Source organism: Pseudorca crassidens, chromosome 4 (assembly GCF_039906515.1).
Source record: "Pseudorca crassidens isolate mPseCra1 chromosome 4, mPseCra1.hap1, whole genome shotgun sequence".
Taxonomy (NCBI): domain Eukaryota; kingdom Metazoa; phylum Chordata; class Mammalia; order Artiodactyla; family Delphinidae; genus Pseudorca; species Pseudorca crassidens.
Window position 1 is genome coordinate 94167537 of NC_090299.1, and position 72089 is coordinate 94239625.

Consider the following 72089-nt stretch of genomic DNA (forward strand, 5'->3'; position numbering starts at 1 on the left):
GAATTACAAAACAGAACAGGGTCTCAAATGTAGAAAACCGACTTATGCTTGCTTAAGGGGAAAGGTGAGTTGGGGTGCTGCATAAAACCAGAGATTGAAATTAGCACAGATACCGTTCCATAAGCCAAATATGTAATAGACAAGAGCTACTCCTTGCTCAACGAAGTGGACTCTACACCCCATATTAAACGCCTAAGAATATACCTGACTAGTAAGAATCTTAAAACCTATGGATTTATATGTCTCAGAAAGAGAATCAAGCGTGTGTACAGTGGCATAAATGCAGCAGTGATAGGATTGGTGAGGTTCGGTGAGCAAATGCAGACCCTTTGAAGTCATATTGCATGGTACCCATTGCAGGGGTCTCAACTCTCCAGGTTTAAGGGATTCTTCCTTCAGCTAAAACATGCATGTGGAACCCAGAGTATGATCCACCATGTGATCGGGAAACGTGTTCAAATGTGTCTCAGTTTTCGTCCCCTGGTACTCGGGTGCAACATTCCAGACGCTTTACTAACACTCTCCCCACTTGGAGAGTCAGTGCCTTTAACCTCCTGTTTGGCCCAGTTTGCAATTTCTGCGGAAAATGAACAGGAATAGAGAGAACCAATGAGAGACTAGCTGGAGGTGTCTGGATGGGCAAATTTAACTCTCATTTCCCACCAGGAAGAGGAATTAAACAAAGGCTGAGCATGCCATGCCGGAACCACACTAGGGCCTGAAGCAATCCTGCGGTGTTGCGGCCAGCTCACAAGAAAGCGAGTTGAAGAAAGGAGCTCAGGGGCACTGTAATTCACAAACCTGCAGAGTTATAAATGACAGCTATCGTCCAAAAATATATTGAAGTAAGGCTGCCAAGAGGACTTGAAAGCGGGGCAGAATTGCAGGAAACCGATTTCAGGAGGTAGACTGGAATTGCATGTAAAGCATAGGAAAAGAGGCAGAACGTCCACAATGATGCACTTGGCCAAAAGTGGCGTATGCGTTTTTTCCTGAATATATTCAAGAAAAAACGCATACGCCCTTTTTGGCCAAGGAAGCAAGCTTGCAAACGAAATCTGCACTACAATGAAGTCTCACTGGCCCCCAGTCAAAAGGGCCATCTGATAAAAGTGTAAAATCCAGAAAGGCAGGACAGGCCATGGAGACGTGAGAGCCTTGTTATGCTGATGGGCGGGCTGTAAATTGCCAACAGTGACAATGGAGAAGTGTATGGTGTTTCCCGAAACATCTAAAAAACAAAGCAACAGAGCCTAGGGCACTTCCACTTATGGTCCTATAGCTTAGGGAAATTAAAATCAAAAAGACACAGCCACCCCAAAGTTTGGGACGGCTCAGTTTACAAGAACCTCATTTACGGTACAAGTTCAATATCAAAGAAAGCGAAAAATGTATAAAGAAGTTGTGGTACTTACGTACAATGCAATATCACTCAGCAATGAAATCTATGTCATCAGGCCCGTAGCAGCATAATGAGTGGATTCAGGTACGATGATTCTAAGTGAAATAAGTCACACAAAAAAAGAAACATCATAAGATATCACTACTACACGAAATGTAAACTTGGCTACACAGGAACTGAATTACAAAACAGAACAGGGTCTCAAATGTAGAAAACCAACTTATGCTTCCTTAAGGGGAAAGGTGAGTTGGGGTGCTGCATAAAACCAGAGATTGAAATTAGCACAGATACCGTTCCATAAGCCAAATATGTAATAGACAAGAGCTTCTCCTTGCTCAACGAAGTGGACTCAACACCACATATTAAACGCCTAAGAATATAACTGACTAGTAAGAATCTTAAAACCTATGGATTTATATGTCTCTGCAAGAGAATCAAGCGTGTTTACAGCGGCATAAATGCAGCAGTGATAGGATTGGTGAGGATCGGTGAGCAAATGCAGACCCTTTGAAGTCATATTGCATGGTACCCATTCCATGGGTCTCAACTCTCCAGGTTTAAGGGATTCTTCCTTCAGCTAAAACATGCATGTGGAACCCAGAGTATGATCCACCGTGTGATCGGGAAACGTGTTCAAATGTGTCTCAGTTTTCGTCCCCCGGTACTCGGGTGCAACATTCCAGACGCTTTACTAACACTCTCCCCACTTGGTGAGTCAGTGCCTTTAACCTCCTGTTTGGCCCAGTTTGCAATTTCTGCGGAAAATGAACAGAAATAGGGAGAACCAAGAGAGACTAGCTGGAGGTGTCTGGACGGGCAAATTTAACTCTCATTGCCCACCAGGAAGAGGAATTAACCAAAGGCTCAGCGTGCCATTCTGGAACCACACTAGGGCCTGAAGCAATGCTGCGGTGTTGCGGCCAGCTCACAAGAAAACGAGTTGAAGAAAGGAGCTCAGGGGCACTGTCATTCACAAACCTGCAGAGTTATAAATGACAGCTATCGTCCAAAAATATATTGAAGTAAGGCTGCCAAGAGGACTTGAAAGCGGGGCAGAATTGCAGGAAACCGATTTCAGGAGGTAGACTGGAATTGCATGTAAAGCATAGGAAAAGAGGCAGAACGTCCACAATGATGCACTTGGCCAAAAAGGGCGTATGCGTTTTTTCCTGAATATATTCAGGAAAAAACGCATACGCCCTTTTTGACCAACCAAGCAAGCTTGCAAAGGGAATCTGCACTACAATGAAGTCTCACTATCCCGCGGGCAAAAGGGCCATCTGAAAAAAGTATAAAATCCAGAAAGGCAGGACAGGCCATGGAGAACTGGGAGCCTTGTTATGCTGATGGGCGGGATGTAAATTGCCAACAGCCACTCTGGAGAAGTGTATGGTGTTTCCTGAAACATCTAAAAAACAAAACAATAGAGCCTAGGGCACTTCCACTTATGGTCCTATAGCTTAGGGAAATTAAAATCAAAAAGACACAGCCACCCCAAAGTTTGGGACGGTTCTGTTTACAGGAACCTCGTTTATGGTACAAGTTCAATATCACAGAAAGTGAAAAATGGATAAAGAAGTTGTGGTACTTACCTACAATGCAATATCACTCAGCAATGAAATCTATGTCATCAGGCCCATAGCAGCATAATGAGTGGATTCAGGTACGATGATTCTAAGTGAAATAAGTCACACAGAAAAAGAAACATCATAAGATATCACTACTACACGGAATGTAAACTTGGCTACACAGGAACTGAATTACAAAACAGAACAGGGTCTCAAATGTAGAAAACCAACTTATGCTTCCTTAAGGGGAAAGGTGAGTTGGGGTGCTGCATAAAACCAGACATTGAAATTAGCACAGATATCGTTCTATAAGCCAAATATGTAATAAAAAAGGGCTACACTTTGCTCAACGAAGTGGATTCAACACCCCATATTAAACGCCTAAAAATATACCTGACTAGTAAGAATCTTAAAACCTATGGATTTATATATCTCCGAAAGAGAATCAAGCGTGTGTATAGCGGCATAAACGCAGCAGTGATAGGATTGATGAGGTTCGGTGAGCAAATGCAGACCCTTTGAAGTCATATTGCATGGTACCCATTCCATGGGTCTCAACTCTCCAGGTTTAAGGGATTCTTCCTTCAGCTAAAACATGCATGTGGAACCCAGAGTATGATCCACCGTGTGATCGGGAAACGTGTTCAAATGTGTCAGTTTTCGTCCCCTGGTACTCAGGTGCAACATTCCAGACGCTTTACTAACACTCTCCCCACTTGGAGAGTCAGTGCCTTTAACCTCCTGTTTGGCCCAGTTTGCAATTTCTGCGGAAAATGAACAGGAATAGGGAGAACCAATGAGAGACTAGCTGGAGGTGTCTGGACGGGCAAATTTAACTCTCATTTCCCACCAGGAAGAGGAATTAACCAAAGGCTCAGCGTGCCATGCCGGAACAACACTAGGGCCTGAAGCGATGCTGTGGTGTTGCGGTCAGCTCACAAGATTGCAAGTTGAAGAAAGGAGCTCAGGGGCACTGTAATTCACAAAACTGCAGAGTTATAAATGACAGCTATCGTCCAAAAATATATTGAAGTAAGGCTGCCAAGAGGACTTGAAAGCGGGGCAGAATTGCAGGAAACCGATTTCAGGAGGTAGACTGGAATTGCATGTAAAGCATAGGAAAAGAGGCAGAACGTCCACAATGATGCACTTGGCCAAAAAGGGCATATGCGATTTTTCCTCAAGAAAAAAAGCCTACGCCCTTTTTGGCCAACCAAGCAAGCTTGCAAAGGAAATCTGCACTACAATGAAGTCTCAATGCCCCCCGGTCAAAAGGGTCATCTGAAAAAAGTGTAAAATCCAGAAAGGCAGGACAGGCCATGGAGAACTGGGAGCCTTGTTATGCTGATGGGCGTTATGTAAATTGCCAACAGCCACTCTGGAGAAGTGTATGGTGTTTCCTGAAACATCTAAACAACAAAGCAACAGAGCCTAGGGCACTTCCACTTATGTTCCTATAGCTTAGGGAAATTAAAATCAAAAAGACACAACCACCCCAATGTTTGGGACAGCTCTGTTTACAAGAACCTCGTTTACGGTACAAGTTCAATATCACAGAAAGCGAAAAATGGATCAAGAAGTTGTGGTACTTACGTACGATGCAATATCACTCAGCAATGAAATCTATGTCATCAGGCCCATAGCAGCATAATGAGTGGATTCAGGTACGATGATTCTAAGTGAAATAAGTCACACAGAAAAAGAAACATCATAAGATATCACTACTACACGGAATGTAAACTTGGCTACACAGGAACTGAATTACAAAACAGAAGAGGGTCTCAAATGTAGAAAACCAACTTATGCTTGCTTAAGGGGAAAGGTGAGTTGGGGTGCTGCATAAAACCAGAGATTGAAATTAGCACAGATACCGTTCCATAAGCCAAATATGTAATAAACAAGAGCTACTCCTTGCTCAACGAAGTGGACTCAACACCCCATATTAAACGCATAAGAATATACCTGACTAGTAAGAATCTTAAAACCTATGGATTTATATGTCTCCAAAAGAGAAGCAACCATGTGTACAGCGGCATAAACGAAGCAGTGTTAGGATTGGTGAGGTTCGGTGAGCAAATGCAGACCCTTTGAAGTCATATTGCATGGTACCCATTCCATGGGTCTCAACTCTCCAGGTTTAAGGGATTCTTCCTTCAGCTAAAACATGCATGTGGAACCCAGAGTATGATCCACCATGTGATCGGGAAACGTGTTCAAATGTGACTCAGTTTTCGTCCCCCGGTACTCGGGTGCAACATTCCAGACACTTTACTAACACTCTCCCCACTTGGAGAGTCAGTGCCTTTAACCTCCTCTTTGGCCCAGTTTGCAATTTCTGCGGAAAATGAACAGGAATAGGGAGAACCAATGAGAGACTAGCTGGAGGTGTCTGGACGGGCAAATTTAACTCTCATTTCCCAACAGGAAGAGGAATTAACCAAAGGCTCAGCGTGCCATGCCGGAACCACACTAGGGCCTGAAGCAATGCTGCGGTGTTGCGGCCAGCTCACAAGAAAACGAGTTGAAGAAAGGAGCTCAGGGGCACTGTCATTCACATACCTGCAGAGTTATAAATGACAGCTATCGTCCAAAAATATATTGAAGTAAGGCTGCCAAGAGGACTTGAAAGCGGGGCAGAATTGCAGGAAACCGATTTCCGGAGGTAGACTGGAATAGCATGTAAAGCAAAGGAAAAGAGGCAGAACGTCCACAATGATGCACTTGGCCAAAAAGGGCGTATGCGTTTTTTCCTGAATATATTCAGGAAAAAACGCATACGCCCTTTTTGGCCAACCAAGCAAGCTTGCAAAGGAAATCTGCACTACAATGAAGTCTCACTGCCCCCCAGTCAAAAGGGCCATCTGAAAAATGTGTAAAATCCAGAAAGGCAGGACAGGCCATGGAACACTGGGAGCCTTGTTATGCTGATGGGCGGGATGTAAATGGCCAACAGCCACTCTGGAGAAGTGTATGGTGTTTCCTGAAACATCTAAAAAACAAAGCAACAGAGCCTAGGGCACTTCCACTTATGGTCCTATAGCTTAGGGAAATTAAAATCAAAAAAACACAGCCACCCCAAAGTTTGGGACGGTTCTGTTTACAAGAACCTCGTTTACGCTACAAGTTCAGTATCACAGAAAGTGAAAAATGGGTAAAGAAGTTGTGGTAATTACGTACAATGCAATATCACGCAGCAATGAAATCTATGTCATCAGGCCCATAGCAGCATAATGAGTGGATTCAGGTACGATGATTCTAAGTGAAATAAGTCACACAGAAAAAGAAACATCATAAGATATCTCTACCACATGGAATGTAAACTTGGCTACACAGGAACTGAATTACAAAACAGAACAGGGTCTCAAATGTAGAAAACCGACTTATGCTTGCTTAAGGGGAAAGGTGAGTTGGGGTGCTGCATAAAACCAGAGATTGAAATTAGCACAGATACCGTTCCATAAGCCAAATATGTAATAGACAAGAGCTACTCCTTGCTCAACGAAGTGGACTCTACACCCCATATTAAACGCCTAAGAATATACCTGACTAGTAAGAATCTTAAAACCTATGGATTTATATGTCTCAGAAAGAGAATCAAGCGTGTGTACAGTGGCATAAATGCAGCAGTGATAGGATTGGTGAGGTTCGGTGAGCAAATGCAGACCCTTTGAAGTCATATTGCATGGTACCCATTGCAGGGGTCTCAACTCTCCAGGTTTAAGGGATTCTTCCTTCAGCTAAAACATGCATGTGGAACCCAGAGTATGATCCACCATGTGATCGGGAAACGTGTTCAAATGTGTCTCAGTTTTCGTCCCCTGGTACTCGGGTGCAACATTCCAGACGCTTTACTAACACTCTCCCCACTTGGAGAGTCAGTGCCTTTAACCTCCTGTTTGGCCCAGTTTGCAATTTCTGCGGAAAATGAACAGGAATAGGGAGAACCAATGAGAGACTAGCTGGAGGTGTCTGGACGGGCAAATTTAACTCTCATTTCCCACCAGGAAGAGGAATTAACCAAAGGCTCAGCGTGCCATGCCGGAACCACACTGGGACCTGAAGCAATCCTGCGGTGTTGCGGCCAGCTCACAAGAAAGCGAGTTGAAGAAAGGAGCTCAGGGGCACTGTCATTCACAAACCTGCAGAGTTAAAATTGACAGCTATCGTACAAAAATATATTGAAGTAAGGCTGCCAAGAGGACTTGAAAGCGGGGCAGAATTGCAGGAAACCGATTTCAGGAGGTAGACAGGATTTGCATGTAAACCACAGGAAAAGAGGCAGAACGTCCACAATGATGCACTTGGCCAAAAAGGGCGTATGCGTTTTTTCCTGAATATATTCAGGAAAAAACGCATACGCCCTTTTTGGCCAACCAAGCAAGCTTGCAAAGGAAATCTTCACTACAATGAAGTCTCACTGCCCCCCGGTCAAAAGGGCCATCTGAAAAAAGTGTAAAATCCAGAAAGACAGGACAGGCCATGGAGAACTGGGAGCCTTGTTATGCTCATGGGCGGGATGTATATTGCCAACAGCCACTCTGGAGAAGTGTATGGTGTTTCCTGAAACATCTAAAAAACAAAGCAACAGAGCCTAGGGCAATTCCACTTATGGTCCTATAGCTTAGGGAAATTAAATTCAAAAAGACACAGCCACCCCAAAGTTTGGGACGGTTCTGTTTACAAGAACCTCGTTTACGGTACAAGTTCAATATCACAGAAAGCGAAAAATGGATAAAGAAGTTGTGGTACTTACGTACAATGCAATATCACTCAGCAATGAAATCTATGTCGTCAGGCCCGGAGAAGCATAATGAGTGGATTCAGGTATGATGATTCTAAGTGAAATAAGTCACAGAGAATAAGAAACATCATAAGATATCACTACTACACGGAATGTAAACTTGGCTACACAGGAACTGGATTATAAAACAGAACAGGGTCTCAAATGTAGAAAACCAACTTATGCTTGCTTAAGGGGAAATGTGAGTTGGGTTGCTGCATAAAACCAGAGATTGAAATTAGCACAGATACCGTTCCATAAGCCAAATATGTAATAGACAAGAGCTACTCCTTGCTCAACGAAGTGGACTCAACACCCCATATTAAACGCCTAAGAATATAACTGACTAGTAAGAATCTTAAAACCTATGGATTTATATGTCTCCGAAAGAGAATCAAGCGTGTGTACAGCGGCATAAACGCAGCAGTGATAGGATTGGTGAGGATCGGTGAGCAAATGCAGACCCTTTGAAGTCATATTGCATGGTACCCATTCCATGGGTCTCAACTCTCCAGGTTTAAGGGATTCTTCCTTCAGCTAATACATGCATGTGGAACCCAGAGTATGATCCACCGTGTGATCGGGAAACGTGTTCAAAGGTGTCTCAGGTTTCGTCCCCCGGTACTCGGGTGCAACATTCCAGACGCTTTACTAACACTCTCCCCACTTGGAGATTCAGTGCCTTTAAACTCTTGTTTGGCCCAGTTTGCAATTTCTGCGGAAAATGAACAGGAATAGGGAGAACCAATGAGAGACTAGCAGGAGGTGTCTGGACGGGCAAATTTAACTCTCATTTCCCACCAGGAAGAGGAATTAACCAAAGGCTCAGCATGTCATGCCGGAACCACACTAGGGCCTGAAGCAATGCTGCGGTGTTGCGGCCAGCTCACAAGAAAGCGAGTTGAAGAAAGGAGCTCAGGGGCACTGTCATTCACAAACCTGCAGAGTTATAAATGACAGCTATCGTCCAAAAATATATTGAAGTAAGGCTGCCAAGAGGACTTGAACGCTGGGCAGAATTGCAGGAAACCGATTTCAGGAGGTAGACTGGAATTGCATGTAAAGCAAAGGAAAAGAGGCAGAACGTCCACAATGATGCACTTGGCCAAAAAGGGCGTATGCGTTTTTTCCTGAATATATTCAGGAAAAAACGCATACGCCCTTTTTGGCCAACCAAGCAAGCTTGCAAAGGAAATCTGCACTACAATGAAGTCTCACTGCCCCCCGGTCAAAAGGGTCATCTGAAAAAAGTGTAAAATCCAGAAAGGCAGGACAGGCCATGGAGAACTGGGAGCCTTGTTATGCTGATGGGCGGGATGTAAGTTGCCAACAGCCACTCTGGAGAAGTGTATGGTGTTTCCTGAAACATCTAAAAAACAAAGCAACAGAGCCTAGGGCACTTCCACTTATGGTCCTATAGCTTAGGAAAATTAAATTAAAAAAGACACAACCACCCAAATGTTTGGGACAGCTCTGTTTACAAGAACCTCGTTTACGGTACAAGTTCAATATCACAGAAAGCGCAAAATGGATAAAGAAATTGTGGTACTTACGTACAATGCAATATCACTCAGCAATGAAATCTATGTCATCAGGCCCGTAGCAGCATAATAAGTGGATTCAGGTACGATGATTCTAAGTGAAATAAGTCACACAGAAAAAGAAACATCATAAGATATCTCTACCACATGGAATGTAAACTTGGCTACACAGGAACTGAATTACAAAACAGAAAAGGGTCTCAAATGTAGAAAACTGACTTATGCTTGCTTAAGGGGAAAGGTGAGTTGGGGTGCTGCATAAAACCAGAGATTGAAATTAGCACAGATACCGTTCCATAAGCCAAATATGTAATAGACAAGAGCTACTCCTTGATCAACGAAGTGGACTCTACACCCCATATTAAACGCCTAAGAATATACCTGACTAGTAAGAATCTTAAAACCTATGGATTTATATGTCTCCGAAAGAGAATCAAGCGTGTGTACAGCGGCATAAACGCAGCAGTGATAGGATTGGTGAGGTTCGGTGAGCAAATGCAGACCCTTTGAAGTCATATTGCATGGTACCCATTCCATGGGTCTCAACTCTCCAGGTTTAAGGGATTCTTCCTTCAGCTAAAACATGCATGTGGAACCCAGAGTATGATCCACCATGTGATCGGGAAACGTGTTCAATTGTGTCAGTTTTCATGCCCTGGTACTCGGGTGACACATTCCAGACGCTTTACTAACACTCTCCCCACTTGGAGAGTCAGTGCCTTTAACCTCCTGTTTGGCCCAGTTTGCAATTTCTGCGGAAAATGAACAGGAATAGGGAGAACCAATGAGAGACTAGCTGGAGGTGTCTGGACGGGCAAATGTAACTCTCATTTCCCACCAGGAAGAGGAATTAACCAAAGGCTCAGCGTGCCATGCCTGAACCACACTAGGGCCTGAAGCAATGCTGCGGTGTTGCGGCCAGCTCACAAGAAAGCGAGTTGAAGAAAGGAGCTCAGGGGCACTATCATTCACAAACCTGCAGAGTTATAAATGACAGCTATCGTCCAAAAATATATTGAAGTAAGGCTGCCAAGAGGACTTGAAAGCGGGGCAGAATTGCAGGAAACCGATTTCAGGAGGTAGACTGGAATTGCATGTAAAGCATAGGAAAAGAGGCAGAACGTCCACAATGATGCACTTGGCCAAAAAGGGCGTATGCGTTTTTTCCTGAATATATTCAGGAAAAAACGCATACGCCCTTTTTGGCCAACCAAGCAAGCTTGCAAAGGAAATCTGCACTACAATGAAGTCTCACTGTCCCCTGGTCAAAAGGGCCATCTGAAAAAAGTGTAAAATCCAGAAAGGCAGGAGAGGCCATGGAGAACTGGGAGCCTTGTTATGTTCATGGGCGGGATGTAAATTGCCAACAGCCACTCTGGAGAAGTGTATGGTGTTTCCTGAAACATCTAAAAAACAAAGCAACAGAGCCTAGGGCACTTCCACTTATGGTCCTATAGCTTAGGGAAATTAAAATCAAAAAGACACAGCCACCCCAAAGTTTGGGACGGCTCTGTTTACAAGAACCTCGTTTACGGTACAAGTTCAATATCACAGAAAGCGCAAAATGGGTAAAGAAGTTGTGGTACTTACGTACAATGCAATATCACTCAGCAATGAAATCTATGTCATCAGGCCCGTAGCAGCATAATGAGTGGATTCAGGTACGATGATTCTAAGTGAAATAAGTCACACAGAAAAACAAACATCATAAGATATCACTACTACAAGGAATGTAAACTTGGCTACACAGGAACTGAATTACATAACAGAACAGGGTCTCAAATGTAGAAAACCAACTTATGCTTGCTTAAGGCGAAAGGTGAGTTGGGGTGCTGCATAAAACCAGAGATTGAAATTAGAACAGATACCGTTCCATAAGCCAAATATGTAATAGAGAAGACCTACCCCTTGCTCAACGAAATGGACTCAACAATGAGGTATCACCTCACACCTGTTAGAATGGGCATCATCTGAAAATCTACAAACAACAAATGCTGGAATGGGTGTGGAGAAAAGGAAGCCTCTTCCACTATTGTTGGGAATATAAATTGACACAGTCACTATGGAGAACAATATGGAGTTTCTTAAGAAACTATTAATAGAATTACCATATGATACAGCAATCCCAGTACTGGACATATACCCAGACAAAACCATAAATCAAAAAGAGACATTCACCGCAATGTTCATTGCATCACTATTTACAATATCGAGGTAATGGAAGCAACCTAAATGCCCACAGACAGACGAATGCATAAAGATGTGGTACATATATAAAATGGAATATTACTAAGCCATGAAAGGAATGAAATTGGGTCATTTGTAGAGACGTCGATGGATCTAGAGACTGTCATACAGAGTGAAGTAAGTCAGAAAGAGAAAAACAAATCTTGTATATTCATGCATATATGTGGAACCTAGAAAAACTGTACAGATTAACCGTTTTGCAAGGCATAAATAGAGCAACAGATGTAGACAACAATCGTATGGACAACAAGGGGGGAAAGCTCTTGGGGGGGTGGTGGTGGGAGGAGTTGAGAGATTGGGATTGGCATGTAAACATTTATATGTATAAAATAGATAACCAATAAGAACTTGCTGTATAAAAATATAAAATAAAATTCAAAATTAAAAAGAAATAAAATTTAAAAAACAAAACAGAAAAAACAATTATTCCCTTCGCATACATGTATTTATATGAATAAATTATTTCCATGCTTATATCTGTAAATACAAAAAAGAGGAATAAATTCTACCTTGAACCAAAAACGAAAAAGAGAAAAAAAAAACAGAACCCACCAGTTACTCAGAGGAAAACCGTATCAGGGCCCTTGCTCCAGTTGTAAACAATTCTGAAGTTGGTCAGTGGTGGGGAATCGTCTCCCATTCAGCCAGCAGCCCCCACACAACAAGCATCCTCATTGCAAAGCTGGGGCACCGTGCCGAGGCATCTGTGAGTGAACGTGAGCTGAGCCCCAGGCCAGTTGCTGCTGAACTGTTCCCACCCTTCCCAGGTAAAACACCTGAATATATACAAGGACTTGAAAGCCTAGAGGAAGGGCCATGGAGCCACATGAGTGACAGCATGCCAGCTGACTTGGTGCCTGCAGGCCAGCCAGGATGGCCCTGGTCCTGGGTGCTCTTCTGGAAGATTTCCATTTCCCTGCCTGAGATACCCGTCCTGTCCCTGCTCCCACTGCTTTTTTCCTTCCTCACCTCTGCCCAGGGAGAAATTCCAGCAGCAGGTATGGGTGACACATCCTCTTCTTTAGCAGGTGGCAGCCTGGCAACTGCTGCAGAAAGTCCAGCAGAGCCCCACTCACACTGGGCCACCCACAAAGCCGTGGCCTCTCACTCCCTCCCACCAGCCCAGCCCCGAGACTGCTGACAGGGCAGAGAAAATGGCGTCAGGCACGGCTGCAGGGGCTCTTGCTGCCTGGAGTGGTATTTATATTGATCTCAACCCAGGCACACCTGGGGAGGGCTGGCCGGCACGGTAAGGCTGCCCAGGTCAGCCAATCATCACCCCTCAGGGGCTCACAGTTGCAGAAAATGGAACTTGCTGAACCGGCCAGGTCCAAGGAACAGGTGTGGGCTCCTGAGAGTCAGGATAGACAAGGGGCTGCAGCTTTGGCTTGTTTTCTAATCATTTTATCTGGCCCATGAGTGGGAGACAACTTCAAGAAAAGCCTCTCCTAATGAGAGGAACCCAGGAGTCAGGGAGAGGAGGGGTGGGTGGTGGTTGGAGACAGAGGCCTGGTGCCCCGGGTGCAGTGGAAGTCTCTGGAAGACCAGGTGGAGGGAGGCCACACAGAGTGATGCCCAGGGTCACAGACCTGTCGCAGCTGCTGTTTGTTAGTTCAAGTCCTGCTCTGAGGTGCTCTGTGTCAGCTCTGAGCGACAGGTGAGATGGGGGTGCTCTTCAGTGAGAGCTATGTGCACGGTTCCTGTGTGCCCAGCCCTGCCACGGTACCTGCAAGGGTAGCTCTGTATCCTGGGAGAGGCCTGACCACGAGAGCCCCGTGGGCTGGGTTGGGGGTGGGGTACCTGCCCAGGAGAGCTCCATATCCTGGGATTGGCCTGACCACGAGAGCCCCATGGGCTGCTGGGGACCTGGTAAAGGATGTCAGGACAGTCAGTGAAGCCACTGAGGATATACCTCCAGTTGCTCCTAATTCCTACACCCTGCTGGTCATTCTACCAACCACCAGGACATGGTATTCTGTATTAGTCTCAATGATGCCTTCTTTTGTATTCCATTAGTCCCAGAGTCACAAGAAATTTTGGCTTGTGAGTGGCAGGACTCAACATACAACTAAAACAATACTTCCGGGCCGTCTTGCCCCAAGGGTTCAAAAATTCCCACACCATCTTTGGGGAAAGCTTAGCTAAAGACTGAAAAGTTCTACCTCTGGAAAAGGAAACCCTCCTTCAATATGCAGACGACATTCTGATCGCCAGCCCTACTAAGGAGGCCTCTGAACTACCAAGCCAATAAAGGATAGAAGTTGTCCAAGAAAAAGCTCAAATATCACAGACTGCGGTGACCTGCCTGGGCTTCATTCTCACAGAAGGTCGGAGAAGCCCATCCCAGGAAAGGGAAGAAACCATTTGCAGCCTTACCCCTTTCTAAAACTAGAAGACAGCTTAGGGGTTCCTGGGGAGGCCAGGGTTTGCTGCTTCTGGATCCCTAACTACAGTCTACTAGCTGGGCCTCTATATGAAACACTGAAAGGAAAAGATGATGATCCTTTTGAACAGAATCCAGAAGTGGCCTTTCAAGAATGGAAAGAGCAGTCAATTCAGACCCTTGCCCTGGAACTCCCTAATTGAGCTAAACCCTTTGACCTTTCCATTCCCGGTGAAAGGTGAGTCGCCATTGGAGAATTAGTGCAAAAACTGGGACCACTTGAAATGGAACAACACAAGAATGCCATCCAGGTAGGATAAACTACAGTCACCAAGGGGCTTGGCCCACTGCCACATCTGGCCAAGATACTGGCGGTATCTAAAAACCTGAAAATCAGCAGCCCAAAAGGCCACCTCTCTCCTAAGGGAAAAGGACCCCACGTGGTGATCCTAATCACCAACCATGCCCTGAAGTTGCAGGGTTCACTCCGTGGGCACACCGACCTCGAGTGAGGAGGCCCTCCAACTCCAACATCCAGAGAGATAACCAGGGGCAACAGGGCACCATGACGACTCGTGTGAACATCACTTGACCTGGAGTTTCTCTCATAAAACAACAATAGTGTGTCCCGAAGGAGTAGACTACTGCTTGCAGGACTTACTGCACCCGGAGGGGAGCTAATAATCTTGGCGGGGGAAACGTATATCACACTGTCACCATAGAAAAGCCTACAGACACCGTGATGATGGTGGCCAATAAGACCGGCTGGACTCCTGTTTACTTCAAAAGGCTGTTGACTCAGTGGCCATCATGGTCCTTGATCACCATTGACCCTGGACTGTCTGGGAGTTGAGCGGGCAGGGCTCTGACACCTGGTGCTGTTTTTACGTTAATTCAGGGGCCTAATTGAAGAAAGAGCAGACTACTGGTCAGAGCATCTAGGCTGGCAGAAACGGTCAGCCTAAGGTGGCCGAACAAATGTGGGGCGGGGTGAAACCGGCCCCCACAGCGTCTCTGCACATCTCTTTCCTGGACCCTTAAAGGTCATTAGAATCTATAACACTTCCAATGCTGGTGCTCAGGCGGACGAGCAGGGAGGCAGGGGTCCTGGGGCCAATCAACGTCACCTGGAGGCTGCTGGGGAGAAGTTCTGACCCTCGTCCCCTGGTATGAGGGCTCCCAACTCAGCACTCAGCAGTTACAGAAGAAAGGTCTGCACCCTCAGCACTCCAAGAATGAGGAACGGGACAAAAGGCAGAGGAGGGGTTTGTCCCCAGCAAAGCCCATTAAAAATCCCTGGGAGATAAAAATAGAATCTGGGCAATAAAGTCAAGTCTGACCTTTTTTATCCTTTGTGCTTTGTCTAATTTCACGTGCTCCTAGGGTCCCGCATGCAGAGGTTCCACACCCGGCACTTCAGACCAGATTTCCTAGTGCAGAATGGCTGGGTCGACACCTCAGCTCCTGGGGCCCAGTGCAGACTCCGAGATATAGAGGCTGAGCTGCAGCCAACCCGGCTCTCGAGTGCTCCGCCCCCTCCCTCCCACTGACTCTGACAGGATCTCTACACAGCAGCCCAGCCCACAGCCCACGGGGTAGTGCGTGCTCTCACCTCTCCATTCTCTGTTTAAAATATAAAGTTTCCTTTGCTTGTGAACCAAACTCAGTCTCGATCTGTTGGCCCCAATGACACTGGGCAGGGGGACACTTGTTGGGGTCCACTCTGGAGGATCAGTAACAGAAATTGAGACTATTGTAACTTCAATGAACAGATGTGTGAGCCAAACTGTAGTTAACATAGAACAGTTTATAAGGCTCGGGTAAAATAAGATGTTTCTAACACTTCCATTTGATATTTCCATCACTTTATTATAAGCAAGTTCAGTGAAAAGGTTTGTCTTATTTGTCAGGTCAATATTAGAGAAATGAAGTGATTTCTTTCCAAGGATGTACACCTAATAATCTTGGTTAAAGCTTCAATCTTGTTTTAAATGCTTTTCCATTGAAAATGATACCTTTCTTTCAGCTCCCCCATTTCTGAGAAGTATAAAATCTTATAATTTATTATTACCAAAGGGGAAAGGTGGGAGGAGGGATAAATTAACAGTTTGGAATTAACACATACACACTGCTATGTATAAAATAGATCATCAACAAGGAACTACTGTATAGCACAGGGAACTACACTCAATATTTTGCAATAACCTATAAGGGGAAATAATCGGAAAAAGAATAGATATTTTTATTGACATCATCTATCAATGACAGTTAAAGTGTAACCTAAGGGAAGCCGGTGGTGAGTGCTTCTGACCCTGAAGACTTCAATCATCTAAAGTTTGGACTCTGCCTACTTCCCAAGGCCCTTAATGAACATATGTGTAGCCGTAGCTTAAAAAATTCCCCAGTTTGGGTTTCGGGGAGACACTGATTTTGAAAAAGCCCTGGTGTTCTCCTTACATGAATGGGACTCTTCCTACTGCTAAAACATGTCTGTCACACCCAGAGGATGGTATACCGTCTGATCGGGAAGAGTTTGGAAAAGGCATCTCATCTCCTCATCTCCTGGTGCTCGGGTTCACCCCTCCAGCGTCTTTACTAACAGTCTCCCCACTTGGAGATGTCAGCACTGTCAACATCCTGTTGCGTACAGTTTGGAATTTGTCCAGAGGATGAAGCGGAAGGATGAGGAACAATGAGAGACAAGTCCTAGGTGTTCAGACAGGCACATGTCACTCTAATTTCCAATCAGGAAGACGAATTGACCAAAGGCTAGGGTTGCCCATGGAAACAGTATAGGGCTTGAGGAAATCCCACTGCTTTGTGGCCAGTTCCCATAAACACAAGTTGAACAATGGAACTCAGGGGCAGTAAAATTCATGAAACTGCAGAGTTGAAAATATCTATCACTGAAAAATGTCTTGAGGAAAGTCAGAGAAAAGGATTGGTAAGCAAGGGAGAATGGCAGGAAAGGGATTTGAGGAGGTAGGAAGGACTCGCCATTAAGCACAAGAAAAGGGGCTGAACATTGCCAACATTGCAGTTGGCCAAAAAGGCTGTATGCGTTTTTTTCTGTATATATTCAAGAAAAGGGCATACACTTTTTTAGCCAACCAAACAGGTGGGCACTGGAAATCAATACTACAAAAGATATCACTTCGCATCAGTCAGAAGAGCCATCCTCATAAAGTGTAAACACCAGAAATGCAGGACAGGGCAAGGAGAAGAGGGAGCCCTGTGAGGCTTATAGTGGAAATGTATATTGCCAACGGCCATTCTGGAGAAGTGTATTGTGTTTACTAAAGCATCTAAAAAATGAGCTACAGAGCATAGGGCACTTGCACTCATGGGCGTATGTCTTGGGAAAAACAAAAATCGAGAGGACACAGGCACCCCAATGTTTACTGCCTCTCTGTTTAAAAGATCCTCGACTAGGATATAACTTAAATGTCTCTGGAGGGAAAAAATGGATAGAGATGTGGTACTTATGTAGAGTGGAATATTACTCAGCCTGGAAATCAATGAAATATGGCCAGTTGTAACAACTCCGGAGGAGTTACGTATGATCATTCTAAGTGACATAATTCAAAAAGAAAAAGACACATATCATAAGATATCACTTAAAGGTGGAATCCAAAATGGCTACACATGAAATAAATTACAAAAGAAAAACATAGTCAAGTATGTAGAAAACACGCGTAAGGCTGCTAAACGGGAAAGGTGGGGAGGGGTGAGGCATCATCCAGGAGGTTGAAATTAGCAAAGATACCATTCCAAATACCAAACTGATAATCAACAAGGCCTACACGGTAGCTAAAAGAACTGCACTCAGCACACTCAAGTCACCGGAAAAGAATATATATGACTGGTAAGAATCTGAAAAAGAATTTATTGATGTCTCTCTGTATGTGAATCAAGTGGATGTACAGCAGCAAGAAACAGAGCTTTGAAAATCAGCTGTAACCAATATAGTAATAAATTGAAAAAAATAAATGACAGAGAGACAGAGAAAACCTCTTACAACTTTTCCTCAGGGACGGTGATGCAACATGGATTGAACACATCTAGACCCACAGCAGGATGACACATAAGGCTGGAAACTGTTCGTGCTAAGAGAAATGTGAGGTTGGGTGAGGAAATGCACACCCTTTAAAGTAATACTACCTGGTACCCATTCAATGGGTCCCAAATCTGCAGGTTCAAGGGATCTTCCTACAGCTAAAACATGCATGGAAAACCCAGAGGACTGTACACCATGTGATGGGGAGATGTGTCTAAAATGCACCTCATTTATCCTCTCCTCGTGCTCCTGTTCATCATTCCAGCCACGTTACTTAGAATCTCCCCACTTAGAGAATCAGCACATTTAAACTTCTGTTTCACACATTTTGCAAATTGTGAGGAGGATGAACGGGAAGAGGGGGAACCAATGAGAGAATAGTTGTAGGGGTTTGGACGGGCATATGTCACTCTAATTTCCAATTAAGAATAAGAATTAAAAAAAGGCTCAGCCCACCTCGCTGGAGCCAAAATAGGGCCTGAAGCAATCCTGCGGCTTTGAGGCCAGCTCACAAAAGAGCAACTTAAAAAATGGAGCTCAGGGTCACTGCAATTCACAAACCTGCAGAGTTATAAATGAAAACTAACGTCCAAAAATATGTTGAGGTAAGGCAAAGAAGAGGATCTGAATGCAAGACAGAATTGCAAGAAACAGATTTCAAGAGATAGATTGGACTCGTCTTTAAAGCACATGAAAAGCGGCAGAATTTCGACAATGATGCAGTTGGCCCAAAAAGGAGTATGCGTTTTTTCCTGAATATATCCAGGAAAAAACGCATACGCACTTTATGGGCAACCAAGCAAGCAAGCAATGCAAATGTGCACAACAAAGAAGTCTCATTTCCCACCGGTCAAAAGGGCCATCCGAAAAAATTGTAAAAACCAGAAATGCAGGACAGGCCATGGAGAACAGGGAGCCTTTATACGCTGATGGACAGTGTGTGAACTGCCGAGAGCCACTCTGGAGAAGTGTATGGTGGTTCCTAAATCATCTAAAAAACAGAGCTACAGAGCATAGGGCACTTCCAATCATGGAAGTATATCTAGGGAAGTCTAAAAATCAACAAGACACAAGCACACCACAGTTTAGGGCTACTCTGTTTACAAGAACCTCAACTTCAGTACACCTTAAATATCCCAGGAAAGAGAACAATGGATAAAGAAAATGTGGTACTTATGTACAATGGAATATCTCTTCACCATGAAATCAATGTAATAAGGCTAGTAGAAGGATAAAGAGTGGATTTAGGTCCGATAATACTACTTGAAATAAGTCAAACAGAAAAAGAAACATATCATAAGATATCACTTATAGAGGGAGGATAAATATGGCTGCACAAAAAATGAATTACAAAACAGAACAGTGTCTCACATTTAGAAAACACACTTATGTCAGCTTAAGGGGAAAGGAGAGGTGGGGTGATGCATAAAACCAGAGTTTGAAATTAGCACAGATACCGTTCAATAAACCAAATAGGTATTAGACAAGATCTACACCTTGCTCAATGAACTGACCTCAACACACCCTATACACTGCAGAGAAATATATCTGAGTAATAAGAATCTTAAAACCCATGTATTGATATATCTCCATAAGGGAATCAAGTGTGTGCAGAGTGGCCAAACACAGCAGTGAAAATGAGCTAAACCCCATTATAGAAATAAATTTTAAAACCAAAACGCAGAAACAATGAAAGAGAGAAAAATTCTTACAAAATTCGCTCAGGGGCTGTGATGCAACATGGAATGACCACATATAAACCCCACAGCTGGATAAGACATAAGGCTGGACACTTGGGGCTGAGAGGATTGGTGAGCAACTGCCGAAAGTTTAATGCAATACTTCATGCTACTCATTCCAAGGGTCCCAACCCTCCAGGTTGAAGGAAATCTTCCTACAGCTAAACCATGCATGGGAAATCCAGCGGATGGTATACCATATGATCGGGAAAGGTTTCTAAAACGCACCTCATTTTCCTCTCCTGGGGCTCCGGATCAACATTCCAGCCACTTTACTAACAACATCCCCACACGGAGAGTCAATGCCTTTAAGTTCCGGTATCGCACAGTCTGCAGTTAGTGCGGAGGATGAATGGGAATAGGGGGAACCAGTGAGAAAATAGCTGTAGCGGTTTCAATGGGCACATGTCACTCTAATTTCACATCAGGAAGAAGAATTAACCAAAGGCAGAGCAAGGCGCCCCAGAAGAAGAATAGGGCATGAAAAAATCCTGTGGATATGAGGCAAGATCACAAAAATAAGAGCTGAAAAATGGAGCTAAGGGCCACTGCAATTCAAAAACCAGCAGAGTTATAAAGGCCAACTATTTTCCAAAAGTATATTGAGGTAAGGCTATGAAGAGGCACTGACAGCAAGGTAGAATTGCAGGAAACCGATTTCAAGAGGTAGACTAGAATTGCATTGACAACATATGAAAAGACTCAGAACGTCGACAATGATGCACTTGGCCAAAAAGGGCGCATGCGTTTTTTCCTGAATATATTCATGAAGAAACGCATATGCCCTTTCTGGCCAACCAAGCAAGCTTGCAAAGGAAATCTGCACTACAATGAAGCCTCACTTCCCCCAGGTCAAAAGGGCCATCTGAAAAAGTGTAAAATCCAGAAAGGCAGGACAGGCCATGGAGAACTGGGAGCCTTGTTATGCTGGTGGGCGGGATGTAAATTGGCAACAGCCACTCTGAAGAAGTGTATGGTGTTTCCTGAAACATCTAAAAAACAAAGCAACAGAGCCTAGGGCACTTCCACTTATGGTCCTATAGCTTAGGGAAATTAAAATCAAAAAGACACAGCCACCCCAAAGTTTGGGAAGGCTCTGTTTACAAGAACCTCGTTTACGGTACAAGTTCAATATCGCAGAAAGCTAAAAATGGATAAAGAAGTTGTGGTACTTACGTACAATGCAATATCACTCAGCAATGAAATCTATGTCATCAGGCCCATAGCAGCATAATGAGTGGATTCAGGTACGATGATTCTAAGTGAAATAAGTCACAAAGAAAAAGAAACATCATAAGATATCACTACTACACGGAATGTAAACTTGGCTACACAGGAACTGAATTACAAAACAGAACAGGGTCTCAAATGTAGAAAACCAACTTATGCTTGCTTAAGGGGAAAGGTGAGTTGGGGTGCTGCATAAAACCAGAGATTGAAATTAGCACAGATACCGTTCCATAAGCCAAATATGTAATAGACAAGAGCTACTCCTTGCTCAACGAAGTGGACTCAACACCCCATATTAAACGCCTAAGAATATACCTGACTAGTAAGAATCTTAAAATCTATGGATATATATGTCTCCGAAAGTGAATCAAGCGTGTGTACAGCAGCATAAACGCAGCAGTGATAGGATTGGTGAGGTTCGGTGAGCAAATGTAGACCCTTTGAAGTCATATTGCATGGTATACATTCCATGGGTCACAACTCTCCAGGTTTAAGGGATTTTTCCATCAGCTAAAACATGCATGTGGAACCCAGAGTATGATCCACCGTGTGATCGGGAAACGTGTTCAAATGTATCAGTTTTCGTCCCCTGGTACACGGGTACAACATTCCAGACGCTTTACTAACACTCTCCCCACTTGGAGAGTCAGTGCCTTTAACCTCCTGTTTGGCCCAGTTTGCAATTTCTGCGGAAAATGAACAGGAATAGGGAGAACCAATGAGAGACTAGCTGGAGGTGTCTGGACGGGCAAATTTAACTCTCATTGCCCACCAGTAAGAGCAATTAACCAAAGGCTCAGCATGCCATGCCGGAACCACACTAGGGTTGAAGCAATGCTGCGGTGTTGCGGCCAGCTCACAAGAAAACGAGTTAAACAAAGGAGCTCAGGGGCACTGTAATTCACAAACCTGCAGAGTTATAAATGACAGCTATCGTCCAAAAATATATTGAAGTAAGGCTGCCAAGAGGACTTGAAAGCGGGGCAGAATTGCAGGAAACCGATTTCAGGAGGTAGACTGGAATTGCATGTAAAGCATAGGAAAAGAGGCAGAACGTCCACAATGATGCACTTGGCCAAAAAGGGCGTATGCGTTTTTTCCTTAATATATTCAGGAAAAAACGCATACGCCCTTTTTGGCCAACCAAGCAAGCTTGCAAAGGAAATCTGCACTACAATGAAGTCTCACTGCCCCCCGGTCAAAAGGGCCATCTGAAAAAAGTGTAAAATCCAGAAAGGCAGGACAGGCCATGGAGAACTGGGAGCCTTGTTATGCTGATGGGCGGGATGTAAATTGCCAACAGCCACTCTGGAGAAGTGTATGGTGTTTCCTGAAACATCTACAAAACAAAGCAACAGAGCCTAGGGCACTTCCACTTATGGTCCTATAGCTTAGGGAAGTTAAAATCAAAAAGACACAGCCACCCCAAAGTTTGGGAAGGCTCTGTTTACAAGAACCTCCTTTACAGTATAAGTTCAAAATCACAGAAAGTGAAAAATGGATAAAGAAGTTGTGGTACTTACGTACAATGCAATATCACTCAGCAATGAAATCTATGTCATCAGGCCCATAGCAGCATAATGAGTGGATTCAGGTACGATGATTCTAAGTGAAATAAGTCACACAGAAAAAGAAACATCATAAGATATCTCTACCACATGGAATGTAAACTTGGCTACACAGGAACTGAATTACAAAACAGAACAGGGTCTCAAATGTAGAAAACCGACTTATGCTTGCTTAAGGGGAAAGGTGAGTTGGGGTGCTGCATAAAACCAGAGATTGAAATTAGCACAGATACCGTTCCATAAGCCAAATATGTAATAGACAAGAGCTACTCCTTGCTCAACGAAGTGGACTCTACACCCCATATTAAACGCCTAAGAATATACCTGACTAGTAAGAATCTTAAAACCTATGGATTTATATGTCTCAGAAAGAGAATCAAGCGTGTGTACAGTGGCATAAATGCAGCAGTGATAGGATTGGTGAGGTTCGGTGAGCAAATGCAGACCCTTTGAAGTCATATTGCATGGTACCCATTGCAGGGGTCTCAACTCTCCAGGTTTAAGGGATTCTTCCTTCAGCTAAAACAAGCATGTGGAACCCAGAGTATGATCCACCATGTGATCGGGAAACGTGTTCAAATGTGTCTCAGTTTTCGTCCCTTGGTACTCGGGTGCAACATTCCAGACACTTTACTAACACTCTCCCCACTTGGAGAGTCAGTGCCTTTAACCTCCTGTTTGGCCCAGTTTGCAATTTCTGCAGAAAATGAACAGGAATAGGGAGAACCAATGAGAGACTAGCTGGAGGTGTCTGGACGGGCAAATTTAACTCTCATTTCCCACCAATAAGAGGAATTAAACAAAGGCTCAGCGTGCTGTTCCAGAACCACACTGGGGCCTGAAGCAATCCTGCGGTGTTGCGGCCAGCTCACAAGAAAGCGAGTTGAAGAAAGGAGCTCAGGGGCACTGTCATTCACAAACCTGCAGAGTTATAAATGACAGCTATCGTCCAAAAATATATTGAAGTAGGCTGCCAAGTGGACTTGAAAGCGGGGCAGAATTGCAGGAAACCGATTTCAGGAGGTAGACTGGAATTGCATGTAAAGCATAGGAAAAGAGGCAGAACGTCCACAATGATGCACTTGGCCAAAAAGGGCGTATGCGTTTTTTCCTGAATATATTCAGGAAAAAAAGCATACACCCTTTTTGGCCAACCAAGCAAGCTTGCAAAGGAAATCTGCACTACAATGAAGTCTCACTGCCCCCCGGTCAAAAGTGTCATCTGAAAAAAGTGCAAAATCCAGAAAGGCAGGACAGGTCATGGAGAACTGGGAGCCTTGTTATGCTGATGGGCGGGATGTACATTGCCACCAGCCACTCTGGAGAAGTGTATGGTGATTCCTGAAACATCTAAAAAACAAAGCAACAGAGCCTAGGGCACTTCCACTTATGGTCCTATAGCTTAGGGAAATTAAAATCAAAAAGACACAGCCACCCCAATGTTTGGGACGGTTCTGTTTACAAGAACCTCGTTTACGGTACAAGTTCAATATCACAGAAAGCGAAAAATGGATAAAGAAGTTGTGGTACTTACGTACAATGCAATATCACTCAGCAATGAAATCTATGTCATCAGGCCCGTAGCAGCCTAATGAGTGGATCCAGGTACGATGATTCTAAGTGAAATAAGTCACAGAGAAAAAGAAACATCATAAGGTATCACTAGTACACGGAATGTAAAGTTGGCTACACAGGAACTGAATTACAAAACAGAACAGGGTCTCAAATGTAGAAAACCAACTTATGCTTGCTTAAGGGGAAAGGTGAGTTGGGGTGCTGCATAAAACCAGTGATTGAAATTAGCACAGATACCGTTCAATAAGACAAATATGTAATAGACAAGAGCTACACCTAGCTCAACGAAGTAGACTCAACACCCCATATTAAACACCTAAGAATATACCTGACTAGTAAGAATCTTAAAACCTATGGATTTATATGTCTCCGAAAGAGAATCAAGCATGTGTACAGCGGCATAAACGCAGCAGTGATAGGATTGGTGAGGATCGGTGAGCAAATGCAGACCCTTTGAAGTCATATTGCATTGTACCCATTCCATGGGTCTCAACTCTCCAGGTTTAAGGGATTCTTCCTTCAGCTAAAACATGCATGTGGAACCCAGAGTATGATCCACCGTGTGATTGGGAAATGTGTTCAAATGTGTCTCAGTTTTCGTCCCCCGTTACTCGGGTGCAACATTCCAGACGCTTTACTAACACTCTCCCCACTTGGAGAGTCAGTGCCTTTAACCTCTTGTTTGGCCCAGTTTGCAATTTCTGCGGAAAATGAACAGGAATAGGGAGAACCAATGAGAGACTAGCTGGAGGTGTCTGGACGCGCAAAGTTAACTCTCATTTCCCACCAGGAAGAGGAATTAAACAAAGGCTCAGCATGTCATGCCGGAACCACACTAGGGCCTGAAGCAATGCTGCGGTGTTGCGGCCATCTCACAAGAAAGCGAGTTGAAGAAAGGAGCTCAGGGGCACTGTCATTCACAGACCTGCAGAGTTATAAATGACAGCTATCGTCCAAAAATATATTGAAGTAAGGCTGCCAAGAGGACTTGAACGCTGGGCAGAATTGCAGGAAACCGATTTCAGGAGGTAGACTGGAATTGCATGTAAAGCATAGGAAAAGAGGCAGAACGTCCACAATGATGCACTTGGCCAAAAAGGGCGTATGCGTTTTTTCCTGAATATATTCAGGAAAAAACGCATACGCCCTTTTTGACCAACCAAGCAAGCTTGCAAAGGGAATCTGCACTACAATGAAGTCTCACTATCCCGCGGGCAAAAGGGCCATCTGAAAAAAGTATAAAATCCAGAAAGGCAGGACAGGCCATGGAGAACTGGGAGCCTTGTTATGCTGATGGGCGGGATGTAAATTGCCAACAGCCACTCTGGAGAAGTGTATGGTGTTTCCTGAAACATCTAAAAAACAAAACAATAGAGCCTAGGGCACTTCCACTTATGGTCCTATAGCTTAGGGAAATTAAAATCAAAAAGACACAGCCACCCCAAAGTTTGGGACGGTTCTGTTTACAGGAACCTCGTTTATGGTACAAGTTCAATATCACAGAAAGTGAAAAATGGATAAAGAAGTTGTGGTACTTACCTACAATGCAATATCACTCAGCAATGAAATCTATGTCATCAGGCCCATAGCAGCATAATGAGTGGATTCAGGTACGATGATTCTAAGTGAAATAAGTCACACAGAAAAAGAAACATCATAAGATATCACTACTACACGGAATGTAAACTTGGCTACACAGGAACTGAATTACAAAACAGAACAGGGTCTCAAATGTAGAAAACCAACTTATGCTTCCTTAAGGGGAAAGGTGAGTTGGGGTGCTGCATAAAACCAGACATTGAAATTAGCACAGATATCGTTCTATAAGCCAAATATGTAATAAAAAAGGGCTACACTTTGCTCAACGAAGTGGATTCAACACCCCATATTAAACGCCTAAAAATATACCTGACTAGTAAGAATCTTAAAACCTATGGATTTATATATCTCCGAAAGAGAATCAAGCGTGTGTATAGCGGCATAAACGCAGCAGTGATAGGATTGATGAGGTTCGGTGAGCAAATGCAGACCCTTTGAAGTCATATTGCATGGTACCCATTCCATGGGTCTCAACTCTCCAGGTTTAAGGGATTCTTCCTTCAGCTAAAACATGCATGTGGAACCCAGAGTATGATCCACCGTGTGATCGGGAAACGTGTTCAAATGTGTCAGTTTTCGTCCCCTGGTACTCAGGTGCAACATTCCAGACGCTTTACTAACACTCTCCCCACTTGGAGAGTCAGTGCCTTTAACCTCCTGTTTGGCCCAGTTTGCAATTTCTGCGGAAAATGAACAGGAATAGGGAGAACCAATGAGAGACTAGCTGGAGGTGTCTGGACGGGCAAATTTAACTCTCATTTCCCACCAGGAAGAGGAATTAACCAAAGGCTCAGCGTGCCATGCCGGAACAACACTAGGGCCTGAAGCGATGCTGTGGTGTTGCGGTCAGCTCACAAGATTGCAAGTTGAAGAAAGGAGCTCAGGGGCACTGTAATTCACAAAACTGCAGAGTTATAAATGACAGCTATCGTCCAAAAATATATTGAAGTAAGGCTGCCAAGAGGACTTGAAAGCGGGGCAGAATTGCAGGAAACCGATTTCAGGAGGTAGACTGGAATTGCATGTAAAGCATAGGAAAAGAGGCAGAACGTCCACAATGATGCACTTGGCCAAAAAGGGCATATGCGATTTTTCCTCAAGAAAAAAAGCCTACGCCCTTTTTGGCCAACCAAGCAAGCTTGCAAAGGAAATCTGCACTACAATGAAGTCTCAATGCCCCCCGGTCAAAAGGGTCATCTGAAAAAAGTGTAAAATCCAGAAAGGCAGGACAGGCCATGGAGAACTGGGAGCCTTGTTATGCTGATGGGCATTATGTAAATTGCCAACAGCCACTCTGGAGAAGTGTATGGTGTTTCCTGAAACATCTAAACAACAAAGCAACAGAGCCTAGGGCACTTCCACTTATGTTCCTATAGCTTAGGGAAATTAAAATCAAAAAGACACAACCACCCCAATGTTTGGGACAGCTCTGTTTACAAGAACCTCGTTTACGGTACAAGTTCAATATCACAGAAAGCGAAAAATGGATCAAGAAGTTGTGGTACTTACGTACGATGCAATATCACTCAGCAATGAAATCTATGTCATCAGGCCCATAGCAGCATAATGAGTGGATTCAGGTACGATGATTCTAAGTGAAATAAGTCACACAGAAAAAGAAACATCATAAGATATCACTACTACACGGAATGTAAACTTGGCTACACAGGAACTGAATTACAAAACAGAAGAGGGTCTCAAATGTAGAAAACCAACTTATGCTTGCTTAAGGGGAAAGGTGAGTTGGGGTGCTGCATAAAACCAGAGATTGAAATTAGCACAGATACCGTTCCATAAGCCAAATATGTAATAAACAAGAGCTACTCCTTGCTCAACGAAGTGGACTCAACACCCCATATTAAACGCATAAGAATATACCTGACTAGTAAGAATCTTAAAACCTATGGATTTATATGTCTCCAAAAGAGAAGCAACCATGTGTACAGCGGCATAAACGAAGCAGTGTTAGGATTGGTGAGGTTCGGTGAGCAAATGCAGACCCTTTGAAGTCATATTGCATGGTACCCATTCCATGGGTCTCAACTCTCCAGGTTTAAGGGATTCTTCCTTCAGCTAAAACATGCATGTGGAACCCAGAGTATGATCCACCATGTGATCGGGAAACGTGTTCAAATGTGACTCAGTTTTCGTCCCCCGGTACTCGGGTGCAACATTCCAGACACTTTACTAACACTCTCCCCACTTGGAGAGTCAGTGCCTTTAACCTCCTCTTTGGCCCAGTTTGCAATTTCTGCGGAAAATGAACAGGAATAGGGAGAACCAATGAGAGACTAGCTGGAGGTGTCTGGACGGGCAAATTTAACTCTCATTTCCCAACAGGAAGAGGAATTAACCAAAGGCTCAGCGTGCCATGCCGGAACCACACTAGGGCCTGAAGCAATGCTGCGGTGTTGCGGCCAGCTCACAAGAAAACGAGTTGAAGAAAGGAGCTCAGGGGCACTGTCATTCACATACCTGCAGAGTTATAAATGACAGCTATCGTCCAAAAATATATTGAAGTAAGGCTGCCAAGAGGACTTGAAAGCGGGGCAGAATTGCAGGAAACCGATTTCCGGAGGTAGACTGGAATAGCATGTAAAGCAAAGGAAAAGAGGCAGAACGTCCACAATGATGCACTTGGCCAAAAAGGGCGTATGCGTTTTTTCCTGAATATATTCAGGAAAAAACGCATACGCCCTTTTTGGCCAACCAAGCAAGCTTGCAAAGGAAATCTGCACTACAATGAAGTCTCACTGCCCCCCAGTCAAAAGGGCCATCTGAAAAATGTGTAAAATCCAGAAAGGCAGGACAGGCCATGGAACACTGGGAGCCTTGTTATGCTGATGGGCGGGATGTAAATGGCCAACAGCCACTCTGGAGAAGTGTATGGTGTTTCCTGAAACATCTAAAAAACAAAGCAACAGAGCCTAGGGCACTTCCACTTATGGTCCTATAGCTTAGGGAAATTAAAATCAAAAAAACACAGCCACCCCAAAGTTTGGGACGGTTCTGTTTACAAGAACCTCGTTTACGCTACAAGTTCAGTATCACAGAAAGTGAAAAATGGGTAAAGAAGTTGTGGTAATTACGTACAATGCAATATCACGCAGCAATGAAATCTATGTCATCAGGCCCATAGCAGCATAATGAGTGGATTCAGGTACGATGATTCTAAGTGAAATAAGTCACACAGAAAAAGAAACATCATAAGATATCTCTACCACATGGAATGTAAACTTGGCTACACAGGAACTGAATTACAAAACAGAACAGGGTCTCAAATGTAGAAAACCGACTTATGCTTGCTTAAGGGGAAAGGTGAGTTGGGGTGCTGCATAAAACCAGAGATTGAAATTAGCACAGATACCGTTCCATAAGCCAAATATGTAATAGACAAGAGCTACTCCTTGCTCAACGAAGTGGACTCTACACCCCATATTAAACGCCTAAGAATATACCTGACTAGTAAGAATCTTAAAACCTATGGATTTATATGTCTCAGAAAGAGAATCAAGCGTGTGTACAGTGGCATAAATGCAGCAGTGATAGGATTGGTGAGGTTCGGTGAGCAAATGCAGACCCTTTGAAGTCATATTGCATGGTACCCATTGCAGGGGTCTCAACTCTCCAGGTTTAAGGGATTCTTCCTTCAGCTAAAACATGCATGTGGAACCCAGAGTATGATCCACCATGTGATCGGGAAACGTGTTCAAATGTGTCTCAGTTTTCGTCCCCTGGTACTCGGGTGCAACATTCCAGACGCTTTACTAACACTCTCCCCACTTGGAGAGTCAGTGCCTTTAACCTCCTGTTTGGCCCAGTTTGCAATTTCTGCGGAAAATGAACAGGAATAGGGAGAACCAATGAGAGACTAGCTGGAGGTGTCTGGACGGGCAAATTTAACTCTCATTTCCCACCAGGAAGAGGAATTAACCAAAGGCTCAGCGTGCCATGCCGGAACCACACTGGGACCTGAAGCAATCCTGCGGTGTTGCGGCCAGCTCACAAGAAAGCGAGTTGAAGAAAGGAGCTCAGGGGCACTGTCATTCACAAACTTGCAGAGTTAAAATTGACAGCTATCATACAAAAATATATTGAAGTAAGGCTGCCAAGAGGACTTGAAAGCGGGGCAGAATTGCAGGAAACCGATTTCAGGAGGTAGACAGGATTTGCATGTAAACCACAGGAAAAGAGGCAGAACGTCCACAATGATGCACTTGGCCAAAAAGGGCGTATGCGTTTTTTCCTGAATATATTCAGGAAAAAACGCATACGCCCTTTTTGGCCAACCAAGCAAGCTTGCAAAGGAAATCTTCACTACAATGAAGTCTCACTGCCCCCCGGTCAAAAGGGCCATCTGAAAAAAGTGTAAAATCCAGAAAGACAGGACAGGCCATGGAGAACTGGGAGCCTTGTTATGCTCATGGGCGGGATGTATATTGCCAACAGCCACTCTGGAGAAGTGTATGGTGTTTCCTGAAACATCTAAAAAACAAAGCAACAGAGCCTAGGGCAATTCCACTTATGGTCCTATAGCTTAGGGAAATTAAATTCAAAAAGACACAGCCACCCCAAAGTTTGGGACGGTTCTGTTTACAAGAACCTCGTTTACGGTACAAGTTCAATATCACAGAAAGCGAAAAATGGATAAAGAAGTTGTGGTACTTACGTACAATGCAATATCACTCAGCAATGAAATCTATGTCGTCAGGCCCGGAGAAGCATAATGAGTGGATTCAGGTATGATGATTCTAAGTGAAATAAGTCACAGAGAATAAGAAACATCATAAGATATCACTACTACACGGAATGTAAACTTGGCTACACAGGAACTGGATTATAAAACAGAACAGGGTCTCAAATGTAGAAAACCAACTTATGCTTGCTTAAGGGGAAATGTGAGTTGGGTTGCTGCATAAAACCAGAGATTGAAATTAGCACAGATACCGTTCCATAAGCCAAATATGTAATAGACAAGAGCTACTCCTTGCTCAACGAAGTGGACTCAACACCCCATATTAAACGCCTAAGAATATAACTGACTAGTAAGAATCTTAAAACCTATGGATTTATATGTCTCCGAAAGAGAATCAAGCGTGTGTACAGCGGCATAAACGCAGCAGTGATAGGATTGGTGAGGATCGGTGAGCAAATGCAGACCCTTTGAAGTCATATTGCATGGTACCCATTCCATGGGTCTCAACTCTCCAGGTTTAAGGGATTCTTCCTTCAGCTAATACATGCATGTGGAACCCAGAGTATGATCCACCGTGTGATCGGGAAACGTGTTCAAAGGTGTCTCAGGTTTCGTCCCCCGGTACTCGGGTGCAACATTCCAGACGCTTTACTAACACTCTCCCCACTTGGAGAGTCAGTGCCTTTAAACTCTTGTTTGGCCCAGTTTGCAATTTCTGCGGAAAATGAACAGGAATAGGGAGAACCAATGAGAGACTAGCAGGAGGTGTCTGGACGGGCAAATTTAACTCTCATTTCCCACCAGGAAGAGGAATTAACCAAAGGCTCAGCATGTCATGCCGGAACCACACTAGGGCCTGAAGCAATGCTGCGGTGTTGCGGCCAGCTCACAAGAAAGCGAGTTGAAGAAAGGAGCTCAGGGGCACTGTCATTCACAAACCTGCAGAGTTATAAATGACAGCTATCGTCCAAAAATATATTGAAGTAAGGCTGCCAAGAGGACTTGAACGCTGGGCAGAATTGCAGGAAACCGATTTCAGGAGGTAGACTGGAATTGCATGTAAAGCAAAGGAAAAGAGGCAGAACGTCCACAATGATGCACTTGGCCAAAAAGGGCGTATGCGTTTTTTCCTGAATATATTCAGGAAAAAACGCATACGCCCTTTTTGGCCAACCAAGCAAGCTTGCAAAGGAAATCTGCACTACAATGAAGTCTCACTGCCCCCCGGTCAAAAGGGTCATCTGAAAAAAGTGTAAAATCCAGAAAGGCAGGACAGGCCATGGAGAACTGGGAGCCTTGTTATGCTGATGGGCGGGATGTAAGTTGCCAACAGCCACTCTGGAGAAGTGTATGGTGTTTCCTGAAACATCTAAAAAACAAAGCAACAGAGCCTAGGGCACTTCCACTTATGGTCCTATAGCTTAGGAAAATTAAATTAAAAAAGACACAACCACCCAAATGTTTGGGACAGCTCTGTTTACAAGAACCTCGTTTACGGTACAAGTTCAATATCACAGAAAGCGCAAAATGGATAAAGAAATTGTGGTACTTACGTACAATGCAATATCACTCAGCAATGAAATCTATGTCATCAGGCCCGTAGCAGCATAATAAGTGGATTCAGGTACGATGATTCTAAGTGAAATAAGTCACACAGAAAAAGAAACATCATAAGATATCTCTACCACATGGAATGTAAACTTGGCTACACAGGAACTGAATTACAAAACAGAAAAGGGTCTCAAATGTAGAAAACTGACTTATGCTTGCTTAAGGGGAAAGGTGAGTTGGGGTGCTGCATAAAACCAGAGATTGAAATTAGCACAGATACCGTTCCATAAGCCAAATATGTAATAGACAAGAGCTACTCCTTGATCAACGAAGTGGACTCTACACCCCATATTAAACGCCTAAGAATATACCTGACTAGTAAGAATCTTAAAACCTATGGATTTATATGTCTCCGAAAGAGAATCAAGCGTGTGTACAGCGGCATAAACGCAGCAGTGATAGGATTGGTGAGGTTCGGTGAGCAAATGCAGACCCTTTGAAGTCATATTGCATGGTACCCATTCCATGGGTCTCAACTCTCCAGGTTTAAGGGATTCTTCCTTCAGCTAAAACATGCATGTGGAACCCAGAGTATGATCCACCATGTGATCGGGAAACGTGTTCAATTGTGTCAGTTTTCATGCCCTGGTACTCGGGTGACACATTCCAGACGCTTTACTAACACTCTCCCCACTTGGAGAGTCAGTGCTTTTAACCTCCTGTTTGGCCCAGTTTGCAATTTCTGCGGAAAATGAACAGGAATAGGGAGAACCAATGAGAGACTAGCTGGAGGTGTCTGGACGGGCAAATGTAACTCTCATTTCCCACCAGGAAGAGGAATTAACCAAAGGCTCAGCGTGCCATGCCTGAACCACACTAGGGCCTGAAGCAATGCTGCGGTGTTGCGGCCAGCTCACAAGAAAGCGAGTTGAAGAAAGGAGCTCAGGGGCACTATCATTCACAAACCTGCAGAGTTATAAATGACAGCTATCGTCCAAAAATATATTGAAGTAAGGCTGCCAAGAGGACTTGAAAGCGGGGCAGAATTGCAGGAAACCGATTTCAGGAGGTAGACTGGAATTGCATGTAAAGCATAGGAAAAGAGGCAGAACGTCCACAATGATGCACTTGGCCAAAAAGGGCGTATGCGTTTTTTCCTGAATATATTCAGGAAAAAACGCATACGCCCTTTTTGGCCAACCAAGCAAGCTTGCAAAGGAAATCTGCACTACAATGAAGTCTCACTGTCCCCTGGTCAAAAGGGCCATCTGAAAAAAGTGTAAAATCCAGAAAGGCAGGAGAGGCCATGGAGAACTGGGAGCCTTGTTATGTTCATGGGCGGGATGTAAATTGCCAACAGCCACTCTGGAGAAGTGTATGGTGTTTCCTGAAACATCTAAAAAACAAAGCAACAGAGCCTAGGGCACTTCCACTTATGGTCCTATAGCTTAGGGAAATTAAAATCAAAAAGACACAGCCACCCCAAAGTTTGGGACGGCTCTGTTTACAAGAACCTCGTTTACGGTACAAGTTCAATATCACAGAAAGCGCAAAATGGGTAAAGAAGTTGTGGTACTTACGTACAATGCAATATCACTCAGCAATGAAATCTATGTCATCAGGCCCGTAGCAGCATAATGAGTGGATTCAGGTACGATGATTCTAAGTGAAATAAGTCACACAGAAAAACAAACATCATAAGATATCACTACTACAAGGAATGTAAACTTGGCTACACAGGAACTGAATTACATAACAGAACAGGGTCTCAAATGTAGAAAACCAACTTATGCTTGCTTAAGGCGAAAGGTGAGTTGGGGTGCTGCATAAAACCAGAGATTGAAATTAGAACAGATACCGTTCCATAAGCCAAATATGTAATAGAGAAGACCTACCCCTTGCTCAACGAAATGGACTCAACAATGAGGTATCACCTCACACCTGTTAGAATGGGCATCATCTGAAAATCTACAAACAACAAATGCTGGAATGGGTGTGGAGAAAAGGAAGCCTCTTCCACTATTGTTGGGAATATAAATTGACACAGTCACTATGGAGAACAATATGGAGTTTCTTAAGAAACTATTAATAGAATTACCATATGATACAGCAATCCCAGTACTGGACATATACCCAGACAAAACCATAAATCAAAAAGAGACATTCACCGCAATGTTCATTGCATCACTATTTACAATATCGAGGTAATGGAAGCAACCTAAATGCCCACAGACAGACGAATGCATAAAGATGTGGTACATATATAAAATGGAATATTACTAAGCCATGAAAGGAATGAAATTGGGTCATTTGTAGAGACGTCGATGGATCTAGAGACTGTCATACAGAGTGAAGTAAGTCAGAAAGAGAAAAACAAATCTTGTATATTCATGCATATATGTGGAACCTAGAAAAACTGTACAGATTAACCGTTTTGCAAGGCATAAATAGAGCAACAGATGTAGACAACAATCGTATGGACAACAAGGGGGGAAAGCTCTTGGGGGGGTGGTGGTGGGAGGAGTTGAGAGATTGGGATTGGCATGTAAACATTTATATGTATAAAATAGATAACCAATAAGAACTTGCTGTATAAAAATATAAAATAAAATTCAAAATTAAAAAGAAATAAAATTTAAAAAACAAAACAGAAAAAACAATTATTCCCTTCGCATACATGTATTTATATGAATAAATTATTTCCATGCTTATATCTGTAAATACAAAAAAGAGGAATAAATTCTACCTTGAACCAAAAACGAAAAAGAGAAAAAAAAAACAGAACCCACCAGTTACTCAGAGGAAAACCGTATCAGGGCCCTTGCTCCAGTTGTAAACAATTCTGAAGTTGGTCAGTGGTGGGGAATCGTCTCCCATTCAGCCAGCAGCCCCCACACAACAAGCATCCTCATTGCAAAGCTGGGGCACCGTGCCGAGGCATCTGTGAGTGAACGTGAGCTGAGCCCCAGGCCAGTTGCTGCTGAACTGTTCCCACCCTTCCCAGGTAAAACACCTGAATATATACAAGGACTTGAAAGCCTAGAGGAAGGGCCATGGAGCCACATGAGTGACAGCATGCCAGCTGACTTGGTGCCTGCAGGCCAGCCAGGATGGCCCTGGTCCTGGGTGCTCTTCTGGAAGATTTCCATTTCCCTGCCTGAGATACCCGTCCTGTCCCTGCTCCCACTGCTTTTTTCCTTCCTCACCTCTGCCCAGGGAGAAATTCCAGCAGCAGGTATGGGTGACACATCCTCTTCTTTAGCAGGTGGCAGCCTGGCAACTGCTGCAGAAAGTCCAGCAGAGCCCCACTCACACTGGGCCACCCACAAAGCCGTGGCCTCTCACTCCCTCCCACCAGCCCAGCCCCGAGACTGCTGACAGGGCAGAGAAAATGGCGTCAGGCACGGCTGCAGGGGCTCTTGCTGCCTGGAGTGGTATTTATATTGATCTCAACCCAGGCACACCTGGGGAGGGCTGGCCGGCACGGTAAGGCTGCCCAGGTCAGCCAATCATCACCCCTCAGGGGCTCACAGTTGCAGAAAATGGAACTTGCTGAACCGGCCAGGTCCAAGGAACAGGTGTGGGCTCCTGAGAGTCAGGATAGACAAGGGGCTGCAGCTTTGGCTTGTTTTCTAATCATTTTATCTGGCCCATGAGTGGGAGACAACTTCAAGAAAAGCCTCTCCTAATGAGAGGAACCCAGGAGTCAGGGAGAGGAGGGGTGGGTGGTGGTTGGAGACAGAGGCCTGGTGCCCCGGGTGCAGTGGAAGTCTCTGGAAGACCAGGTGGAGGGAGGCCACACAGAGTGATGCCCAGGGTCACAGACCTGTCGCAGCTGCTGTTTGTTAGTTCAAGTCCTGCTCTGAGGTGCTCTGTGTCAGCTCTGAGCGACAGGTGAGATGGGGGTGCTCTTCAGTGAGAGCTATGTGCACGGTTCCTGTGTGCCCAGCCCTGCCACGGTACCTGCAAGGGTAGCTCTGTATCCTGGGAGAGGCCTGACCACGAGAGCCCCGTGGGCTGGGTTGGGGGTGGGGTACCTGCCCAGGAGAGCTCCATATCCTGGGATTGGCCTGACCACGAGAGCCCCATGGGCTGCTGGGGACCTGGTAAAGGATGTCAGGACAGTCAGTGAAGCCACTGAGGATATACCTCCAGTTGCTCCTAATTCCTACACCCTGCTGGTCATTCTACCAACCACCAGGACATGGTATTCTGTATTAGTCTCAATGATGCCTTCTTTTGTATTCCATTAGTCCCAGAGTCACAAGAAATTTTGGCTTGTGAGTGGCAGGACTCAACATACAACTAAAACAATACTTCCGGGCCGTCTTGCCCCAAGGGTTCAAAAATTCCCACACCATCTTTGGGGAAAGCTTAGCTAAAGACTGAAAAGTTCTACCTCTGGAAAAGGAAACCCTCCTTCAATATGCAGACGACATTCTGATCGCCAGCCCTACTAAGGAGGCCTCTGAACTACCAAGCCAATAAAGGATAGAAGTTGTCCAAGAAAAAGCTCAAATATCACAGACTGCGGTGACCTGCCTGGGCTTCATTCTCACAGAAGGTCGGAGAAGCCCATCCCAGGAAAGGGAAGAAACCATTTGCAGCCTTACCCCTTTCTAAAACTAGAAGACAGCTTAGGGGTTCCTGGGGAGGCCAGGGTTTGCTGCTTCTGGATCCCTAACTACAGTCTACTAGCTGGGCCTCTATATGAAACACTGAAAGGAAAAGATGATGATCCTTTTGAACAGAATCCAGAAGTGGCCTTTCAAGAATGGAAAGAGCAGTCAATTCAGACCCTTGCCCTGGAACTCCCTAATTGAGCTAAACCCTTTGACCTTTCCATTCCCGGTGAAAGGTGAGTCGCCATTGGAGAATTAGTGCAAAAACTGGGACCACTTGAAATGGAACAACACAAGAATGCCATCCAGGTAGGATAAACTACAGTCACCAAGGGGCTTGGCCCACTGCCACATCTGGCCAAGATACTGGCGGTATCTAAAAACCTGAAAATCAGCAGCCCAAAAGGCCACCTCTCTCCTAAGGGAAAAGGACCCCACGTGGTGATCCTAATCACCAACCATGCCCTGAAGTTGCAGGGTTCGCTCCGTGGGCACACCGACCTCGAGTGAGGAGGCCCTCCAACTCCAACATCCAGAGAGATAACCAGGGGCAACAGGGCACCATGACGACTCGTGTGAACATCACTTGACCTGGAGTTTCTCTCATAAAACAACAATAGTGTGTCCCGAAGGAGTAGACTACTGCTTGCAGGACTTACTGCACCCGGAGGGGAGCTAATAATCTTGGCGGGGGAAACGTATATCACACTGTCACCATAGAAAAGCCTACAGACACCGTGATGATGGTGGCCAATAAGACCGGCTGGACTCCTGTTTACTTCAAAAGGCTGTTGACTCAGTGGCCATCATGGTCCTTGATCACCATTGACCCTGGACTGTCTGGGAGTTGAGCGGGCAGGGCTCTGACACCTGGTGCTGTTTTTACGTTAATTCAGGGGCCTAATTGAAGAAAGAGCAGACTACTGGTCAGAGCATCTAGGCTGGCAGAAACGGTCAGCCTAAGGTGGCCGAACAAATGTGGGGCGGGGTGAAACCGGCCCCCACAGCGTCTCTGCACATCTCTTTCCTGGACCCTTAAAGGTCATTAGAATCTATAACACTTCCAATGCTGGTGCTCAGGCGGACGAGCAGGGAGGCAGGGGTCCTGGGGCCAATCAACGTCACCTGGAGGCTGCTGGGGAGAAGTTCTGACCCTCGTCCCCTGGTATGAGGGCTCCCAACTCAGCACTCAGCAGTTACAGAAGAAAGGTCTGCACCCTCAGCACTCCAAGAATGAGGAACGGGACAAAAGGCAGAGGAGGGGTTTGTCCCCAGCAAAGCCCATTAAAAATCCCTGGGAGATAAAAATAGAATCTGGGCAATAAAGTCAAGTCTGACCTTTTTTATCCTTTGTGCTTTGTCTAATTTCACGTGCTCCTAGGGTCCCGCATGCAGAGGTTCCACACCCGGCACTTCAGACCAGATTTCCTAGTGCAGAATGGCTGGGTCGACACCTCAGCTCCTGGGGCCCAGTGCAGACTCCGAGATATAGAGGCTGAGCTGCAGCCAACCCGGCTCTCGAGTGCTCCGCCCCCTCCCTCCCACTGACTCTGACAGGATCTCTACACAGCAGCCCAGCCCACAGCCCACGGGGTAGTGCGTGCTCTCACCTCTCCATTCTCTGTTTAAAATATAAAGTTTCCTTTGCTTGTGAACCAAACTCAGTCTCGATCTGTTGGCCCCAATGACACTGGGCAGGGGGACACTTGTTGGGGTCCACTCTGGAGGATCAGTAACAGAAATTGAGACTATTGTAACTTCAATGAACAGATGTGTGAGCCAAACTGTAGTTAACATAGAACAGTTTATAAGGCTCGGGTAAAATAAGATGTTTCTAACACTTCCATTTGATATTTCCATCACTTTATTATAAGCAAGTTCAGTGAAAAGGTTTGTCTTATTTGTCAGGTCAATATTAGAGAAATGAAGTGATTTCTTTCCAAGGATGTACACCTAATAATCTTGGTTAAAGCTTCAATCTTGTTTTAAATGCTTTTCCATTGAAAATGATACCTTTCTTTCAGCTCCCCCATTTCTGAGAAGTATAAAATCTTATAATTTATTATTACCAAAGGGGAAAGGTGGGAGGAGGGATAAATTAACAGTTTGGAATTAACACATACACACTGCTATGTATAAAATAGATCATCAACAAGGAACTACTGTATAGCACAGGGAACTACACTCAATATTTTGCAATAACCTATAAGGGGAAATAATCGGAAAAAGAATAGATATTTTTATTGACATCATCTATCAATGACAGTTAAAGTGTAACCTAAGGGAAGCCGGTGGTGAGTGCTTCTGACCCTGAAGACTTCAATCATCTAAAGTTTGGACTCTGCCTACTTCCCAAGGCCCTTAATGAACATATGTGTAGCCGTAGCTTAAAAAATTCCCCAGTTTGGGTTTCGGGGAGACACTGATTTTGAAAAAGCCCTGGTGTTCTCCTTACATGAATGGGACTCTTCCTACTGCTAAAACATGTCTGTCACACCCAGAGAATGGTATACCGTCTGATCGGGAAGAGTTTGGAAAAGGCATCTCATCTCCTCATCTCCTGGTGCTCGGGTTCACCCCTCCAGCGTCTTTACTAACAGTCTCCCCACTTGGAGATGTCAGCACTGTCAACATCCTGTTGCGTACAGTTTGGAATTTGTCCAGAGGATGAAGCGGAAGGATGAGGAACAATGAGAGACAAGTCCTAGGTGTTCAGACAGGCACATGTCACTCTAATTTCCAATCAGGAAGACGAATTGACCAAAGGCTAGGGTTGCCCATGGAAACAGTATAGGGCTTGAGGAAATCCCACTGCTTTGTGGCCAGTTCCCATAAACACAAGTTGAACAATGGAACTCAGGGGCAGTAAAATTCATGAAACTGCAGAGTTGAAAATATCTATCACTGAAAAATGTCTTGAGGAAAGTCAGAGAAAAGGATTGGTAAGCAAGGGAGAATGGCAGGAAAGGGATTTGAGGAGGTAGGAAGGACTCGCCATTAAGCACAAGAAAAGGGGCTGAACATTGCCAACATTGCAGTTGGCCAAAAAGGCTGTATGCGTTTTTTTCTGTATATATTCAAGAAAAGGGCATACACTTTTTTAGCCAACCAAACAGGTGGGCACTGGAAATCAATACTACAAAAGATATCACTTCGCATCAGTCAGAAGAGCCATCCTCATAAAGTGTAAACACCAGAAATGCAGGACAGGGCAAGGAGAAGAGGGAGCCCTGTGAGGCTTATAGTGGAAATGTATATTGCCAACGGCCATTCTGGAGAAGTGTATTGTGTTTACTAAAGCATCTAAAAAATGAGCTACAGAGCATAGGGCACTTGCACTCATGGGCGTATGTCTTGGGAAAAACAAAAATCGAGAGGACACAGGCACCCCAATGTTTACTGCCTCTCTGTTTAAAAGATCCTCGACTAGGATATAACTTAAATGTCTCTGGAGGGAAAAAATGGATAGAGATGTGGTACTTATGTAGAGTGGAATATTACTCAGCCTGGAAATCAATGAAATATGGCCAGTTGTAACAACTCCGGAGGAGTTACGTATGATCATTCTAAGTGACATAATTCAAAAAGAAAAAGACACATATCATAAGATATCACTTAAAGGTGGAATCCAAAATGGCTACACATGAAATAAATTACAAAAGAAAAACATAGTCAAGTATGTAGAAAACACGCGTAAGGCTGCTAAACGGGAAAGGTGGGGAGGGGTGAGGCATCATCCAGGAGGTTGAAATTAGCAAAGATACCATTCCAAATACCAAACTGATAATCAACAAGGCCTACACGGTAGCTAAAAGAACTGCACTCAGCACACTCAAGTCACCGGAAAAGAATATATATGACTGGTAAGAATCTGAAAAAGAATTTATTGATGTCTCTCTGTATGTGAATCAAGTGGATGTACAGCAGCAAGAAACAGAGCTTTGAAAATCAGCTGTAACCAATATAGTAATAAATTGAAAAAAATAAATGACAGAGAGACAGAGAAAACCTCTTACAACTTTTCCTCAGGGACGGTGATGCAACATGGATTGAACACATCTAGACCCACAGCAGGATGACACATAAGGCTGGAAACTGTTCGTGCTAAGAGAAATGTGAGGTTGGGTGAGGAAATGCACACCCTTTAAAGTAATACTACCTGGTACCCATTCAATGGGTCCCAAATCTGCAGGTTCAAGGGATCTTCCTACAGCTAAAACATGCATGGAAAACCCAGAGGACTGTACACCATGTGATGGGGAGATGTGTCTAAAATGCACCTCATTTATCCTCTCCTCGTGCTCCTGTTCATCATTCCAGCCACGTTACTTAGAATCTCCCCACTTAGAGAATCAGCACATTTAAACTTCTGTTTCACACATTTTGCAAATTGTGAGGAGGATGAACGGGAAGAGGGGGAACCAATGAGAGAATAGTTGTAGGGGTTTGGACGGGCATATGTCACTCTAATTTCCAATTAAGAATAAGAATTAAAAAAAGGCTCAGCCCGCCTCGCTGGAGCCAAAATAGGGCCTGAAGCAATCCTGCGGCTTTGAGGCCAGCTCACAAAAGAGCAACTTAAAAAATGGAGCTCAGGGTCACTGCAATTCACAAACCTGCAGAGTTATAAATGAAAACTAACGTCCAAAAATATGTTGAGGTAAGGCAAAGAAGAGGATCTGAATGCAAGACAGAATTGCAAGAAACAGATTTCAAGAGATAGATTGGACTCGTCTTTAAAGCACATGAAAAGCGGCAGAATTTCGACAATGATGCAGTTGGCCCAAAAAGGAGTATGCGTTTTTTCCTGAATATATCCAGGAAAAAACGCATACGCACTTTATGGGCAACCAAGCAAGCAAGCAATGCAAATGTGCACAACAAAGAAGTCTCATTTCCCACCGGTCAAAAGGGCCATCCGAAAAAATTGTAAAAACCAGAAATGCAGGACAGGCCATGGAGAACAGGGAGCCTTTATACGCTGATGGACAGTGTGTGAACTGCCGAGAGCCACTCTGGAGAAGTGTATGGTGGTTCCTAAATCATCTAAAAAACAGAGCTACAGAGCATAGGGCACTTCCAATCATGGAAGTATATCTAGGGAAGTCTAAAAATCAACAAGACACAAGCACACCACAGTTTAGGGCTACTCTGTTTACAAGAACCTCAACTTCAGTACACCTTAAATATCCCAGGAAAGAGAACAATGGATAAAGAAAATGTGGTACTTATGTACAATGGAATATCTCTTCACCATGAAATCAATGTAATAAGGCTAGTAGAAGGATAAAGAGTGGATTTAGGTCCGATAATACTACTTGAAATAAGTCAAACAGAAAAAGAAACATATCATAAGATATCACTTATAGAGGGAGGATAAATATGGCTGCACAAAAAATGAATTACAAAACAGAACAGTGTCTCACATTTAGAAAACACACTTATGTCAGCTTAAGGGGAAAGGAGAGGTGGGGTGATGCATAAAACCAGAGTTTGAAATTAGCACAGATACCGTTCAATAAACCAAATAGGTATTAGACAAGATCTACACCTTGCTCAATGAACTGACCTCAACACACCCTATACACTGCAGAGAAATATATCTGAGTAATAAGAATCTTAAAACCCATGTATTGATATATCTCCATAAGGGAATCAAGTGTGTGCAGAGTGGCCAAACACAGCAGTGAAAATGAGCTAAACCCCATTATAGAAATAAATTTTAAAACCAAAACGCAGAAACAATGAAAGAGAGAAAAATTCTTACAAAATTCGCTCAGGGGCTGTGATGCAACATGGAATGACCACATATAAACCCCACAGCTGGATAAGACATAAGGCTGGACACTTGGGGCTGAGAGGATTGGTGAGCAACTGCCGAAAGTTTAATGCAATACTTCATGCTACTCATTCCAAGGGTCCCAACCCTCCAGGTTGAAGGAAATCTTCCTACAGCTAAACCATGCATGGGAAATCCAGCGGATGGTATACCATATGATCGGGAAAGGTTTCTAAAACGCACCTCATTTTCCTCTCCTGGGGCTCCGGATCAACATTCCAGCCACTTTACTAACAACATCCCCACACGGAGAGTCAATGCCTTTAAGTTCCGGTATCGCACAGTCTGCAGTTAGTGCGGAGGATGAATGGGAATAGGGGGAACCAGTGAGAAAATAGCTGTAGCGGTTTCAATGGGCACATGTCACTCTAATTTCACATCAGGAAGAAGAATTAACCAAAGGCAGAGCAAGGCGCCCCAGAAGAAGAATAGGGCATGAAAAAATCCTGTGGATATGAGGCAAGATCACAAAAATAAGAGCTGAAAAATGGAGCTAAGGGCCACTGCAATTCAAAAACCTGCAGAGTTATAAAGGCCAACTATTTTCCAAAAGTATATTGAGGTAAGGCTATGAAGAGGCACTGACAGCAAGGTAGAATTGCAGGAAACCGATTTCAAGAGGTAGACTAGAATTGCATTGACAACATATGAAAAGACTCAGAACGTCGACAATGATGCACTTGGCCAAAAAGGGCGCATGCGTTTTTTCCTGAATATATTCATGAAGAAACGCATATGCCCTTTCTGGCCAACCAAGCAAGCTTGCAAAGGAAATCTGCACTACAATGAAGCCTCACTTCCCCCAGGTCAAAAGGGCCATCTGAAAAAGTGTAAAATCCAGAAAGGCAGGACAGGCCATGGAGAACTGGGAGCCTTGTTATGCTGGTGGGCGGGATGTAAATTGGCAACAGCCACTCTGAAGAAGTGTATGGTGTTTCCTGAAACATCTAAAAAACAAAGCAACAGAGCCTAGGGCACTTCCACTTATGGTCCTATAGCTTAGGGAAATTAAAATCAAAAAGACACAGCCACCCCAAAGTTTGGGAAGGCTCTGTTTACAAGAACCTCGTTTACGGTACAAGTTCAATATCGCAGAAAGCTAAAAATGGATAAAGAAGTTGTGGTACTTACGTACAATGCAATATCACTCAGCAATGAAATCTATGTCATCAGGCCCATAGCAGCATAATGAGTGGATTCAGGTACGATGATTCTAAGTGAAATAAGTCACAAAGAAAAAGAAACATCATAAGATATCACTACTACACGGAATGTAAACTTGGCTACACAGGAACTGAATTACAAAACAGAACAGGGTCTCAAATGTAGAAAACCAACTTATGCTTGCTTAAGGGGAAAGGTGAGTTGGGGTGCTGCATAAAACCAGAGATTGAAATTAGCACAGATACCGTTCCATAAGCCAAATATGTAATAGACAAGAGCTACTCCTTGCTCAACGAAGTGGACTCAACACCCCATATTAAACGCCTAAGAATATACCTGACTAGTAAGAATCTTAAAATCTATGGATATATATGTCTCCGAAAGTGAATCAAGCGTGTGTACAGCAGCATAAACGCAGCAGTGATAGGATTGGTGAGGTTCGGTGAGCAAATGTAGACCCTTTGAAGTCATATTGCATGGTATACATTCCATGGGTCACAACTCTCCAGGTTTAAGGGATTTTTCCATCAGCTAAAACATGCATGTGGAACCCAGAGTATGATCCACCGTGTGATCGGGAAACGTGTTCAAATGTATCAGTTTTCGTCCCCTGGTACACGGGTACAACATTCCAGACGCTTTACTAACACTCTCCCCACTTGGAGAGTCAGTGCCTTTAACCTCCTGTTTGGCCCAGTTTGCAATTTCTGCGGAAAATGAACAGGAATAGGGAGAACCAATGAGAGACTAGCTGGAGGTGTCTGGACGGGCAAATTTAACTCTCATTGCCCACCAGTAAGAGCAATTAACCAAAGGCTCAGCATGCCATGCCGGAACCACACTAGGGTTGAAGCAATGCTGCGGTGTTGCGGCCAGCTCACAAGAAAACGAGTTAAACAAAGGAGCTCAGGGGCACTGTAATTCACAAACCTGCAGAGTTATAAATGACAGCTATCGTCCAAAAATATATTGAAGTAAGGCTGCCAAGAGGACTTGAAAGCGGGGCAGAATTGCAGGAAACCGATTTCAGGAGGTAGACTGGAATTGCATGTAAAGCATAGGAAAAGAGGCAGAACGTCCACAATGATGCACTTGGCCAAAAAGGGCGTATGCGTTTTTTCCTTAATATATTCAGGAAAAAACGCATACGCCCTTTTTGGCCAACCAAGCAAGCTTGCAAAGGAAATCTGCACTACAATGAAGTCTCACTGCCCCCCGGTCAAAAGGGCCATCTGAAAAAAGTGTAAAATCCAGAAAGGCAGGACAGGCCATGGAGAACTGGGAGCCTTGTTATGCTGATGGGCGGGATGTAAATTGCCAACAGCCACTCTGGAGAAGTGTATGGTGTTTCCTGAAACATCTACAAAACAAAGCAACAGAGCCTAGGGCACTTCCACTTATGGTCCTATAGCTTAGGGAAGTTAAAATCAAAAAGACACAGCCACCCCAAAGTTTGGGAAGGCTCTGTTTACAAGAACCTCCTTTACAGTATAAGTTCAAAATCACAGAAAGTGAAAAATGGATAAAGAAGTTGTGGTACTTACGTACAATGCAATATCACTCAGCAATGAAATCTATGTCATCAGGCCCATAGCAGCATAATGAGTGGATTCAGGTACGATGATTCTAAGTGAAATAAGTCACACAGAAAAAGAAACATCATAAGATATCTCTACCACATGGAATGTAAACTTGGCTACACAGGAACTGAATTACAAAACAGAACAGGGTCTCAAATGTAGAAAACCGACTTATGCTTGCTTAAGGGGAAAGGTGAGTTGGGGTGCTGCATAAAACCAGAGATTGAAATTAGCACAGATACCGTTCCATAAGCCAAATATGTAATAGACAAGAGCTACTCCTTGCTCAACGAAGTGGACTCTACACCCCATATTAAACGCCTAAGAATATACCTGACTAGTAAGAATCTTAAAACCTATGGATTTATATGTCTCAGAAAGAGAATCAAGCGTGTGTACAGTGGCATAAATGCAGCAGTGATAGGATTGGTGAGGTTCGGTGAGCAAATGCAGACCCTTTGAAGTCATATTGCATGGTACCCATTGCAGGGGTCTCAACTCTCCAGGTTTAAGGGATTCTTCCTTCAGCTAAAACAAGCATGTGGAACCCAGAGTATGATCCACCATGTGATCGGGAAACGTGTTCAAATGTGTCTCAGTTTTCGTCCCTTGGTACTCGGGTGCAACATTCCAGACACTTTACTAACACTCTCCCCACTTGGAGAGTCAGTGCCTTTAACCTCCTGTTTGGCCCAGTTTGCAATTTCTGCGGAAAATGAACAGGAATAGGGAGAACCAATGAGAGACTAGCTGGAGGTGTCTGGACGGGCAAATTTAACTCTCATTTCCCACCAATAAGAGGAATTAAACAAAGGCTCAGCGTGCTGTTCCAGAACCACACTGGGACCTGAAGCAATCCTGCGGTGTTGCGGCCAGCTCACAAGAAAGCGAGTTGAAGAAAGGAGCTCAGGGGCACTGTCATTCACAAACCTGCAGAGTTATAAATGACAGCTATCGTCCAAAAATATATTGAAGTAGGCTGCCAAGTGGACTTGAAAGCGGGGCAGAATTGCAGGAAACCGATTTCAGGAGGTAGACTGGAATTGCATGTAAAGCATAGGAAAAGAGGCAGAACGTCCACAATGATGCACTTGGCCAAAAAGGGCGTATGCGTTTTTTCCTGAATATATTCAGGAAAAAAAGCATACACCCTTTTTGGCCAACCAAGCAAGCTTGCAAAGGAAATCTGCACTACAATGAAGTCTCACTGCCCCCCGGTCAAAAGTGTCATCTGAAAAAAGTGCAAAATCCAGAAAGGCAGGACAGGTCATGGAGAACTGGGAGCCTTGTTATGCTGATGGGCGGGATGTACATTGCCACCAGCCACTCTGGAGAAGTGTATGGTGATTCCTGAAACATCTAAAAAACAAAGCAACAGAGCCTAGGGCACTTCCACTTATGGTCCTATAGCTTAGGGAAATTAAAATCAAAAAGACACAGCCACCCCAATGTTTGGGACGGTTCTGTTTACAAGAACCTCGTTTACGGTACAAGTTCAATATCACAGAAAGCGAAAAATGGATAAAGAAGTTGTGGTACTTACGTACAATGCAATATCACTCAGCAATGAAATCTATGTCATCAGGCCCGTAGCAGCCTAATGAGTGGATCCAGGTACGATGATTCTAAGTGAAATAAGTCACAGAGAAAAAGAAACATCATAAGGTATCACTAGTACACGGAATGTAAAGTTGGCTACACAGGAACTGAATTACAAAACAGAACAGGGTCTCAAATGTAGAAAACCAACTTATGCTTGCTTAAGGGGAAAGGTGAGTTGGGGTGCTGCATAAAACCAGTGATTGAAATTAGCACAGATACCGTTCAATAAGACAAATATGTAATAGACAAGAGCTACACCTAGCTCAACGAAGTAGACTCAACACCCCATATTAAACACCTAAGAATATACCTGACTAGTAAGAATCTTAAAACCTATGGATTTATATGTCTCCGAAAGAGAATCAAGCATGTGTACAGCGGCATAAACGCAGCAGTGATAGGATTGGTGAGGATCGGTGAGCAAATGCAGACCCTTTGAAGTCATATTGCATTGTACCCATTCCATGGGTCTCAACTCTCCAGGTTTAAGGGATTCTTCCTTCAGCTAAAACATGCATGTGGAACCCAGAGTATGATCCACCGTGTGATTGGGAAATGTGTTCAAATGTGTCTCAGTTTTCGTCCCCCGTTACTCGGGTGCAACATTCCAGACGCTTTACTAACACTCTCCCCACTTGGAGAGTCAGTGCCTTTAACCTCTTGTTTGGCCCAGTTTGCAATTTCTGCGGAAAATGAACAGGAATAGGGAGAACCAATGAGAGACTAGCTGGAGGTGTCTGGACGCGCAAAGTTAACTCTCATTTCCCACCAGGAAGAGGAATTAAACAAAGGCTCAGCATGTCATGCCGGAACCACACTAGGGCCTGAAGCAATGCTGCGGTGTTGCGGCCAGCTCTCAAGAAAGCGAGTTGAAGAAAGGAGCTCAGGGGCACTGTCATTCACAGACCTGCAGAGTTATAAATGACAGCTATCGTCCAAAAATATATTGAAGTAAGGCTGCCAAGAGGACTTGAACGCTGGGCAGAATTGCAGGAAACCGATTTCAGGAGGTAGACTGGAATTGCATGTAAAGCATAGGAAAAGAGGCAGAACGTCCACAATGATGCACTTGGCCAAAAGTGGCGTATGCGTTTTTTCCTGAATATATTCAAGAAAAAACGCATATGCCCTTTTTGGCCAAGGAAGCAAGCTTGCAAACGAAATCTGCACTACAATGAAGTCTCACTGGCCCCCAGTCAAAAGGGCCATCTGATAAAAGTGTAAAATCCAGAAAGGCAGGACAGGCCATGGAGAACTGGAAGCCTTGTTATGCTGATGGGCGGGATGTAAATTGCCAACAGCCACTCTGGAGAAGTGTATGGTGTTTCCCGAAACATCTAAAAAACAAAGCAACAGAGCCTAGGGCACTTCCACTTATGGTCCTATAGCTTAGGGAAATTAAAATCAAAAAGACACAGCCACCCCAAAGTTTGGGACGGCTCAGTTTACAAGAACCTCATTTACGGTACAAGTTCAATATCACAGAAAGCGAAAAATGGATAAAGAAGTTGTGGTACGTACGTACAATGCAATATCACTCAGCAATGAAATCTATGTCATCAGGCCCGTAGCAGCATAATGAGTGGATTCAGGTACGATGATTCTAAGTGAAATAAGTCACACAAAAAAAGAAACATCATAAGATATCACTACTACACGGAATGTAAACTTGGCTACACAGGAACTGAATTACAAAACAGAACAGGGTCTCAAATGTAGAAAACCAACTTATGCTTGCTTAAGGGGAAAGGTGAGTTGGGGTGCTGCATAAAACCAGAGATTGAAATTAGCACAGATACCGTTCCATAAGCCAAATATGTAATAGACAAGAGCTTCTCCTTGCTCAACGAAGTGGACTCAACACCACATATTAAACGCCTAAGAATATAACTGACTAGTAAGAATCTTAAAACCTATGGATTTATATGTCTCTGCAAGAGAATCAAGCGTGTTTACAGCGGCATAAATGCAGCAGTGATAGGATTGGTGAGGATCGGTGAGCAAATGCAGACCCTTTGAAGTCATATTGCATGGTACCCATTCCATGGGTCTCAACTCTCCAGGTTTAAGGGATTCTTCCTTCAGCTAAAACATGCATGTGGAACCCAGAGTATGATCCACCGTGTGATCGGGAAACGTGTTCAAATGTGTCTCAGTTTTCGTCCCCCGGTACTCGGGTGCAACATTCCAGACGCTTTACTAACACTCTCCCCACTTGGTGAGTCAGTGCCTTTAACCTCCTGTTTGGCCCAGTTTGCAATTTCTGCGGAAAATGAACAGAAATAGGGAGAACCAAGAGAGACTAGCTGGAGGTGTCTGGACGGGCAAATTTAACTCTCATTGCCCAACAGGAAGAGGAATTAACCAAAGGCTCAGCGTGCCATTCTGGAACCACACTAGGGCCTGAAGCAATGCTGCGGTGTTGCGGCCAGCTCACAAGAAAACGAGTTGAAGAAAGGAGCTCAGGGGCACTGTCATTCACAAACCTGCAGAGTTATAAATGACAGCTATCGTCCAAAAATATATTGAAGTAAGGCTGCCAAGAGGACTTGAAAGCGGGGCAGAATTGCAGGAAACCGATTTCAGGAGGTAGACTGGAATTGCATGTAAAGCATAGGAAAAGAGGCAGAACGTCCACAATGATGCACTTGGCCAAAAAGGGCGTATGCGTTTTTTCCTGAATATATTCAGGAAAAAACGCATACGCCCTTTTTGGCCAACCAAGCAAGCTTGCAAAGGGAATCTGCACTACAATGAAGTCTCACTACCCCGCGGGCAAAAGGGCCATCTGAAAAAAGTATAAAATCCAGCAAAGCAGGACAGGCCATGGAGAACTGGGAGCCTTGTTATGCTGATGGGCGGGATGTAAATTGCCAACAGCCACTCTGGAGAAGTGTATGGTGTTTCCTGAAACATCTAAAAAACAAAACAACAGAGCCTAGGGCACTTCCACTTATGGTCCTATAGCTTAGGGAAATTAAAATCAAAAAGACACAGCCACCCCAAAGTTTGGGACGGTTCTGTTTACAGGAACCTCGTTTACGGTACAAGTTCAATATCACAGAAAGTGAAAAATGGATAAAGAAGTTGTGGTACTTACCTACAATGCAATATCACTCAGCAATGAAATCTATGTCATCAGGCCCATAGCAGCATAATGAGTGGATTCAGGTACGATGATTCTAAGTGAAATAAGTCACACAGAAAAAGAAACATCATAAGATATCACTACTACACGGAATGTAAACTTGGCTACACAGGAACTGAATTACAAAACAGAACAGGCTCTCAAATGTAGAAAACCAACTTATGCTTCCTTAAGGGGAAAGGTGAGTTCGGGTGCTGCATAAAACCAGACATTGAAATTAGCACAGATATCGTTCCATAAGCCAAATATGTAATAGAAAAGAGCTACACCTTGCTCAACGAAGTGGACTCAACACCCCATATTAAACGCCTAAGAATATACCTGACTAGTAAGAATCTTAAAACCTATGGATTTATATATCTCCGAAAGAGAATCAAGCGTGTGTATAGCGGCATAGACGCAGCAGTGATAGGATTGATGAGGTTCGGTGAGCAAATGCAGACCCTTTGAAGTCATATTGCATGGTACCCATTCCATGGGTCTCAACTCTCCAGGTTTAAGGGATTCTTCCTTCAGCTAAAACATGCATGTGGAACCCAGAATATGATCCACCGTGTGATCGGGAAACGTGTTCAAATGTGTCAGTTTTCGTCCCCTGGTACTCGGGAGCAACATTCCAGACGCTTTACTAACACTCTCCCCACTTGGAGAGTCAGTGCCTTTAACCTCCTGTTTGGCCCAGTTTGCAATTTCTGCGGAAAATGAACAGGAATAGGGAGAACCAATGAGAGACTAGCTGGAGGTGTCTGGACGGGCAAATTTAACTCTCATTTCCCACCAGGAAGAGGAATTAACCAAAGGCTCAGCGTGCCATGCCGGAACAACACTAGGGCCTGAAGCGATGCTGCGGTGTTGCGGCCAGCTCACAAGAAAGCAAGTTGAAGAAAGGAGCTCAGGGGCACTGTAATTCACAAAACTGCAGAGTTATAAATGACAGCTATCGTCCAAAAATATATTGAAGTAAGGCTGCCAAGAGGACTTGAAAGCGGGGCAGAATTGCAGGAAACCGATTTCAGGAGGTAGACTGGAATTGCATGTAAATCATAGGAAAAGAGGCAGAACGTCCACAATGATGCACTTGGCCAAAAAGGGCATATGCGATTTTTCCTCAAGAAAAAAAGCCTACGCCCTTTTTGGCCAACCAAGCAAGCTTGCAAAGGAAATCTGCACTACAATGAAGTCTCACTGCCCCCCGGTCAAAAGGGCCATCTGAAAAAAGTGTAAAATCCAGAAAGGCAGGACAAGCCATGGAGAATTGGGAGCCTTGTTATGCTGAAGGGCGGGATGTAAACTGCCAACAGCCACTCTGGAGAAGTGTATGGTGTTTCCTGAAACATCTAAAAAACAAAGCAACAGAACCTAGGGCACTTCCATTTATGGTCCTATAGATTAGGGAAATTAAAATCAAAAAGACACAGCCACCCCAAAATTTGGGACGGCTCTGTTTACAAGAACCTCGTTTACAGTACAAGTTCAAAATCACAGAAAATGAAAAATGGATAAAGAAGTTGTGGTACTTACGTACAATGCAATATCACTCAGCAATGAAATCTATGTCATCAGGCCCATAGCAGCATAATGAGTGGATTCAGGTACGATGATTCTAAGTGAAATAAGTCACACAGAAAAAGAAACATCATAAGATATCACTACTACACGGAATGTAAACTTGGCTACACAGGAACTGAATTACAAAACAGAACAGGGTCTCAAATGTAGAAAACCATCTTATGCTTGCTTAAGGGGAAAGGTGAGTTGGGGTGCTACATAAAACCAGAGATTGAAATTAGAACAGATACCGTTCCATAAGCCAAATATGTAATAGACAAGAGCTACTCATTGCTCAACGAAGTGGACTCAACACCCCATATTAAACGCCTAAGAATATACCTGACTAGTAAGAATCTTAAAACCTATGGATTTATATGTCTCCGAAAGAGAGTCAAGCGTGTGTACAGTGGCATAAACGCAGCAGTGATAGGATTGGTGAGGTTCGGTGGACAAATGCAGACCCTTTGAAGTCATATTGCATGGTACCCATTGCAGGGGTCTCAACTCTCCAGGTTTAAGGGATTCTTCCTTCAGCTAAAACATGCATGTGGAACCCAGAGTATGATCCACCGTGTGATCGGGAAACGTGTTCAAATGTGTCAGTTTTCATCCCCTGGTACTCGGGAGCCACATTCCAGATGCTTTACTATCACTCTCCCCACTTGGAGAGTCAGTGCCTTTAACCTCCTGTTTGGCCCAGTTTGCAATTTCTGCGGAAAATGAACAGGAATAGGGAGAACCAATGAGAGACTAGCTGGAGGTGTCTGGACGGGCAAATTTAACTCTCATTTCCCACCAGGAAGAGGAATTAACCAAAGGCTCAGCATGCCATGCCAGAACCACACTAGGGCCAGAAGCAATGCAGCGGTGTTGCGGCCAGCTCACAAGAAAGCGAGTTGAAGAAAGGAGCTCAGGGGCACTGTCATTCACATACCTGCAGAGTTATAAATGACAGCTATCGTCCAAAAAGATATTGAAGTAAGGCTGCCAAGAGGACTTGAAAGCGGGGCAGAATTGCAGGAAACCGATTTCAGGAGGTAGACTGGAATTGCATGTAAAGCATAGGAAAAGAGGCAGAACGTCCACAATGATGCACTTGGCCAAAAAGGGCGTATGCGTTTTTTCCTGAATATATTCAGGAAAAAACGCATACGCCCTTTTTGGCCAACCAAGCAAGCTTGCAAAGGAAATCTGCACTACAATGAAGTCTCACTGATCCCCGGTCAAAAGAGCCATCTGAAAAAAGTGTAAAATCCAGAAAGGCAGGACAGGCCATGGAGAACTGGGAGCCTTGTTATGCTGATGGGCGGGATGTAAATTGCCAACAGCCACTCTGGAGAAGTGTATGGTGTTTCCTGAAACATCTAAAAAACAAAGCAACAGAGCCTAGGGCACTTCCACTTATGGTCCTATAGCTTAGGGAAATTAAAATCAAAAAGACTCAGCCACCCCAAAGTTAGGGACAGCTCTGTTTACAAGAACCTCATTTATGGTCCAAGTTCAATATCACAGAAAGCGAAAAATGGATAAAGAAGTTGTGGTACTTACGTACAATGCAATATCACTCAGCAATGAAATCTATGTCATCAGGCCCGTAGCAGCATAATGAGTGGATTCAGGTACGATGATTCTAAGTGAAATAAGTCACACAGAAAAACAAACATCATAAGATATCACTACTACAAGGAATGTAAACTTGGCTACACAGGAACTGAATTACAAAACAGAACAGGGTCTCAAATGTAGAAAACCAACTTATGCTTGCTTAAGGCGAAAGGTGAGTTGGGGTGCTGCATAAAACCAGAGATTGAAATTAGAACAGATACCGTTCCATAAGCCAAATATGTAATAGACAAGAGCTACTCCTTGCTCAACGAAGTGGACTCAACACCCCATATTAAACGCCTAAGAATATAACTGACTAGTAAGAATCTTAAAACCTATGGATTTATATGTCTCCGAAAGAGAATCAAGCGTGTGTACAGCGGCATAAACGCAGCAGTGATAGGATTGGTGAGGATCGGTGAGCAAATGCTGACCCTTTGAAGTCATGTTGCATGGTACCCATTCCATGGGTCTCAACTCTCCAGGTTTAAGGGATTCTTCCTTCAGCTAAAACATGCATGTGGAACCCAGAGTATGATCCACCGTGTGATCGGGAAACGTGTTCAAAGGTGTCTCAGGTTTCGTCCCCCGGTACTCGGGTGCAACATTCCAGACGCTTTACTAACACTCTCCCCACTTGGAGAGTCAGTGCCTTTAACCTCCTCTTTGGCCCAGTTTGCAATTTCTGCGGAAAATGAACAGGAATAGGGAGAACCAAGAGAGACTAGCTGGAGGTGTCTGGACGGTCAAATTTAACTCTCATTACCCACCAGGAAGAGGAATTAACCAAAGGCTCAGCGTGCCATGCCTGAACCACACTAGGGCCTGAAGCAATCCTACTGTGTTGCGGCCAGCTCACAAGAACGCGAGTTGAAGAAAGGAGCTCAGGGGCACTGTCATTCACAGACATGCAGAGTTATAAATGATAGCTATCATCCAAAAATATATTGAAGTAAGGCTGCCAAGAGGACTTGAAAGCGGGGCAGAATTGCAGGAAACCGATTTCAGGAGGTAGACTGGAATTGCATGTAAAGCATAGGAAAAGAGGCAGAACGTCCACAATGATGCACTTGGCCAAAAAGGGCGTATGCGTTTTTTCCTGAATATATTCAGGAAAAAACACATACGCCCTTTTTGGCCAACCAAGCAAGCTTGCAAAGGAAATCTGAACTACAATGAAGTCTCACTGCCCCCCAGTCAAAAGGGCCATCTGAAAAATGTGTAAAATCCAGAAAGGCAGGACAGGCCATGGAACACTGGGAGCCTTGTTATGCTGATGGGCGGGATGTAAATTGCCAACAGCCACTCTGGAGAAGTGTATGGTGTTTCCTGAAACATCTAAAAAACAAAGCAACAGAGCCTAGGGCACTTCCACTTATGGTCCTATAGCTTAGGGAAATTAAAATCAAAAAGACACAGCCACCCCAAAGTTTGGGACGGCTCTGTTTACAAGAACCTCGTTTACGGTACAAGTTCAATATCACAGAAAGCGAAAAATGGGTAAAGAAGTTGTGGTACTTACGTACAATGCAATATCACTCAGCAATGAAATCTATGTCATCAGGCCCGTAGCAGCATAATGAGTGGATTCAGGTACGATGATTCTAAGTGAAATAAGTCACACAGAAAAAGAAACATCATAAGATATCACTACTACACGGAATGTAAACTTGGCTACACAGGAACTGAATTACAAAACAGAACAGGGTCTCAAATGTAGAAAACCAACTTATGCTTGCTTAAGGGGAAAGGTGAGTTGGGGTGCTGCATAAAACCAGAGATTGAAATTAGAACGGATACCGTTCCATAAGCCAAATATGTAATAGACAAGAGCTACTCATTGCTCAACGAAGTGGACTCAACACCCCATATTAAACGCATAAGAATATACCTGACTAGTAAGAATCTTAAAACCTATGGATTTATATGTCTCAGAAAGAGAATCAAGCGTGTGTACAGCGGCATAAACACAGCAGTGTTAGGATTGTTGAGGTTCGGTGAGCAAATGCAGACCCTTTCAAGTCATATTGCATGGTACCAATTCCATGGGTCTCAACTCTCCAGGTTTAAGGGATTCTTCCTTCAGCTAAAACATGCATGTGGAACCCAGAGTATGATCCACCGTGTGATTGGGAAACGTGTTCAAATGTGACTCAGTTTTCGTCCCCTGGTACTCGGGTGCAACATTCCAGACGCTTTACTAACACTCTCCCCACTTGGAGAGTCAGTGCCTTTAACCTCCTGTTTGGCCCAGTTTGCAATTTCTGCGGAAAATGAACAGGAATAGGGAGAACCAATGAGAGACTAGCTGGAGGTGTCTGGACGGGCAAATTTAACTCTCATTGCCCACCAGGAAGAGGAATTAACCAAAGGCTCAGCGTGCCATTCTGGAACCACACTAGGGCCTGAAGCAATGCTGCGGTGTTGCGGCCAGCTCACAAGAAAACGAGTTGAAGAAAGGAGCTCAGGGGCACTGTAATTCACAAACCTGCAGAGTTATAAATGACAGCTATCGTCCAAAAATATATTGAAGTAAGGCTGCCAAGAGGACTTGAAAGCGGGGCAGAATTGCAGGAAACCGATTTCAGGAGGTAGACTGGAATTGCATGTAAAGCATAGGAAAAGAGGCAGAACGTCCACAATGATGCACTTGGCCAAAAAGGGCGTATGCGTTTTTTCCTGAATATATTCAGGAAAAAACGCATACGCCCTTTTTGGCCAACCAAGCAAGCTTGCAAAGGGAATCTGCACTACAATGAAGTCTCACTATCCCGCGGGCAAAAGGGCCATCTGAAAAAAGTATAAAATCCAGAAAGGCAGGACAGGCCATGGAGAACTGGGAGCCTTGTTATGCTGATGGGCGGGATGTAAATTGCCAACAGCCACTCTGGAGAAGTGTATGGTGTTTCCTGAAACATGTAAAAAACAAAACAATAGAGCCTAGGGCACTTCCACTTATGGTCCTATAGCTTAGGGAAATTAAAATCAAAAAGACACAGCCACCCCAAAGTTTGGGACGGTTCTGTTTACAGGAACCTCGTTTACGGTACAAGTTCAATATCACAGAAAGTGAAAAATGGATAAAGAAGTTGTGGTACTTACCTACAATGCAATATCACTCAGCAATGAAATCTATGTCATCAGGCCCATAGCAGCATAATGAGTGGATTCAGGTACGATGATTCTAAGTGAAATAAGTCACACAGAAAAATAAACATCATAAGATATCACTACTACACGGAATGTAAACTTGGCTACACAGGAACTGAATTACAAAACAGAACAGGGTCTCAAATGTAGAAAACCAACTTATGCTTCCTTAAGGGGAAAGGTGAGTTGGGGTGCTGCATAAAACCAGACATTGAAATTAGCACAGATATCGTTCCATAAGCCAAATATGTAATAAAAAAGAGCTACACTTTGCTCAACGAAGTGGACTCAACACCCCATATTAAACGCCTAAAAATATACCTGACTAGTAAGAATCTTAAAACCTATGGATTTATATATCTCCGAAAGAGAATCAAGCGTGTGTATAGCGGCATAAATGCAGCAGTGATAGGATTGATGAGGTTCGGTGAGCAAATGCAGACCCTTTGAAGTCATATTGCATGGTACCCATTCCATGGGTCTCAACTCTCCAGGTTTAAGGGATTCTTCCTTCAGCTAAAACATGCATGTGGAACCCAGAGTATGATCCACCGTGTGATCGGGAAACGTGTTCAAATGTGTCAGTTTTCGTCCCCTGGTACTCGGGTGCAACATTCCAGACGCTTTACTAACACTCTCCCCACTTGGAGAGTCAGTGCCTTTAACCTCCTGTTTGGCCCAGTTTGCAATTTCTGCGGAAAATGAACAGGAATAGGGAGAACCAATGAGAGACTAGCTGGAGGTGTCTGGACGGGCAAATTTAACTCTCATTTCCCACCAGGAAGAGGAATTAACCAAAGGCTCAGTGTGCCATGCCGAAACCACACTAGGGCCTGAAGCAATGCAGCGGTGTTGCGGCCAGCTCACAAGAAAGCGAGTTGAAGAAAGGAGCTCAGGGGCACTGTCATTCACATACCTGCAGAGTTATAAATGACAGCTATCGTCCAAAAATATTTTGAAGTAAGGCTGCCAAGAGGACTTGAAAGCGGGGCAGAATTGCAGGAAACCGATTTCAGGAGGTAGACTGGAATTGCATGTAAAGCATAGGAAAAGAGGCAGAACGTCCACAATGATGCACTTGGCCAAAAAGGGCGTATGCGTTTTTTCCTGAATATATTCAGGAATAAACGCATACGCACTTTTTGGCCAACCAAGCAAGCTTGCAAAGGAAATCTGCACTACAATGAAGTCTCACTGCCCCCCTGTCAAAAGGGCCATCTGAAAAAAGTGTAAAATCCAGAAAGGCAGGACAGGCCATGGAGAACTGGGAGCCTTGTTATGCTGATGGGCGGGATGTAAATTGCCAACAGCCACTCTGGAGAAGTGTATGGTGTTTCCTGAAACATCTACAAAACAAAGCAACAGAGCCTAGGGCACTTCCACTTATGGTCCTATAGCTTAGGGAAATTAAAATCAAAAAGACACAGCCACCCCAAAGTTTGGGAAGGCTCTGTTTACAAGAACCTCGTTTACAGTATAAGTTCAAAATCACAGAAAGTGAAAAATGGATAAAGAAGTTGTGGTACTTACGTACAATGCAATATCACTCAGCAATGAAATCTATGTCATCAGGCCCATAGCAGCATAATGAGTGGATTCAGGTACGATGATTCTAAGTGAAATAAGTCACACAGAAAAAGAAACATCATAAGATATCTCTACCACATGGAATGTAAACTTGGCTACACAGGAACTGAATTACAAAACAGAACAGGGTCTCAAATGTAGAAAACCGACTTATGCTTGCTTAAGGGGAAAGGTGAGTTGGGGTGCTGCATAAAACCAGAGATTGAAATTAGCACAGATACCGTTCCATAAGCCAAATATGTAATAGACAAGAGCTACTCCTTGCTCAACGAAGTGGACTCTACACCCCATATTAAACGCCTAAGAATATACCTGACTAGTAAGAATCTTAAAACCTATGGATTTATATGTCTCAGAAAGAGAATCAAGCGTGTGTACAGTGGCATAAATGCAGCAGTGATAGGATTGGTGAGGTTCGGTGAGCAAATGCAGACCCTTTGAAGTCATATTGCATGGTACCCATTGCAGGGGTCTCAACTCTCCAGGTTTAAGGGATTCTTCCTTCAGCTAAAACATGCATGTGGAACCCAGAGTACGATCCACCATGTGATCGGGAAACGTGTTCAAATGTGTCTCAGTTTTCGTCCCCTGGTACTCGGATGCAACATTCCAGACGCTTTACTAACACTCTCCCCACTTGGAGAGTCAGTGCCTTTAACCTCCTGTTTGGCCCAGTTTGCAATTTCTGCGGAAAATGAACAGGAATAGGGAGAACCAATGAGAGACTAGCTGGAGGTGTCTGGACGGGCAAATTTAACTCTCATTTCCCACCAGGAAGAGGAATTAACCAAAGGCTCAGCGTGCCATGCCGGAACCACACTGGGACCTGAAGCAATCCTGCAGTGTTGCGGCCAGCTCACAAGAAAGCGAGTTGAAGAAAGGAGCTCAGGGGCACTGTCATTCACAAACCTGCAGAGTTAAAATTGACAGCTATCGTACAAAAATATATTGAAGTAAGGCTGCCAAGAGGACTTGAAAGCGGGGCAGAATTGCAGGAAACCGATTTCAGGAGGTAGACTGGATTTGCATGTAAACCACAGGAAAAGAGGCAGAACGTCCACAATGATGCACTTGGCCAAAAAGGGCGTATGCGTTTTTTCCTGAATATATTCAGGAAAAAACGCATACGCCCTTTTTGGCCAACCAAGCAAGCTTGCAAAGGAAATCTTCACTACAATGAAGTCTCACTGCCCCCCGGTCAAAAGGGCCATCTGAAAAAAGTGTAAAATCCAGAAAGACAGGACAGGCCATGGAGAACTGGGAGCCTTGTTATGCTCATGGGCGGGATGTATATTGCCAACAGCCACTCTGGAGAAGTGTATGGTGTTTCCTGAAACATCTAAAAAACAAAGCAACAGAGCCTAGGGCAATTCCACTTATGGTCCTATAGCTTAGGGAAATTAAATTCAAAAAGACACAGCCACCCCAAAGTTTGGGACGGTTCTGTTTACAAGAACCTCGTTTACGGTACAAGTTCAATATCACAGAAAGCGAAAAATGGATAAAGAAGTTGTGGTACTTACGTACAATGCAATATCACTCAGCAATGAAATCTATGTCGTCAGGCCCGGAGAAGCATAATGAGTGGATTCAGGTACGATGATTCTAAGTGAAATAAGTCACAGAGAAAAAGAAACATCATAAGATATCACTACTACACGGAATGTAAACTTGGCTACACAGGAACTGGATTATAAAACAGAACAGGGTCTCAAATGTAGAAAACCAACTTATGCTTGCTTAAGGGGAAATGTGAGTTGGGTTGCTGCATAAAACCAGAGATTGAAATTAGCACAGATACCGTTCCATAAGCCAAATATGTAATAGACAAGAGCTACTCCTTGCTCAACGAAGTGGACTCAACACCCCATATTAAACGCCTAAGAATATAACTGACTAGTAAGAATCTTAAAACCTATGGATTTATATGTCTCCGAAAGAGAATCAAGCGTGTGTACAGCGGCATAAACGCAGCAGTGATAGGATTGGTGAGGATCGGTGAGCAAATGCAGACCCTTTGAAGTCATATTGCATGGTACCCATTCCATGGGTCTCAACTCTCCAGGTTTAAGGGATTCTTCCTTCAGCTAATACATGCATGTGGAACCCAGAGTATGATCCACCATGTGATCGGGAAACGTGTTCAAAGGTGTCTCAGGTTTCGTCCCCCGGTACTCGGGTGCAACATTCCAGACGCTTTACTAACACTCTCCCCACTTGGAGAGTCAGTGCCTTTAACCTCCTGTTTGGCCCAGTTTGCAATTTCTGCGGAAAATGAACAGGAATAGGGAGAACCAATGAGAGACTAGCTGGAGGTGTCTGGACGGGCAAATTTAACTCTCATTTCCCACCAGGAAGAAGAATTAACCAAAGGCTCAGCGTGCCATGCCGGAACCACACTAGGGCCTGAAGCAATGCTGCGGTGTTGCGGCCAGCTCACAAGAAAGCGAGTTGAAGAAAGGAGCTCAGGGGCACTGTCATTCACAAACCTGCAGAGTTATAAATGACAGCTATCGTCCAAAAATATATTGAAGTAAGGCTGCCAAGAGGACTTGAAAGCGGGGCAGAATTGCAGGAAACCGATTTCAGGAGGTAGACTGGAATTGCATGTAAAGCATAGGAAAAGAGGCAGAACGTCCACAATGATGCACTTGGCCAAAAAGGGCGTATGCGTTTTTTCCTTAATATATTCAGGAAAAAACGCATACGCCCTTTTTGGCCAACCAAGCAAGCTTGCAAAGGAAATCTGCACTACAATGAAGTCTCACTGCTCCCCGGTCAAAAGGGCCATCTGAAAAAAGTGTAAAATCCAGAAAGGCAGGATAGGCCATGGAGAACTGGGAGCCTTGTTATGCTGATGGGCGGGATGTAAATTGCCAACAGCCACTCTGGAGAAGTGTATGGTGTTTCCTGAAACATCTAAAAACCAAAGCAACAGAGCCTAGGGCACTTCCACTTATGGTCCTATAGCTTAGGGAAATTAAAATCAAAAAGACTCAGCCACCCCAAAGTTAGGGACAGGTCTGTGTACAAGAACCTCATTTATGGTCCAAGTTCAATATCACAGAAAGCGAAAAATGGATAAAGAAGTTGTGGTACTTACGTACAATGCAATATCACTCAGCAATGAAATCTATGTCATCAGGCCCGTAGCAGCATAATGAGTGGATTCAGGTACGATGATTCTAAGTGAAATAAGTCACACAGAAAAACAAACATCATAAGATATCACTACTACAAGGAATGTAAACTTGGCTACACAGGAACTGAATTACAAAACAGAACAGGGTCTCAAATGTAGAAAACCAACTTATGCTTGCTTAAGGCGAAAGGTGAGTTGGGGTGCTGCATAAAACCAGAGATTGAAATTAGAACAGATACCGTTCCATAAGCCAAATATTTAATAGACAAGAGCTACTCCTTGCTCAACGAAGTGGACTCTACACCCCATATTAAACGCGTAAGAATATACCTGACTAGAAAGAATCTTAAAACCTATGGATTTATATGTCTCCGAAAGAGAATCAAGCGTGTGTACAGTGTCATAAACGCAGCAGTGATAGGATTGGTGAGGTTCGGTGAGCAAATGCAGAACCTTTGAAGTCATATTGCATGGTACCCATTCCATGGGTCTCAACTCTCCAGGTTTAAGGGATTCTTCCTTCAGCTAAAACATGCATGTGGAACCCAGAGTATGATCCACCGTGTGATCGGGAAACGTGTTTAATTGTGTCAGTTTTCATCCCCCGGTACTCGGGTGCAACATTCCAGACGCTTTACTAACACTCTCCCCACTTGGAGAGTCAGTGCCTTTAACCTCTTGTTTGGCCCAGTTTGCAATTTCTGCGGAAAATGAACAGGAATAGGGAGAACCAATGAGAGACTAGCAGGAGGTGTCTGGACGGGCAAATGTAACTCTCATTTCCCACCAGGAAGAGGAATTAACCAAAGGCTCAGCATGTCATGCCGGAACCACACTAGGGCCTGAAGCAATGCTGCGGTGTTGCGGCCAGCTCACAAGAAAGCGAGTTGAAGAAAGGAGCTCAGGGGCACTATCATTCACAAACCTGCAGAGTTATAAATGACAGCTATCGTCCAAAAATATATTGAAGTAAGGCTGCCAAGAGGACTTGAAAGCGGGGCAGAATTGCAGGAAACCGATTTCAGGAGGTAGACTGGAATTGCATGTAAAGCATAGGAAAAGAGGCAGAACGTCCACAATGATGCACTTGGCCAAAAAGGGCGTATGCGTTTTTTCCTGAATATATTCAGGAAAAAACGCATACGCCCTTTTTGGCCAACCAAGCAAGCTTGCAAAGGAAATCTGCACTATAATGAAGTCTCACTGTCCCCTGGTCAAAAGGGCCATCTGAAAAAAGTGTAAAATCCAGAAAGGCAGGAGAGGCCATGGAGAACTGGGAGCCTTCTTATGTTCATGGGCGGGATGTAAATTGCCAAGAGCCACTCTGGAGAAGTGTATGGTGTTTCCTGAAACATCTAAAAAACAAAGCAACAGAGCCTAGGGCACTTCCACTTATGGTCCTATAGCTTAGGGAAATTAAAATCAAAAAGACACAGCCACCCCAAAGTTTGGGACGGCTCTGTTTACAAGAACCTCGTTTACGGTACAAGTTCAATATCACAGAAAGCGAAAAATGGGTAAAGAAGTTGTGGTACTTACGTACAATGCAATATCACTCAGCAATGAAATCTATGTCATCAGGCCCGTAGCAGCATAATGAGTGGATTCAGGTACGATGATTCTAAGTGAAATAAGTCACACAGAAAAAGAAACATCATAAGATATCACTACTACACGGAATGTAAACTTGGCTACACAGGAACTGAATTACAAAACAGAACAGGGTCTCAAATGTAGAAAACCAACTTATGCTTGCTTAAGGGGAAAGGTGAGTTGGGGTGCTGCATAAAACCAGAGATTGAAATTAGAACGGATACCGTTCCATAAGCCAAATATGTAATAGACAAGAGCTACTCATTGCTCAACGAAGTGGACTCAACACCCCATATTAAACGCATAAGAATATACCTGACTAGTAAGAATCTTAAAACCTATGGATTTATATGTCTCCGAAAGAGAATCAAGCGTGTGTACAGCGGCATAAACGCAGCAGTGTTAGGATTGTTGAGGTTCGGTGAGCAAATGCAGACCCTTTCAAGTCATATTGCATGGTACCAATTCCATGGGTCTCAACTCTCCAGGTTTAAGGGATTCTTCCTTCAGCTAAAACATGCATGTGGAACCCAGAGTATGATCCACCGTGTGATCGGGAAACATGTTCAAATGTGACTCAGTTTTCGTCCCCCGGTACTCGGGTGCAACATTCCAGACGCTTTACTAACACTCTCCCCACTTGGAGAGTCAGTGCCTTTAACTTCCTGTTTGGCCCAGTTTGCAATTTCTGCGGAAAATGAACAGGAATAGGGAGAACCAATGAGAGACTAGCTGGAGGTGTCTGGACGGGCAAATTTAACTCTCATTGCCCACCAGGAAGAGGAATTAACCAAAGGCTCAGCGTGCCATTCTGGAACCACACTAGGGCCTGAAGCAATGCTGCGGTGTTGCGGCCAGCTCACAAGAAAACGAGTTGAAGAAAGGAGCTCAGGGGCACTGTAATTCACAAACCTGCAGAGTTATAAATGACAGCTATCGTCCAAAAATATATTGAAGTAAGGCTGCCAAGAGGACTTGAAAGCGGGGCAGAATTGCAGGAAACCGATTTCAGGAGGTAGACTGGAATTGCATGTAAAGCATAGGAAAAGAGGCAGAACGTCCACAATGATGCACTTGGCCAAAAAGGGCGTATGCGTTTTTTCCTGAATATATTCAGGAAAAAACGCATATGCCCTTTTTGGCCAACCAAGCAAGCTTGCAAAGGGAATCTGCACTACAATGAAGTCTCACTATCCCGCGGGCAAAAGGGCCATCTGAAAAAAGTGTAAAATCCAGAAAGGCAGGACAGGCCATGGAGAACTGGGAGCCTTGTTATGCTGATGGGCGGGATGTAAATTGCCAACAGCCACTCTGGAGAAGTGTATGGTGTTTCCTGAAACATGTACAAAACAAAGCAACAGAGCCTAGGGCACTTCCACTTATGGTCCTATAGCTTAGGGAAATTAAAATCAAAAAGACACAGCCACCCCAAAGTTTGGGAAGGCTCTGTTTACAAGAACCTCGTTTACAGTATAAGTTCAAAATCACAGAAAGTGAAAAATGGATAAAGAAGTTGTGGTACTTACGTACAATGCAATATCACTCAGCAATGAAATCTATGTCATCAGGCCCATAGCAGCATAATGAGTGGATTCAGGTACGATGATTCTAAGTGAAATAAGTCACACAGAAAAAGAAACATCATAAGATATCTCTACCACATGGAATGTAAACTTGGCTACACAGGAACTGAATTACAAAACAGAACAGGGTCTCAAATGTAGAAAACCGTCTTATGCTTGCTTAAGGGGAAAGGTGAGTTGGGGTGCTGCATAAAACCAGAGATTGAAATTAGCACAGATACCGTTCCATAAGCCAAATATGTAACAGACAAGAGCTACTCCTTGCTCAACGAAGTGGACTCTACACCCCATATTAAACGCCTAAGAATATACCTGACTAGTAAGAATCTTAAAACCTATGGATTTATATGTCTCAGAAAGAGAATCAAGCATGTGTACAGTGGCATAAATGCAGCAGTGATAGGATTGGTGAGGTTCGGTGAGCAAATGCAGACCCTTTGAAGTCATATTGCATGGTACCCATTGCAGGGGTCTCAACTCTCCAGGTTTAAGGGATTCTTCCTTCAGCTAAAACATGCATGTGGAACCCAGAGTATGATCCACCATGTGATCGGGAAACGTGTTCAAATGTGTCTCAGTTTTCGTCCCCTGGTACTCGGATGCAACATTCCAGACGCTTTACTAACACTCTCCCCACTTGGAGAGTCAGTGCCTTTAACCTCCTGTTTGGCCCAGTTTGCAATTTCTGCGGAAAATGAACAGGAATAGGGAGAACCAATGAGAGACTAGCTGGAGGTGTCTGGACGGGCAAATTTAACTCTCATTTCCCACCAGGAAGAGGAATTAACCAAAGGCTCAGCGTGCCATGCCGGAACCACACTGGGACCTGAAGCAATCCTGCGGTGTTGCGGCCAGCTCACAAGAAAGCGAGTTGAAGAAAGGAGCTCAGGGGCACTGTTATTCACAAACCTGCAGAGTTAAAATTGACAGCTATCGTACAAAAATATATTGAAGTAAGGCTGCCAAGAGGACTTGAAAGCGGGGCAGAATTGCAGGAAACCGATTTCAGGAGGTAGACTGGATTTGCATGTAAACCACAGGAAAAGAGGCAGAACGTCCACAATGATGCACTTGGCCAAAAAGGGCGTATGCGTTTTTTCCTGAATATATTCAGGAAAAAACGCATACGCCCTTTTTGGCCAACCAAGCAAGCTTGCAAAGGAAATCTTCACTACAATGAAGTCTCACTGCCCCCCGGTCAAAAGGGCCATCTGAAAAAAGTGTAAAATCCAGAAAGACAGGACAGGCCATGGAGAACTGGGAGCCTTGTTATGCTCATGGGCGGGATGTATATTGCCAACAGCCACTCTGGAGAAGTGTATGGTGTTTCCTGAAACATCTAAAAAACAAAGCAACAGAGCCTAGGGCAATTCCACTTATGGTCCTATAGCTTAGGGAAATTAAATTCAAAAAGACACAGCCACCCCAATGTTTGGGACGGTTCTGTTTACAAGAACCTCGTTTACGGTACAAGTTCAATATCACAGAAAGCGAAAAATGGATAAAGAAGTTGTGGTACTTACATACAATGCAATATCACTCAGCAATGAAATCTATGTCGTCAGGCCCGGAGAAGCATAATGAGTGGATTCAGGTATGATGATTCTAAGTGAAATAAGTCACAGAGAAAAAGAAACATCATAAGATATCACTACTACACGGAATGTAAACTTGGCTACACAGGAACTGGATTATAAAACAGAACAGGGTCTCAAATGTAGAAAACCAACTTATGCTTGCTTAAGGGGAAATGTGAGTTGGGTTGCTGCATAAAACCAGAGATTGAAATTAGCACAGATACCGTTCCATAAGCCAAATATGTAATAGACAAGAGCTACTCCTTGCTCAACGAAGTGGACTCAACACCCCATATTAAACGCCTAAGAATATAACTGACTAGTAAGAATCTTAAAACCTATGGATTTATATGTCTCCGAAAGAGAATCAAGCGTGTGTACAGCGGCATAAACGCAGCAGTGATAGGATTGGTGAGGATCGGTGAGCAAATGCAGACCCTTTGAAGTCATATTGCATGGTACCCATTCCATGGGTCTCAACTCTCCAGGTTTAAGGGATTCTTCCTTCAGCTAATACATGCATGTGGAACCCAGAGTATGATCCACCGTGTGATCGGGAAACGTGTTCAAAGGTGTCTCAGGTTTCGTCCCCCGGTACTCGGGTGCAACATTCCAGACGCTTTACTAACACTCTCCCCACTTGGAGAGTCAGTGCCTTTAACCTCCTGTTTGGCCCAGTTTGCAATTTCTGCGGAAAATGAACAGGAATAGGGAGAACCAATGAGAGACTAGCTGGAGGTGTCTGGACGGGCAAATTTAACTCTCATTTCCCACCAGGAAGAGGAATTAACCAAAGGCTCAGCGTGCCATGCCGGAACCACACTAGGGCCTGAAGCAATGCTGCGGTGTTGCGGCCAGCTCACAAGAAAGCGAGTTGAAGAAAGGAGCTCAGGGGCACTGTCATTCACAAACCTGCAGAGTTATAAATGACAGCTATCGTCCAAAAATATATTGAAGTAAGGCTGCCAAGAGGACTTGAAAGCGGGGCAGAATTGCAGGAAACCGATTTCAGGAGGTAGACTGGAATTGCATGTAAAGCATAGGAAAAGAGGCAGAACGTCCACAATGATGCACTTGGCCAAAAAGGGCGTATGCGTTTTTTCCTTAATATATTCAGGAAAAAACGCATACGCCCTTTTTGGCCAACCAAGCAAGCTTGCAAAGGAAATCTGCACTACAATGAAGTCTCACTGCTCCCCGGTCAAAAGGGCCATCTGAAAAAAGTGTAAAATCCAGAAAGGCAGGACAGGCCATGGAGAACTGGGAGCCTTGTTATGCTGATGGGCGGGATGTAAATTGCCAACAGCCACTCTGGAGAAGTGTATGGTGTTTCCTGAAACATCTAAAAAACAAAGCAACAGAGCCTAGGGCACTTCCACTTATGGTCCTATAGCTTAGGGAAATTAAAATCAAAAAGACTCAGCCACCCCAAAGTTAGGGACAGGTCTGTGTACAAGAACCTCATTTATGGTCCAAGTTCAATATCACAGAAAGCGAAAAATGGATAAAGAAGTTGTGGTACTTACGTACAATGCAATATCACTCAGCAATGAAATCTATGTCATCAGGCCCGTAGCAGCATAATGAGTGGATTCAGGTACGATGATTCTAAGTGAAATAAGTCACACAGAAAAACAAACATCATAAGATATCACTACTACAAGGAATGTAAACTTGGCTACACAGGAACTGAATTACAAAACAGAACAGGGTCTCAAATGTAGAAAACCAACTTATGCTTGCTTAAGGCGAAAGGTGAGTTGGGGTGCTGCATAAAACCAGAGATTGAAATTAGAACAGATACCGTTCCATAAGCCAAATATTTAATAGACAAGAGCTACTCCTTGCTCAACGAAGTGGACTCTACACCCCATATTAAACGCGTAAGAATATACCTGACTAGAAAGAATCTTAAAACCTATGGATTTATATGTCTCCGAAAGAGAATCAAGCGTGTGTACAGTGTCATAAACGCAGCAGTGATAGGATTGGTGAGGTTCGGTGAGCAAATGCAGAACCTTTGAAGTCATATTGCATGGTACCCATTCCATGGGTCTCAACTCTCCAGGTTTAAGGGATTCTTCCTTCAGCTAAAACATGCATGTGGAACCCAGAGTATGATCCACCGTGTGATCGGGAAACGTGTTTAATTGTGTCAGTTTTCATCCCCCGGTACTCGGGTGCAACATTCCAGACGCTTTACTAACACTCTCCCCACTTGGAGAGTCAGTGCCTTTAACCTCCTGTTTGGCCCAGTTTGCAATTTCTGCGGAAAATGAACAGGAATAGGGAGAACCAATGAGAGACTAGCTGGAGGTGTCTGGACGGGCAAATTTAACTCTCATTTCCCACCAGGAAGAGGAATTAACCAAAGGCTCAGCGTGCCATGCCTGAACCACACTAGGGCCTGAAGCAATGCTGCGGTGTTGCGGCCAGCTCACAAGAAAGCGAGTTGAAGAAAGGAGCTCAGGGGCACTATCATTCACAAACCTGCAGAGTTATAAATGACAGCTATCGTCCAAAAATATATGGAAGTAAGGCTGCCAAGAGGACTTGAAAGCGGGGCAGAATTGCAGGAAACCGATTTCAGGAGGTAGACTGGAATTGCATGTAAAGCATAGGAAAAGAGGCAGAACGTCCACAATGATGCACTTGGCCAAAAAGGGCGTATGCGTTTTTTCCTGAATATATTCAGGAATAAACGCATACGCACTTTTTGGCCAACCAAGCAAGCTTGCAAAGGAAATCTGCACTACAATGAAGTCTCACTGCCCCCCTGTCAAAAGGGCCATCTGAAAAAAGTGTAAAATCCAGAAAGGCAGGACAGGCCATGGAGAACTGGGAGCCTTGTTATGCTGATGGGCGGGATGTAAATTGCCAACAGCCACTCTGGAGAAGTGTATGGTGTTTCCTGAAACATCTACAAAACAAAGCAACAGAGCCTAGGGCACTTCCACTTATGGTCCTATAGCTTAGGGAAATTAAAATCAAATAGACACAGCCACCCCAAAGTTTGGGAAGGCTCTGTTTACAAGAACCTCGTTTACAGTATAAGTTCAAAATCACAGAAAGTGAAAAATGGATAAAGAAGTTGTGGTACTTACGTACAATGCAATATCACTCAGCAATGAAATCTATGTCATCAGGCCCATAGCAGCATAATGAGTGGATTCAGGTACGATGATTCTAAGTGAAATAAGTCACACAGAAAAAGAAACATCATAAGATATCTCTACCACATGGAATGTAAACTTGGCTACACAGGAACTGAATTACAAAACAGAACAGGGTCTCAAATGTAGAAAACCGACTTATGCTTGCTTAAGGGGAAAGGTGAGTTGGGGTGCTGCATAAAACCAGAGATTGAAATTAGCACAGATACCGTTCCATAAGCCAAATATGTAATAGACAAGAGCTACTCCTTGCTCAACGAAGTGGACTCTACACCCCATATTAAACGCCTAAGAATATACCTGACTAGTAAGAATCTTAAAACCTATGGATTTATATGTCTCAGAAAGAGAATCAAGCGTGTGTACAGTGGCATAAATGCAGCAGTGATAGGATTGGTGAGGTTCGGTGAGCAAATGCAGACCCTTTGAAGTCATATTGCATGGTACCCATTGCAGGGGTCTCAACTCTCCAGGTTTAAGGGATTCTTCCTTCAGCTAAAACATGCATGTGGAACCCAGAGTATGATCCACCATGTGATCGGGAAACGTGTTCAAATGTGTCTCAGTTTTCGTCCCCTGGTACTCGGATGCAACATTCCAGACGATTTACTAACACTCTCCCCACTTGGAGAGTCAGTGCCTTTAACCTCCTGTTTGGCCCAGTTTGCAATTTCTGCGGAAAATGAACAGGAATAGGGAGAACCAATGAGAGACTAGCTGGAGGTGTCTGGACGGGCAAATTTAACTCTCATTTCCCACCAGGAAGAGGAATTAACCAAAGGCTCAGCGTGCCATGCCGGAACCACACTGGGACCTGAAGCAATCCTGCGGTGTTGCGGCCAGCTCACAAGAAAGCAAGTTGAAGAAAGGAGCTCAGGGGCACTGTCATTCACAAACCTGCAGAGTTAAAATTGACAGCTATCGTACAAAAATATATTGAAGTAAGGCTGCCAAGAGGACTTGAAAGCGGGGCAGAATTGCAGGAAACCGATTTCAGGAGGTAGACTGGATTTGCATGTAAACCACAGGAAAAGAGGCAGAACGTCCACAATGATGCACTTGGCCAAAAAGGGCGTATGCGTTTTTTCCTGAATATATTCAGGAAAAAACGCATACGCCCTTTTTGGCCAACCAAGCAAGCTTGCAAAGGAAATCTTCACTACAATGAAGTCTCACTGCCCCCCGGTCAAAAGGGCCATCTGAAAAAAGTGTAAAATCCAGAAAGACAGGACAGGCCATGGAGAACTGGGAGCCTTGTTATGCTCATGGGCGGGATGTATATTGCCAACAGCCACTCTGGAGAAGTGTATGGTGTTTCCTGAAACATCTAAAAAACAAAGCAACAGAGCCTAGGGCAATTCCACTTATAGTCCTATAGCTTAGGGAAATTAAATTCAAAAAGACACAGCCACCCCAAAGTTTGGGACGGTTCTGTTTACAAGAACCTCGTTTACGGTACAAGTTCAATATCACAGAAAGCGAAAAATGGATAAAGAAGTTGTGGTACTTACGTACAATGCAATATCACTCAGCAATGAAATCTATGTCGTCAGGCCCGGAGAAGCATAATGAGTGGATTCAGGTATGATGATTCTAAGTGAAATAAGTCACAGAGAAAAAGAAACATCATAAGATATCACTACTACACGGAATGTAAACTTGGCTACACAGGAACTGGATTATAAAACAGAACAGGGTCTCAAATGTAGAAAACCAACTTATGCTTGCTTAAGGGGAAAGGTGAGTTGGGGTGCTGCATAAAACCAGAGATTGAAATAAGCACAGATACCGTTCCATAAGCCAAATATGTAATAGACAAGAGCTACTCCTTGCTCAACGAAGTGGACTCAACACCCCATATTAAACGCCTAAGAATATAACTGACTAGTAAGAATCTTAAAACCTATGGATTTATATGTCTCCGAAAGAGAATCAAGCGTGTGTACAGCGGCATAAACGCAGCAGTGATAGGATTGGTGAGGATCGGTGAGCAAATGCAGACCCTTTGAAGTCATATTGCATGGTACCCATTCCATGGGTCTCAACTCTCCAGGTTTAAGGGATTCTTCCTTCAGCTAAAACATGCATGTGGAACCCAGAGTATGATCCACCGTGTGATCGGGAAACGTGTTCAAAGGTGTCTCAGGTTTCGTCCCCCGGTACTCGGGTGCAACATTCCAGACGCTTTACTAACACTCTCCCCACTTGGAGAGTCAGTGCCTTTAACCTCCTGTTTGGCCCAGTTTGCAATTTCTGCGGAAAATGAACAGGAATAGGGAGAACCAATGAGAGACTAGCTGGAGGTGTCTGGACGGGCAAATTTAACTCTCATTTCCCACCAGGGAGAGGAATTAACCAAAGGCTCAGCGTGCCATGCCAGAACCACACTAGGGCCTGAAGCAATGCTGCGGTGTTGCGGCCAGCTCACAAGAAAGCGAGTTGAAGAAAGGAGCTCAGGGGCACTGTCATTCACAAACCTGCAGAGTTATAAATGACAGCTATAGTCCAAAAATATATTGAAGTAATGCCGCCAAGTGGAGTTGAAAGCGGGGCAGAATTGCAGGAAACTGATTTCAGGAGGTAGACTGGAATTGCATGTAAAGCATAGGAAAAGAGGCAGAACGTCCACAATGATGCACTTGGCCAAAAAGGGCGTATGTGTTTTTTCCTGAATATATTCAGCGGCATAAACGCAGCAGTGATAGGATTGGTGAGGTTCGGTGAGCAAATGCAGACCCTTTGAAATCATATTGCATGGTACCCATTCCATGGGTCTCAACTCTCCAGGTTTAAGGGATTCTTCCTTCAGCTAAAACATGCATGTGGAACCCAGAGTATGATCCACCGTGTGATCGGGAAACGTGTTTAAAGGGTCTCAGGTTTCGTCCCCCGGTACTCGGGTGCAACATTCCAGACGCTTTACTAACACTCTCCCCACTTGGAGAGTCAGTGCCTTTAACCTCCTGTTTGGCCCAGTTTGCAATTTCTGCGGAAAATGAACAGGAATAGGGAGAACCAATGAGAGACTAGCTGGAGGTGTCGGGACGGGCAAATTTAACTCTCATTTCCCACCAGGAAGAGGAATTAACCAAAGGCTCAGCGTGCCATGCCGGAACAACACTAGGGCCTGAAGCAATCCTGCGGTGTTGCGGCCAGCTCACAAGAAAGCGAGTTGAAGAAAGGAGCTCATGGGCACTGTCATTCACAAACCTGCAGAGTTATAAATGACAGCTATCG